At 44.7% G+C, this 72,089-nt stretch overlaps 1 long non-coding RNA gene across 1 annotated transcript; it reads left to right on the plus strand.

The window, feature by feature from the left end:
* Positions 1–4,228: 4,228 nt before the first annotated feature.
* On the plus strand, positions 4,229–42,344 carry LOC146359122 (uncharacterized). Its single transcript, XR_014787196.1, has 3 exons — positions 4,229–4,338; positions 22,578–22,750; positions 39,316–42,344. It is a non-coding gene; the product is annotated as an uncharacterized LOC146359122 (long non-coding RNA).
* Positions 42,345–72,089: the final 29,745 nt, after the last annotated feature.

The raw sequence follows: 72,089 nt of genomic DNA on the forward strand, positions 1-72,089 counted from the left end.
CAATTGTGCGGTAGTTTGAACAGTCTTTGGCGTTGCCCTTCTTTGGAATTGGAATGTAAACTGACCTTTTCCAGTCTTGTGGCCACTGTTGAGTGTTCCAGATTTGTTGACATATTGAATGCAGCACTTTAACAGCATCATCTTTTAGGATTTTAAATAGCTCGGCTGGAATACTGTCATCTCCGCTAGCTTTGTTGTTACTAATGCTTCCTAAGGCCCACTTGACTTCACTCTCTAGGATGTCCGGCTCAAGTTCAGTGACCGCACTATCATGGCTATCAGGGACATTCAGATCTTTCCTGTATAGTTCTTCTGTGTATTCTTGCCACCTCTTCTTAATCTCATCTGCTTCTGTTAGGTCCCTGCCTTCTTTGTCCTTGATCATGCCCGTCTTTGCACAAAACGTTCCCTTGAGATCTCCAATTTTCTTGAAGAGATCTCTAGTCTTTCCCATTCTGTTGTTTTCCTCGATTTCTTTGCATTGTTCATTTAAGAAGGCCTTCTTGTCTCTCCTTGCTATTCTCTGGAACTCTGCATTCAGTTGGGTATATCTTCCCCTTTCTCCCTTGCTTTTCGCTTCCCTTCTTTCGTGAGCTACTTGTAAAGCCTCATCAGACAGCCACTTGGCTTTCTTGCATTTCTTTTTCTTTGGGACGGATTTTGTTGCTGCCTCCTGAACAATGTTACGGACCTCCGTCCATAGTTCCTCAGGCACTCTGTCTATCAGGTCTAATCCCTGAAATCTATTCCTCACCTCCACTGTATATTCAGAAGGGATATGACTGAGGTCATACCTGAACGGTTTAGTGGTTTTCCCGACGTTCTTCAATTTAAGCCGAAATTTTGCAAGAAGCAGCTCATGATCTGAGCCACAGTCAGCTCCAGGTCTTGTTTTTACTGACTGTATGGAGCTTCTCCATCTTTGGCTGCAAAGGACATAATCAATCTGATTTCGATATTGACCATCTGGTGACGTCCATGTGTAGAGTCGCCTCTTGTGCTGTTGGAAAAGAAACATGCATAGGATTGTGCCTTTAGAGTATAAAGGGCAACTCAATCATGTTATACCCCACACACTCGGGGCTGCCACAACGCTCCCATGTGGCAGAGCTCCACATGGGACCATAACATTTGGTCATGGATTACCAGGGGGGATAAAAATCAGTGAATATATATATATATATGGTTTTTAATATTTTTTAAAGAAAATCATGAATAAAATAGTAAATTTCACTAACTTAAAAATGACTTAGTTATGATTAGATTTCATTATAAATATGCTAAACCTACACTTATAGTCTCATAAAATGAATTTACTTACCAATCAAACATGGACATTAATTTCAGTTTTTCACCTCATGAAAATGGCTCTGTCCAGTCTACGTACCAGCATTTCCTTCTTTAAAGTTCTGGGCTTTCCGTTTCTCTGACTTAAGTCACAAGTGCAAAAACACAAGGTAGATACGATTGTTGTTCTGTACTTATGTTGTGATGGACTTGGGCCAAGCAAGGCAGAGGAGTTAGTTAAGACAGAAAGACAATATCACAGAGTGGATAAATACCAATGCTTTAGAAAAATGCATTTAAAAAAATTTAAATTGGATTTTTTCAGCCCAATAAATATCAATCCTTGCTTGGCCTATCAGTCACGGGCATTTTATTTTTTGTGTGCTATCTTGTTTTTTGTGAGGGCAAGGCTGGGTCAAGATAGAGTGCAACAGAATGGAGCAACATTAGAAAGAAAAGGAGAAAACAAACTTGTCCATTGCGCATCCTCCTGTGTAGTCTCATACTAAGGCTGTAATCTTGGGAGTAAGGCCCATTGAACTCACTGAAATTTATTTATGAGGAGAGATGTATAGGATTATGCTGTTAACTGTAACCTGCCATGGGTGCTGATCAAAACAAAGACACTATATGGGAATATTTTAAAAATATTGCCTCTATAGGTAAAAAGAAAAACATGCAAAATATATACAATGAGACAAAGAGATCAAAACCTGCTTGTAAGAATGAAACAGTATAAATAATATATTTAGCTGTAAATTGACATGGCTTAGGAGACAGATTCGCACAATTGTTCAGGAAACATATGAAAAAGTTTCAGTGGGAAACATGATTGAAATCACCTTGATTTAAGTCAGTCCACCTTGTGGATTACCACAGGGGTCCAGTTGTAGGGAAAGTCTCCATGGCAGCATCAGCAGACACTGAATAGTGACTGGCTTCGCACGTAATGAGAAGCCACCATGGGAAAATTTCCCCTCAGTGCTTCTTGATGCTGCGACAGCCTCCATTTTGAATATTCAAGCCATGGCAAGGACATACCATAGGTTGTTGTTACATGTGAACCTGGAGAGGGTGGGTTGTTGGGGTGCTTGACAAGCCACCCGGAACCCATGGGCTGTTTTAGGATTGTGTGTCTTGTCAAGCACCCCAACAACCACTCCTTGCCAAGTTTGCACAAAATGACAAGCTACAGTGTGCCCCCAGCATGGCTTAAATATTCAAAATGGCAGCCACCACAGCAACAAGAAGCCAGCAGGGAAATTCCCCAACAGCGGCTTTTCGTTACCTGCAAACCTGCCCAGTATGGAGACTTTCCAGGCACTCACATGGTGAGTAGCTTGCAAAGTTTACAAGCATTTCTGCTGATAAACATTTCTAACAGGCTCCAGTAAGCATGAACATCAGCTCTTAAATGCAGTACTATCTCATGTTCGCTCCTGATAATAACTATAGTTGGGTTGGGGTCAGCCAGTATTTCACAGAGCCAGTGACATTACAACATAATACAGGATGCAAAAAGACCAGGGAAATCTAATTTGTTATGAACACAAAGCGTTTTGTGGCACCTTAAAGACTAAGGCATTTGTTTTGGCATAAGCTTTCATGGACTAGAGCCAACTTCATCAGATGCATGCCATAATAGGGAGTTTCAGGTTATACATAGTTCATATAGTGTGCGTTGGGGGCAGGGGGAAGAATTGTAAACTGTGAGGTCAGAAGATCCTCACAAAGGTCATTTTCGGTGCAGTTGATGCTGATATGGTAAATTCCAAGATTCTCTGGCTTAGTTCTCACAAGCAGTAGATGAGGAGGCAAACCTGTGTCTGGACTGTTCCACTTCAGTCTGGATGTAAGGACTCACATGATGGAATGTGCCTCTATACAAAAACAACCCTCCACGCAGAAATCTAGAGCCCATCTCCATTGTGCAATCTGTGTAGAATGAACACGGGCCTGTTTGGGCAGCATAGTGGCAGCAAGCTCCACCCTCTGACCTGCCTGCACGTCTATTAGAATGCCTGAGGGAACCCCAATACATACATTCTAGTGACTGTGTGTAGATCAGGGGAGGAACCTGCTGCTGCATTCCTACCCCTTGACACATGTATTCTATGTGGAATGAATGACTGAAAAGAGCTTAGAGGTCAGGGAGAATGGTAGCCTTCTTTCTGTGATGTTAGTTTTCTGTGAGCTTTTCTACACAAGCATTTATTGTGCGCTCGTGATTCCTTACTCATGGTTGTTTATGGGTTCTTTAGACGACATTGTGATCCTCCAGTTTCATTTTTGTTTTTTCAGAGCACTTTCCTGGGTTTTTTTTAGAATGAGGAAAATGGGGTATTATTTCTGAAAGCACTGTTTCTACTTGCGTATTTGTGCTATTCCTCTATAGAACAGCTTCACCTAGAGGTTAAGTAGTGGAAAAGCAGGAAAGGAAAAGCTGTGTGTGTAGAGCTCAGATCTCAATTCTGTTACGAAACCAAAAGTAGATACGATGATTAACAGTCTCATGTAAAGAAGCTCTGTGAGTAGGATTCTCCCCACCCCATTGTGAGAATGTTCCATCCTGTAAGCCCCCATGGTGTCTGATGTGGTACAGTGAAGACATAGGTTTGCCACCTCATCAGTTGTTTGTGAGAACTAGGCCTCTGTCACTTGGAAGATTCCTACGTAACAAAAGCACATAAGATTAAATACCAGACCACATGTGCCTTAAGGAGTTTGACATGCTGGCAAGACACAGGCAGGGCTCCGCCCTCCGTACCTCCTCTGACGGTCTGTGTACTTATCATTATGTGCAATCAAACACATGAAGACCAAGGTTATCAATCACCACATTTGACTAATGGCAAATACTTCCACTATGAGAAATGTCACAAGGAAACACCCATGTTTGTTCATTTTCAGTGTTAAATGTAAGCATGGAGCCTTTGTGTTTGGGCCATGACACTCTTATGTGGGAAAAAACACTGCCTTCAAATTCTTTTCCCACGACAGATCAACCTTTCAGGAAATGATCCCTATTCAGCAAACAAGCTCAAGCTATAGGTAAGCAGGCAGTCTGCAGGCCTTTCTGTAGACAGATGGTCATATTTAATTATTTGGGAAAGCGGTTTGGAAGTGGAAGCTTCTCAGTCCCAGAATTCCTGGGAAAGTAAGCAAGCTCCTTAGTGTTTTTAACCTAGGGCTATCTCACTGCAATGATTCTGGATCATCTATGCACTGTATTCATTAACCTGATTATTGTTTTTTTACTGGATAAAAAGCTTGGTGAGCTGCAAAGATTGGATTTCCTTCTTCCAGAGTTTATCACCTTAGGTGCTTTCTCTAATTTTTACATGTTAAAATATGGTGACAGCTTCATGCTAAATTGTTGCATACAGCCACCCAAGGTTTTTAACTGATACCCCCAATCTTAAACATTTTTTCTGTGATATTTTGAAAAGTGAGAGAGAGTGGTGTTGGAATTGTTGGAATCTGTTTTCTAATCTCAGATAAGCATGGGGACAGGCTGTCCTTAATCACTGGTGAGAAAATGACATTCTGTATGCTCAGAGGCGCTCTTGCTATTAAAGCTTTGGGACTGCAGGCAAATCATGGAATCATAGAATAGTAGGGTTGGAAGGGGCCTATAAGACCATCAAGTCCAACCCCAAATATATTCAGGCTTGTTAACAGCTATGGCTCTCGTACTGAAAACAGATTCCTTGTAGGTAAAGTAATAACAAAGAGAGCACCTCTGAGCCTACATAGAATGCCTCATTTAATAAGCCATTAGTTTTTGTAGTGTGGCACTTGGGACAGCACCTTGCCTTATCTTAGGCGGGTATTTGCTGATGAAGGGGATATTAGAATCAAGTTTAAATTTGAACCAGGTTGTTGTTGTTGTTCAGTCGTTCAGTCGTGTCCGACTCTTCGTGACCCCATGGACCATAGCACGCCAGGCCTTCCTGTCCTGCGCTCTCTCCCGGAGCGTGCTCAAGTTCATATTCATTGCATCAGTGATGCTATCTAGCCATCTCATCCTCTGCCATCCCCTTCTCCTTTTGCCTTCAGTCTTTCCCAGCATCAGGGTCTTTTCCAGGGAGTTTTCTCTTCGCATTAGGTGGCCAAAATATTGGAGCTTCAGCTTCAGTATCTGTCCTTCCAATGAGCACTGAGGGTTGATTTCCTTTAGGATGGACTGATTTGACCTCCTTGCAGTCCAGGGGACTCGTAAGAGTCTTCTCCAGCACCACAGTTCGAAAGCATCAATTCTTCGGCGCTCAGCCTTCCTTATAGTCCAGCTCTCACAGCCATACATTACTACTGGGAAAACCATAGCTTTGATTAGACGGACCTTTGTCGGCAAGGTGATGTCTCTGCTTCTTACTATGCTGTCTAGGTTTGCCATAGCTTTCCTCCCAAGGAGCAAGCATCTTTTAATTTCATGGCTACAGTCACCGTCTGCGGTGATCTTGGAGCCCAAGAAAGTAAAATCTGTCACTGCTTCCATTTCTTCCCCTTCTATATGTCAGGAAGTGATAGGGCCAGATGCCATGTTGCCCTTCTTTGGAATTGGAATGTAAACTGACCTTTTCCAGTCTTGTGGCCACTGTTGAGTGTTCCAGATTTGTTGGCATATTGAATGCAGCACTTTAACAGCATCATCTTTTAGGATTTTAAATAGCTCAGCTGGAATACTGTCATCTCCGCTAGCTTTGTTGTTACTAATGCTTCCTAAGGCCCACTTGACTTCACTCTCTAGGATGTCCGGCTCAAGTTCAGTGACCGCACTATCATGAACCAGGTAGTAGAATCTATAAAATGTTAGTAATGCAATCAAGAACAATGAATAGACAGCAGAACTATAGTCATCTCAAAATCAGCTTTTCTATTTCACTTGGGAAGTCTGGCCTTTTCTGCGACTGTAACTCCCCTGTTCAGCAGATTCAGAATTCATTCCTAAAACGAGGTTTCTCTTAGGGCTGTGTACCACTTCGAAGCCGAATCCCGAAATGAATTGGGGTGCTTCGAGGAGGCGGGGCATTCATTGAGCTCTGAAGCAGGTCAGAATAGCCCTGATATGGTCCAAAGCGAAGCAGGTTGCCCCCAAAGCACTTTGGTGCACCTAGGACATTCGGAGCTATTCTGAAGCTATCTCTAAAATGTATCAACTTGTGAAAGATCGGGGAGGGGTGAAGAGGAGACGGAGGGGGAAATGGTGGGCTTGGGCAAATGGCAATTCTAGTTGCCAGATTAGGGCTGAACTTAACCCAGAAATCTCCAATCAGTGACAGTGGTGGAGGGGCGGGGAGTGCTGTATATCACAGGAGATCTGTCTGCTTTCATTTCACTGTGAGACAGAGTTGGTTATCTTTCTTAAAAAATATACAAAACAACAGCAACAACAGCAAACCTTTTCTCTTCTGTCACACTTTATAGTGTACTCCCTACCCATCCTCCAGCTTGTAGGTAGTTTTTCTTTCTGCATCTCCTTCTCTTTTGCTCATGTGTGTGTGTGCTGTGTGTGTGCGCAGAGCACTACACATGAGTCCATACAATATAGTGGGCAAAGCACAACACGTTTATGATACACTTTATACAATATATAATATATAGTGGGCAAAGCCCTACACAATTTGTATACTGTGGTGCAAAGCCAGCCCAATATGAGGCATCTAAGGGGCCTTGGCAGGGGCAGAGGTGGGCGTGGTGCTGGTGGGACCAGCAGCACCGGTAGCCAGGCTGGCTCACCCTCAGTCCGGATAGTGCATCCTGGTCTAGGGCAGCAGCGTGTGGAGGCCAGTCGCAGTGCCTGGAAGTCACTGTTCGAGGAGGCTGGTGCAGGCAGCAGCAGCAGCAGCCTGGCAAAAGGAGCAACATCTCCTTCTCATGTAGTGGAAGAGGGGAGCCCGCTGAAGGATGTCACGTCAGAGGTTCCTGATGTCCTGAGCGTGGTAGAGAGTCAAGAGGAGGAGATCCTCCAGGGTGTGGAGGGGGATGAGCAGCAGGCAGAGGCTCCACCACCCGACCCCTCTTCCGTTGTTCCCCCACTCCTGGGGGGAGCCCCAAGACTCAAGGCAGGCAGTCTCTGTCTCCACAGAAATGGCATGGCAGCTTTGTGTGGGGCCACTCTGAGGTGGGAGTGGATCCCAGCACTGCTGTCTGTCACCACTGCAAGGCGTCTCCGAGCAGGGGGGAAAGCCAGGCCACTAAACCACTACCAGCCTGCTCCTGCACTTAAGGAGGCAGCACCAATTGCTCTTGCTTGGGGAAGAGGCCCCCATATCCCAGCAGCCAGGCAGCAGGGGAAAGCAGAAGGCTGGAGGTGCTGGAGCTCCTACAAGTTCTCTCCCACCCCCAAGAGGCTTAGGCGGGCCACTATGGAAGGGATGGGGTGGGAGAAGTATGGGTCCACAAGGTGGAGGTTTCCAACACCCGACCAGATCACCAGCTGCATCAGTGAGATGGTGGCATTGGATTTTCATTGAAAATGTGGGGTTCAAGAGGTTGATGGCCCTTGTGGTGCCTTACTACAAGCTGCTGTGTTGCACCACCCTTAGCAGGTGGGTGGTGCCCTCCCTCTATCTGGCATGCAGGGAGAAAGTACTGGGCCATCTGTAGAGTAGCAGAGCTTGGTGGCTGAATGTCACAAGCCTAACTCTTACTTGCTCTCTGCTGCACCCATTGCCCATCACTGCTTCTCCTCTGCCAGCCCCTGCCTGCCAGCCTTGTGCCAGCCCAGTGCCCATGCAGCGCCCCTTCCCATAGATGCCTCTCCTTCTCCTCTGCCATTACTGTTTCCCCAGGTAATGTGTATTCCATTCAGCCAAACAGAGCCTGAGGTTGTCCAGTGTGAAGCTGAATAGGAAAGTACTAGGGGAGAGGGTTGCTTTGCACTTCAAAAAAACCCTACACCATAGTTTAGGGATAGTGACCTCCTTCTAATCAACTCTTAAACACCTAACTTCTCAGAAACTCAAACCAAAGGTAATAAAGGGATAATCAGAGAACAACACATTTTACCTGTGCTTAGCACAAAAACTACTATACCAAACTATCTGAAGTTTGGCAGATTCAGTCACTTGCATTGGCTGCCAGTTGCCCAGAATTCATGCCAGTTGCCCAGAATTTTTTTTTCTTTTATTGGAATGGCGGCGGTGGCAGCCGGTCGAAAGACCAGCTGCCGCCCCCGCCCCTGACGAAGACCTGACGAACCGCCGCCGGGAGGGACATTCATGAAAAGTAAGTCCTGTCCTGGGGGGGGGGGGTGCGAGGGGCGGGGGGGTGCGGAGAATTTCTCCCTGAAACTACTTCGGGGGGCCGAACACATTGGCACTCGGCCCCCTGAAGTTTCAGGGAGAAATTCTCCCCCATCCCTATCCTGAAGTCTATTTGTTACTCTGTCTGTTTTGATATTGTATTCAAGCTCCAGTCCTCCTCCTCCTATCTCAGCTCTCTTCCTCTGACAACCTCTCTTGCCTTTGCTATCCACTCCACTGAAGCTCATTTACTATAGGGCCTCTCTGTTAAGATCGTAAGAATTGCCTTGGTGGATCAGACCAAAGTCTATGTAGCCCACTATGCTGTTTCTGACATTTATTGGAACTGATAAGACAGTAGCCATTGTTTGTGGTTTATCCTTAGCATCTCATATTCAGAGAAATCCTGCCTCTGTATGCGGAGGTTACATTTAGCTGTTGTGGCTAATAGATGTTGATAAATCTATTATCCTAATTTTTTTAAAAAAATAATAGTTTTTCTATACCACTCTTCTAGACCAATCAAGGCAGTTTACAAAATGTCCAAATCATGAAAACCTTAGTCAGATAAAAACAGAATAAAACAGTAAAAACAACATTAAAAACTATAACAACAGTTTAACAAGCCAAGCTAAAAATATGCGTCTTGATCCTCTTCTGAGCACTCAGGCCAGATCTACACCTTATGTCATATTGATACGATCCCATCATGGTGACGCTGTATCCTGCTTGCACATTTATACCTCGCAGACCACGCAGTGACATCTGTTGCAGTATTTTGGAATAAAAATAATACAGAATAAAAAGTGAGAAATGACGCTAGAGAAGCAGTATACAGAATATGTAATGTGCGCCAACAGTTATCAGTGCACTTCAATACTGATAAAAAGCACTAGTGTAGATCTAGCCTCAGAGAGTGGGGACCAGCTGCAATTCCACAGGGAGCTCATTCCAGAGTTTGGAAGCAACACAGGAGAAAGCCCTTTCCAATGTGCCCAACAAGCGAGCCTCTGTAAATGAAGGTGTTTTCGAAAGGGCCTCTCCTGCTGGTCTTAATAACCGAGCAGGTTCATACTGAGATAGACAGTCCCTCAGATAACTAGACCCTACGCCAGTTAGAGCTTTAAAAGTTGACACCAACACCTTGAGTTGAGCCTAGAAAACAACTGGCAACCAGTCTTTAAGTATATGATCACAATACCATGTACCGGTCAGCAGCCTAGCTGACACATTTTGCACCAATTGAAGCTTCCGGACACTCTGCAAGGGTAGCCCCACATAGAGTGTATTGCAATAGTCTAACTGTGATGTAACCAAACCATGGATAACTGCTGCCAGGCCATGTTTTAAAACAAACGTATCATATAAGCTAGCGTTCTACTCTCCCCTTCCCATCTCCATGCTTTTGGCCATGTTGGCCCCTGCAACTCAAACAGGCTCCTTCCTCTTCTCTCTGAAGCCATTTCTTTTAACATCTGCCTCAAGGCACATCCTTCTGCAAAGCTTTTCTTGGACAAGCCTCTCCTCGCTTGTTCCCCCAGCACCGCCTGTCTTTTCCTGTAAACCATTCCTTCTACTCACACCATATTGTCTATCTAATGTTGGCAGAAACCACATCACTTCTCTATTTTATACAGCGTCCAGCACATGATTGGGTTGCATAAAAAATAACAGTGGTAACATTAATAGAAACAGCACTATTTGGGTTCCCCTTATCCATGTAATACTGTATCCATAGCAATCCTGAGTAAAGGATGTGATGTTTTAAGAGTAGGAAAGGGTGTTTAGGAACACCTTTGCTGTCCTTATCACACACATTTTTCCCATTAAAATCAGAAGTTCTGAAAACCATTTCTATAGGTTTTCAGCATGAGCTGTTAAAAAGCTGATTTCTCTTCTGACACTGATTGTGTTATGAGTGCCTACTGGCTAGCGCCCATTATATCACCAACATACCCCCCACACAATCCATTTGCAATGTATTTGAATTTTCTTTTTGTAAAGAGACGTATAATTATATATGTGTGCATTACTGTATATGTCCATCTTTTTTTAAAAAAGGGGGGGAGAGAATTTTGAAAGTCTGAGGCACAAGGGGAAAGGTAAAACTCACTTTTCAAAGTACGTGCCACCACTTGCAAGGTCAGTTTCACACTATGGGTGAGGAACCCTCTGTGACTGCTGACACAATGCTTCATCTGTCTTCACCCCTTGTTCATCTGAGCCTCTAATTATCTAAGTGCATTGGATGTATTCCAAGTCATTTGGCGCTCCATGACTGTACTGTTAATCTTTCCCCAAATACTTAACTCACTCAAAAAAGTGAGTGACAGTGTTTATAGCTTCTATACAGCAGCACAAGTCAAAAATTGCCGACAAAATTTAGAAATGTTTAGTCAAATGTTTGCATACCCAAAAGGTTTTGCCTTCGCCGACCACACATATATACACTCACCAGACTGAGGGCTAAATTAACCCAGATGTCTTGGAGCAAATGTCTGCCTCGGAGAGCCTGCAGTGTCATGCTCTTGGTTGCTAATAGCTACATGACTGGATCAACTGCATAATGGAGTCAACAACTCACACAGGCATTTGCCCAAGAAAACGAATGCTCATACCCACAAACTGTAGTCAAAACAGAAATGCAAAGTGCAAACAGATAAAGCTGCTTAAAGTACACCTGGCAGGCATGCAAGAATGAGATGAGTATAGAGATGGTGTTATCTAATGGATTTAGTGGCCTCAAATGGCAATGCTAATGTTCCCTACTTCCCACACATCTTGTAATCTACCACTGCAGGCTGGAAGCTGTTGTTCAGTGTCAGCATTCAAGGGCTTAGTAGTACCAGATGAACCCACTGCACCCATCCTCTTCAGTATAAGGGTCAGAAATCATGGCGCCAGAGAACATCAGTGTGTAACCATATGTGAAAAGGAAACCATGCACGCACTTTGATCCCTTAGTATGGCAAGACTAAGGACCAGTTTGCACTGGCTGTTTGATATCTTATTTATTTATGTTCTTCAACATTCATAGAAAGGACTATAAAATGACTGATAACTTAGGTAACTTTGGACCGTACTTTAAAATGTGGATGGAAATATAAAATAAGGATTGCTTTTGCATGAAAAGTACATCCATTTCCTCTAGGAAATGATAGCATAAAAAAAGATACAAAATTAATTAAGAATTTCTAACTTAAGATGATTTAATGGGGAATTCAGATCTAGGATTTGTATGGGAAACATTGAAAGCATACATTTGGGGGTCAGTATTGCATCATACTTAAAGAAAAGAAAGCTTAGGTTGCAATCCTACATACACACTTACCTGGGAGCAATGTCTGATTAGACCTGTATTAATTAGACCTGTATTGGCTTGTGCTGTTAGAGAACCATTGGAACTTGTCCAGAAAATACAGGAGCTAGAGAGCAAATATAAAGGTCAACCAACTAGAGAATGAGGGCCAAAGTAGCTATGATGCAGGAGATTTCTCATTAGGATCCCTATGTTAAAAAAAAAAAAAAACATCCACAGGGAACACCCAGACCCAATCAAATTAGAATTATGGCATGGGCAGGAGGACTTCAATCATTTTCCAGCATAATATTGTCCTGATTTAATACACACACACACACCCATGGTCAGTTTTAATCCCGGGGCAATTTAAATCAGGAAAACAGCATGATAGGAAAGAGTTATAAGCCCCCCTTCCCAGCACCATGATTCCAATGGGAAGGCAGGGACAGCTGCTATTATTATTACTATTATTATTTTAACTGCAGGAGATCATAGTAATGGATATCCCACATTACATCTAGTTGCACCTTCAAAGTTAGAAGTGTCAAAAATATTCCTGGCTATAAAATATACATATCAAGCAGAAAAGGCCTCACTTTAGATACTAGGCAGAAATACTTTGAAACTGGTAACAGACAAAGGAGACAGAGGCAAAGAGGTAAGTGGGCTGCAGGAAGCCCAGGGGGGTGTCGTTTATCCTTCTGAGTGGCTGTGAGCTTACCAGGTGCTCCTGAGAGCTCCAACTGAATTGGGGGGGATAGCCTGAGTACTCCCAGCAGCTGTGTGGGCGGGAAGCTTCAGCCTGTTTCCCGCCTCCCAGCTGAGCAGAGCAGAGCAGAGCAGAGGAAGCTGCTCCAGCTGGTCCAGGGACTACAGAAGCAAGCAGGTTCCCAGAGAGCAAGCAACCAGAGCAAGCGGACAAGGGGAGCAAACAGGAGTTGGCCAGGGGAGTTCGGCAGGGGAGGTCAAGGGGGAGGCCCCTAACATTCTTTTATTGGTTTTTTTTTAATAATTGTAACACACACTTGCTTTTAACCTCTAGTGAGTAGAGGAGCAGGCACAGGCTAGTCTAGAACTATCGGAAAGCTAGACACAAAAAGGGAAAAGAGGCTATGGAAGGACAAGAATCTTCAGTGGTAGTGACCTGCAAGGTGTGTGCAATGTTTGTTTTCTTGCCTGAGAACAACATTGCCTACACCTGCAACAAGTGCAAGTTGATCACGCTACTGGAAGAAAAAGTAAGAGGACTGGAGCGGCAACTGTCGACCCTTCGGGAAATAATAGAACATGAAGAATTGTTGGACAGAATGGTGGAACTACAGCAGCAAAGTGAAGACTAGAAGCTTGAAGAGCAACAGCAAGCTGAGGCAGAAGTGGGAAATACTGAGATGAGGAAAAATGCAGTAAAGGATACTCCTTGGAAAAGAGTGACAGTTAGGAGAAGAAGAAGTAGACGCCACTCTGCACCAGTGGAAGCAGTGGAGCTGTGGAACAGATTCCAGGTACTTGAGGATGAGACTGGAGGACAGCCTGCAGAGGAAGGAGTACAGGGGAACCTGCATGAGAGTGAGCAAGAGGCTGAAGGTCAGTCAAGCAGAGGCGATGAAACCCAGGCCTACAAGAAGAAGAGAACAGTAGTAGTAGTGGGAGACTCCTTGCTGCGTGGGATCGAGACCCAAGTATGTTGCAAAGACCCGTGGACTCGCCAGGTATGTTATCTCCCAGGAGGACGGATTAGAGACGTGACTGAAAGCTTGCCTGCACTCATAAAGCCCACTGACAGGTATCCCTTTCTTCTCATCCATGTGGGAACAAATGATACTGCCAAGCGGAGCTACGAAGAAGTCACGTCAGACTTTGAAGCTTTGGGAAGGAAACTCAAGAACTTTGGGGCCCAGATCGTTTTCTCATCCATCCTTCCAGTAGTTGGAAGAGGGACAGAAAGGGAACAAAAAATACTCCGGGTGAATGACTGGCTACGAAGGTGGTGCCCGCGCGAGAGATTTGGATTCTAGGACCATGGGCTATACTTCCTGGAAGATGGGCTGTTGGCAAGGGACGGGTTGCACCTCACAAAGGATGGGCAGAATGTGTTTGGCCACAGCATGAAGAACTTCATCAGGAGGGAGACATAAAGTTGGGGGTAACAATGGATGAAGGCTCATGCACCACAATGGAGAGAACAGCTCTAATAGCGCTCAATAATAGTCTTCAGAAACATGTAGGAAGAAAGCCAGACTGTAAAGCACATGGTCTTCTATGTCTATACACTAATGCCCAGAGTATGGGAAACAAACACAACAAACTTAAACTCTTAATACAAGAGTGAAATTATGACTTGATAGGTATAACTGAGACTTGGTGGGATGACTCTCATGACTGGAATACAGCAATTGAAAGATATACCTTGTTCAAAAAGAACAGGAGGAACAGAAAGGGAGGTGGGATTGCACTGCATGTGAAAAATACATATCTCTGCACTGAAATACAGAAGGAAGAGCTTGGTAGCCCCATGGAGAGCATCTGGATCAAAAAAAAATGGCGCAAAGAATAAAAGGGACCTGGTGGTTGGAGTCTACTGCCGGCCACCCAATCAAGGAGAAGACAAGGATGAAACTTTTGAAAAGCAAATAGCCAATGTTTCAAGGAAGCATGCTGTAGTAGTAATGGGGGACTTCAATTTTCCTGATATTTGTTGGGAGACAAATTCTGCAAAACATGGCCCCTCCAGGAAATTCCTGACTTGTGTGTCGGATAACTTCCTCCTACAGAAAGTAGAGGAAGAAACTAGAGGATCGGCTATCCTTGGCTTGATCCTAACCAACAGAGATGACTTAGTGGATAAAATATCCACTTAGCGGGGCTGCCAGAGGCTGCTCGGGAAGGAGCCTGGGGAAGGAGGACCAGCCAGCAGCTGCACCAGGTGGATCCTGAGCCTGAGCCTGCTTCTGCCCCCGCCCACAGGTACTTAAGGCGGGGCTGCCAGAGGCTGCTCGGGAAGGAGCCTGGGGAAGGAGGACCAGCCAGCAGCTGCACCAGGTGGATCCTGGGCCTGAGCCTGCTTCTGCCCCTGCCCACAGGTACTTAAGGCGGGGCTGCCAGAGGCTGCTCGGGAAGGAGCACTTAGCGTCGCACTTGGAGTCGCGTAGGACCTGAAGATCTACCCACCTGCCTCTCCAGAGACGCCAGCAGCCACAACACCAGCAGCAAATAGCAGCAGCAGCAGAGGGCAGCAGCTTTAAAGACCAGGGGAAGGGGCAAACATGGACTATCTGCTCCTTCTTAGCTGCTGTTCTCTTTTATCTCTTTTATATTCTTTTAAACTGTTGTGTATTTTATATCTTAATATTTTAATATGTGCCTGGGAGGACTATTGGGCAACTCAGGGGGTGGGGGAGGTGCCACCATAACTGTGGTCACGGGCAGGGGGAGGTATGGCGTTGGGGGATTAACAGGCCAGCTGAGGAGAAGAGGGGCTAGACACCTTACAGCTGTCCCCTCTTCTGGTTCTTCCCCCAACCTGATGGTTCCTGGCAGCCTTACCAGTCTGCCCTCGGGTCTGGTGGTGCTGCTGCTGAATGCCAGGTCGGCCCAAAATAAGACCTCCCTCATCCATGATTTGATTGTGGATGAGGGGGCTGACCTGGCATGTATTACTGAGACCTGGGTGGGGGAACTGGGAGGGGTCACTCTCTCCCAGCTGTGCCCTCCTGGGTACTCGGTGCAGCACCAACACCAACTTGAGGGTCGGAGAGGGGGGGTTGCCGTGGTCTATAGGAATTCAATCTCCCTCTCCAGGCTTCCTGCTCATTCGAGTGCAGATCTTGAGTGTCTGTACCTTGTGTTGGGTACCAGGGACAGATTAGGGATTCTGTTGGTGTACCGCCCACCCCACTGCCCATCGGACTCCCTGCCTGAGCTGACGGAGGTGGTCTCGGACTTGGTGTTGAGGACCCCCAGGATGATGGTCCTGGGGGATCTCAACTTCCATGCCGAGGCCGCTGTATCCAGGGCGGCTCAGGACTTCATGGCCGCCATGACAACCATGGGGCTGTCCCAACATGTCATCGGCCCAACGCATGTAAAAGGACACACGCTTGATCTGGTTTTCTCGACTGGGCAGGAGGATGGTGATCTGAAAGTGGAGGAATTAACATCTGTCCCTTTGTCATGGTCAGATCACTTCCTGCTGAGGTTTAGACTTCTGGCGGCCTTTCCCCTCTGCAAGGGTGGGGGACCTATTAAAATGGTCCGCCCCCGGAGATTAATGGATTCCGATGGATTCCAGAGGGCTCTGGGGGATTTTCCTGCTGGTATGGCTGGTGCTCCTGTCGAAGCCCAGGTCGCTCTGTGGAATGCAGAGATGACTCGGGCGGTTGACACGATCGCACCCAAGCACCCTCTCCCTCTGAGCAGAGCCCGGCCAGCTCCTTGGTATACACCTGAGCTGAGGGCAATGAAGCAAGAGGGGAGACGGCTAGAACGCAGGTGGAGGAAAACTTGTGCTGAGTCTGACCGAACACAGGTAAGAGCCCACTATCGAGCCTACTCTGTGGCGGTGAGGGTGGCAAAGAGGCAGTTCTTTTCCACCAGCATTGCATCTTCTCAGTGTCGTCCGGCGGAGCTTTTCCGAGTGGTTCGCGGCCTGTTACATTCTGGGCCAGGGAGAGAGATGGTGGAACCCTCAGTAGCACGCTGTGACGAGTTTGCGCGGCACTTTGAGGATAAAGTCGCTCAGATTCGTCATGAATTGGACACCACCATTAATGCAGTTCCATTGGTAGAGGCGTTCAGAGCACCGTCTGGTCCAGTTTTATTGGATGAGTTTCAGTTACTGAGGCCTGAGGATGCGGACAAGGTGCTTGGCCAAGTCCGATCGACCACTTGTGTGCTTGACCCTTGCCCTTCATGGCTTATTAAATCAAACAAGGAGAGGTTGTCCGGCTGGGTCCAGGAGGTTGTAAATTCCTCCTAGAGAGAGGGAGTGGTGCCTGCTGCTTTAAAAGAGGCAGTAATTAGACCACTCCTGAAAAAGCCTAACCTGGACCCAGAGGATGTTAACAATTATAGGCCAGTGGCCAACATCCCCTTCCTGGGCAAGGTGCTTGAGCGGGTGGTTGTAGGACAGCTCCAGGCACTCTTGAATGAAACGGATTATCTAGATCCATTTCAATCGGGCTTCAGGCCTGGTTTTGGAACGGAAACTGCCTTGGTCGCCCTGTGGGATGACCTCTGCCGGGAGAGGGACAGGGGGACTGTGACCCTGTTGATTCTCCTGGACCTCTCAGCGGCTTTCGATACCATCGACCATGGTATCCTTCTGGATAGGTTGTCTGGGTTGGGAGTTGGAGGCACTGCACTACAGTGGTTCCGCTCCTACTTGGATGGCCGATTCCAGAAGGTGGTGCTGGGGGATTATTGCTCTGTGCCATGGCAATTGTGCCATGGGGTTCCACAGGGCTCTATTTTATCCCCCATGCTGTTTAACATCTACATGAAACCGCTGGGGGAGGTTATCCGGAGGTGTGGGCTGAGGTGCCATCAATATGCGGATGACACCCAGCTCTACCTCTCTTTCTCATCAAAACCAGGTGAGGCAGTGGCTGTTCTGAACCAGTGCCTGGGCACGGTAATGGACTGGATGAGGGCTAATAAACTGAAACTCAATCCAGACAAGACGGAGGGTGGGTGGTTCATCTGCCCGGCTAGGTGATATTCAACCTGTTCTGGAGGGGGTTGCACTCCCCCTAAAGGATCAGGTTCGTAGTTTGGGGGTGCTCTTGGATCCAGAACTGTCACTTGAGACACAGGTGAACTCAGTGGCACGGAGCACTTTTTATCAGCTTAGGCTGGTATACCAACTACGCCCTTATCTGGACAGAGATAGCCTAGCTACAGTTATCCATGCTCTGATAACTTCTCGTCTGGATTACTGCAATGCGTTATACGTGGGGCTGCCTTTGAAAACGGTCCGGAAACTTCAGCTGGTCCAAAATAGGGCAGCAAGATTGTTAACAGGGACTGGCCTGTGAGCTCATATTACACCAGTACTTTTCCAGCTGCACTGGCTGCCAGTCCATTTCCGGGCCCGATTCAAAGTGCTGGTGTTAACATTCAAAGCCCTTAACGGCTTGGGGCCAGGTTACCTGAAGGATCACCTCCTCCCATATGTGCCTGCCCGGACCTTAAGATCATCAGCAGCAGCCCTTCTCCATGAGCCCCTGCCAAAGGAAGTGAGGCGGGTGGCTACTAGGAGGAGGGCTTTTTCTGCTGTGGCACCCCGGCTCTGGAATGAGCTCCCTAGTGAGGTTCGCCTGGCGCCTACATTGTACTCCTTTCGGCGCCAGGTGAAGACCTTTTTATTTTCCCAGGCATTTTAGCTTTCTAAATTTTTATCTTTGCTGTTTTAAATCTGTATTTTAAACTCCTGTACTGCTGCTAGGTTTTATTGTGGTTGTATTGTTATATTGTGGTTTTAATGTTCTATATATTTTAAATTGTTTTATTGTGTGTTGTTTGGTTTTAGTTTTTGTGAACCGCCCAGAGAGCTTCGGCTATTGGGCGGTATAGAAATGAAATAAATAAATAAAATAGCAGTTACAGGAACTCTGGGAGAAAGCGACCATGTTATACTTGAGTTCTTGGTTCTAAGGGAAGCAAAAGCTGAGTGTATTCAAATGCGTACCCTGGATTTTAGGAAAGCTGATTTTGATAAACTCAGAACAATGATCAGTAAGGACCCATGGCAAGCGACTCTAATGAGAAAAGGTCCAAAATGGGTGGGAGCTTTTAAAAAAGGAAATTCTCAAGGCACAATTACAAACAATTCCAACAAGAAGAAAAGGTGGAAGACAACAGAAGAAGCCAATGTGGCTTCACAAAAAGCTTAGGGATGACCTGAAAACAAAAAAGGACACATATAGGAAGTGGAAAGAAGGCCAAGCAACAAAGGAAGAGTACAGGCAGGTAGAACAGAATTGCAGGGATGGCGTCAGGAAGGCTAAAGCTGAGAAAGAGCGGAGGTTAGCAAAGGATGCTAAAAGCAACAAAAAGGCTTTCTTCAGATACATGCATAGTAAAAGACAGAGGAAAGAAACGGTGGTTCAGCTATTAAATAAGGATGGCAAAATGATAACAGATGACAAAGAAAAGCAGAGGTGCTCAATTCCTACTTTGGCTCAGTCTTCTCCCAAAAGAGGGTCTATGAGCCCCCTGGCAAAGGCAAAGTACAGGCTGAAGGGCAGGATTGCAGCTTGAGATCAACAGGCATATGGTCAAGGAACACCTAACTACTTTGAATGAGTTCAGAACTCCAGGGCCAGATGAACTGCATCCTAGAGTAATAAAGGAACTGGCAGAAGAACTCTCAGAACCACTGTCTTTTATCTTTGAGAAATCATGGAGGACGGGTGAAGTGCCAGATGACTGGAGGAGGGCTAATGTTGTCCCTATCTTCAAAAAGGGTAAAAAGGAGGAACCTGGGAACTACAGACCAGCCCATCTGACATCAATCCCTGGGAAAATTCTGGAGCAGATCATAAAGCAATCCAGCTGGAAGCACCTGGAAAACAATGCAGGGATTACTCAAAGCCAACATGAATTTGTCAAGAACAAATCCTGCCAGACAAATCCGATCTCATTTTTTGATCAGGTCACCTCCCTTGTGGACTGTGGGAATGCTGTAGACATCATATACCTCGACTTCAGCAAAGCTTTCAACAAAGTGCCCCATGATATCCTGATGAGCAAACTAGCTCAAAGTGGGCTAGATGAAACAACGATCTGGTGGGTCCACAGTTGGCTACAGAATCGGATTCAAAGAGCGCTTATCAATGGGATCTTCTCCAACTGGGGAGAGGTAACGAGCGGGGTAACGCAGGGCTCAGTCCTGGGCCCAGGGCTCTTCAATATTTTTATTAATTACTTGGAGGAGGAGGTACAGGGAATGCTGATCAAATTTGCAGATGACACCAAATTTGGCAGGATAGCTAATACTTTGGAAGACAGAAACAAAATTCAAAGTGATCTTCATAGACTGGAGTGCTGGGCAGAACACAACAGAATGACATTTAATAGGGATAAATGCCAAGTTCTGCACCTAGGAAAAAGAAACCAAATGCACAGTTACAAGATGGGGGATACGTGGCTCAACAATACTACAAGCGAGAAGGATCTTGGAATTGTTGTAGATCACAAGCTGAATATGAGCCAACAATGTGATATGGCTGCAAAAAAAGGCAAATGCTATTTTGGGCTGCATTAATAGAAGCATAGCTTCCAAATTCTGGGAAGTACTAGTTCCCCTCTACTCAGCACTGGTTAGGCCTCATCTGGAATACTGTGTCCAGTTCTGGGCACCACACTTTAAGAAGGATGCAGACAAACTGGAGAGGGTTCAGAGGAGGGCAACAAAGATGATCAGGGGACTGGAAACAAAGCCCTATGAAGAGAGACTGAAAGAACTGGGCATGTTTAGCCTTGAGAAGAGAAGACTGAGGGGAGATATGATAGCGCTCTTCAAGTTCTTGAAAGGCTGTCACAGAGAGGAAGGCCAGGATCTCTTCTCCATCATCCTAGAGTGCAGGACACGGAATAATGGGCTCAAGTTACAGGAAGCCAGATGGCTGAACATCAGGAAAAACTTCCTGACTGTGAGAGCAATACGACAATGGAACCAATTACCTAGGGAGGTAGTGGGCTTTCCCACACTGGAGGTATTCAAGACAAGGCTGGACAGCCATCTGTCAGGGATGCTCTGACTTGGATTCGTGCACTGAACAGGGGGTTGGACTCGATGGCCTGGTAGGCCCTTCCAACCCTTCTATTCTATGATTCTAACCAGACAAAATATCAGCAAGCGTGTTTTTGGGCAAGCAGAAACAAGTACTTACTCTGCTGATGAAAGTATCTGATGGTACCTTGTCTAAAACTATTGGGCAAATCTTAAGACGTTATAGAGAATTTTAAAAAGCTATACTCCCCACTCAAGCCACCCCATCCAAAGTAGTAATAGTCTGTTGAATATGTATTTATTTCAGATCATTTTTATCCCAGTATTTAAAAACATGTCTCCCAGATATTAAAATCACAACAATAAGCACATACAAAATTAATCATAATTTTATGAAACAATCCAAAAACTAATTAGCAGCCATGACACCAGCAGAGAGAGAATTAAAACAGTAATCATTAAAAAGCAGCAATAAAATTAAAGCTGCTTGGAATTTATAAAAAGTTTCCAAAGACCACCTACAAGTGAACAAAGAAGGACCCGCTGAATTCACCCCCGAGGGGTGGGGGGATTCCACAGTCGTAGTGGTACTGTGCTGCCATTTGCCTTTGGTGCCTATCAATTGAATACCCTGCAAAATTTTCTGCAGAGCTGGTCCAGCAAGTAGGGCCCCCTCAGCTTGTCTCAGGGTCATAAGATGAAGGCACTCCATCAGGCAGCCATGGGGAAGCTCTTTCAGGCAGAGCGCCACATTCAATTTCAGAGCACTCTTGGAGGCCACATTCCAATGGTGGGTGGCACAAAAGGGATGGGGCCAAAATACAAAGACATACCAGCAGATTGTAGCTAAAGGGCCTTACTGCCAGTAACTAAGCTGTAGGACAACTTTTAGAATGGGGGAAAACATGGCACAAAATCTGGGAAACCACCAGTCAATGGTTGGGGGAAAGGAGGTGGAGCTGGGGGAAGGGCTATCTGAGGCCCCCTGGAGGGCCAGATTGGAACCCCAAGCCTGAGGTTCCCTATCCCTATAACTTGGCCCCAGACTGTTTAGGCCTTCAAAGATCAGGACCAGCACTTTAATCTGAGCCCACTAGAATGTACTAGTGCCATTTTTCTTGGTAGAAAGGTGGGGTACAAATCAAACCAAATACATTAATAACAGTGAAAGACTTTCTGGATAGCCTCCTGTATCCATGGAGGTTTCCAAGCTGAAAAATCAACATCGGTGCAGAGAGCCTCCATGGATACAGGAGGCCCTCCTCCTCTCCAGAAAATCATCCTGAACAAGTAAAAGGTGGTGGAAACATGCGAGGAGGGGGCAGGGCTAGTGCGCTTCCCTTCCTCACATTTACTGTACTCAGATATAGAATGCCTGAACACTTATGGATATGATAGAAGATTTATGGGCATAACAGGAAATAATATGCTGGATCCAGAGATGTGTGGCTGGAGTTCTGCATAAATAATGGGGTTTTCCCTTCCCTGTCTCTCCACTGCAGCACTCTGAAATCTGTTGAGGGCCAGACAACCAGCCAGAATGGCATGGGATGGGGTACGAAGGAATGAGGGAAGAGAGGACTAGGATCCCCAAAGCTACTTTAGGTGCACCCAAAGGCTTGGGCAGGTCTAGTGAAAGTTTTGACTCTCCCACCCCCCTATTTAAACTCCAGGGGCTTATGCCACATTAAACCCATTTTGAAATGAGTTTCAAAACTCATTTTCCAATGAGTTCTGCTCTTCAAAACAAGGTGTGCCCTGTGGCATGGACAGTTTCTGTTATATATATATATATATATACACATACACATACACACACACACACACATCCAAAGCTGCATGGTTTCTGGGTGGCTGCGGTGCTCAAATAACCCCACGCTTGTGCCACTTGTAAATCGCCAAAGAAGAGGACAAAAGAGGATACCAATTTGCATATGCTAGTTTATATGTATATAATGGGGGGGGAATAATTATTATAATTTAAATAGAAATACAGTATGTCTCACCATAGCGTGGAAGACTGTGACCAGGTGAGCTATGTGCCCTGTTCAGTCTGCTGTCCGGGTGCTGTTGATGGGCAACTTCATTAGCCCAGCTCTTCCTTCAGATGGTGCTTTATCTTCAACCAAGAATTGGACTGGACAGCCCTTCAAGTCAGACAGTCCTGACTTCGCTCCCATCTGGGTGAGTTTCCTTTCAACTTCAGTGTGGTGGTGTGCAGAGGCCACCAGCCAGAACAGTTATCCTTGCTCCAATATTTCTGGCCCTGACTGTATAATCAGACCTTGTTTCTTTTAAAATATTTTAATTGTTTTGACATGGTGTTTTATTCTTTTATCTTTGCTGTTCACCTCTCTGAAATCTTTTGATGTGGAGCGGTATATAAATATTGTAAATAAATGAATAAGAGAAGAGACCATGCATTTGTTGCATTCCATTGGACAGCTATGCTGCTGGTTTTTAAGCTGAAAATGGTGCTCCAATTGCATAGATTCCAAGTTCACTCACTGATAGGATGCAAGTGCACAGTGATTCTATGGGCAAAGTATATAGACAAAATCCACTGCTTTACGGACACATGAAGCACTGTGTGCAGGAAAACCAGAAGTGTTCTACAGATGCCTATTTACTTCTGAAATTGTGGACATAAAATTCCATCCCCAACAGCCAAATTGATGAGAACCTGTTTGTTTTGGCAGTGGGCAAGTTGCTTCATGGGAAATTTTAAATTAGACTCTATTCAGAATTTTAAACATCAAGCTGAATAACTATTAATATAAAATGCTGTTATAAGATGCATGCCCATTAATTGAAATGAAACTAACATTTGTTTTTGAAGTATTTACTTAAAGAAAAATAAGGGAAGTAAATATGACACTGGATGAGGAGACAATATAAACTGACAATTTATTTGAAAACACCAATTTGACAAGAAATAACATTTGGGCCTGGCTTTGCCAGAAAAATAATTGTTGTCATTGGAACAAACTGCATGCTCCAATAAAATGTTTTGATGAATCATCAAAGGGAGAATTGCAGGGAGAAAGAAGTAGTTTTCATAACATCCGAATTGCCCAATCTTAATTATCTTTGAGATGTTGCTGCATTGCACTGTTCACTAATATATATACTCTTGAAATGCCTGTTGCAAAGCTGATAGACAACTTTGAAATTACATTTCTTATCTCTCTCCAGTTAGTAATTGCTTTAAGAAACTTACATTAACAAAGGATGCAACCTCCCCCCCCCCCCGACTCTTGAATAATGTGGATGAAATCAATACATAATCATCATGGCTGGCTGGGAGAAACAAAGCATTTGTGACTTTATAACCTCATTTACTGACTCAGTACAATAAATAATTCAGTCATCTCTAGGAGGATGTGTGCTCTGCCACTCTACAATAGACAGCATGTAAACTGGGAATTCAACAAAGGCACTATCCCATCTATATTCTGTACTTGAACCAATTGTTTAGCTTTAATCAGTAGTTTCCTTTAAAAAAACATTTAAAAACTTGCATCTTTACATTTACAAAAACTGTGTTTACATATCAAAGGGAAGGATAAAATATCTTGTGGCAGAAAAAACATGTTCGTACTTACTCTGCGGTAACTCAAGGGCTGTGTTTCCACCAGTGATTTACTCCAACCTGGCTGCAACGTGAAGTCTGTTTTTTCCATGACGTCGTGGCCATTCAGCACCAGCCCTGCATTTTATCGCTGAATAACCACTTCTTCTGAGACTGCTTATAGTCCGACTTTTCCAGTTTACCACAGCTCTATTACTGACCCGTTTCCACAATTGCACTGGGTCCAGTATCATAGTCCTTCCCATGGGGCGTGAAGCCCAGCCTTTGTAGGTGTGTCGCTCTGACCTCAGTGACCCAGCCCTTTCCCTCCCTGGTTTCCGGAAGTTTCATCGCCTTTTTGGAGCAGGATGCTGAGGGACCAACTTTTAAAACATCATTGAAAATAAGCACTAGAACACAGCCCATGACCCCAGTCAAGGGGTGTTTTCTCCCATTGTGCTGAATGAGGCTTGCCCTCTCAGTGACCACAGAAAGACAGAGATGCCCCTCAATTGACAGGGCACATATAAAAGCCCAATTCCTTAAATGCGATTAAGTGTGATCTCGAGGCTTCGGGTCCATTGCCTTAGGACGTAACTCATTCACAGCTTCCATGAATGGGGCTCATTTCACTCTCTTTCCCACAACAAATCCATTACTGTCTTGTCAGAAGTAACTCCCCTTGTGGTCAATGAGGTCCTCTGGGTTAAAATGGGGGCTAGTTTCCCTCTTTGTGTCCTCCCTTTCCCAGCACAAGCATGTGTATGTCTACTCAGAAGTAACTCTCATTGTGCTCAACGAGGCTTGCTCCTGAAATGCAGGTGCATCTGGACTTTCAGGGGAAAGGAGAAAGGGGGGAGATGGGGAAAGCCTCTCTTCACAGCAAAGCTGATTCCTTTTTAAAAAATCCCATACTCCTCCATTAGCTTCTCATCCATTGTCCTGGAAACACGGCTGAGGAGGTGAGAACACTGATGAGGTAATCAGACCCAGCCCAGACTCCAGTCAGACTCCACCCAACCATCAAGAAAATAATTTGATTAGAGCTTAGTGGAAACAGCACAGAGCCCCAGGCTACAGCAATGATAAGCCAGGACTTTAAGCACTGTGGAAACTGGAAAAGGAGAAGATGCAATTGGGGAAACATTGCAACAAAGTTGCAAACAAAGTGAAGCCAATAGTGTGGAAACATGCCCCTTTAAGGTGAGGAAAAACCATGGACAGATGGCACCAGCTACTACTAAAGCTGGCCTGTGGACTGGAGGAGAAAGGAGATTGTGGGTAATTTCAAGTAGAAAAGCAGTAGGTAGGTAGGGAAAGCGTTAAGAACCCTTCTCCTACCACTTCTTTACTCTTTATCTGGCCCCCACCTGACTCCACTTATTGGAGTTTTGTTGCACACATTTACATGTAACATTTAGGGTGCAATCCTATGCATGTTTAGACAGAAAAAAGTCCTATAACTCCCAGCATTCCCTAGCCAGTCATGCTGGCTAAGGAATGCCGGGAATTGTAGGACTTTCTTCCTCCTGTCTAAACACGCATAGGATTGTGCCCTTAATCCTTCTTCACATGTCACTTACATGGATGGAAGTCACGTAAAGAAGAAGGATCAAGGCTGCACTGCTGGCCCTGCCCCCTACATTAGCCCCAGTGTAGGGAGTTTGCTGCACGATCAGAACACCCAGTCACACAAGGGTGCCAGTCATGTAGAGCACCTACATGCGAGCAGTCGCCTCTTCAGATGTGCTCACTCAGTGTGTTTTGGGGGGGGGGTTCTCGCCCAACCGTGCAACATTGGGTGCAGGGGCAGCTCTGTAGTCCACTCCTTTTACACACAGGTGCCCTCTGTGTGAGTAGTGAGTGAAGAGGGCTTCAGTCAGACCCTAATTTACAGCCATACAAAAACTGCCCTTCACTGCTAAAAGAAAAGGTCATGTTCATTATTCTTCATCGAAGATGAAAGTTTGGAATAACCACAGTGATACTAACTGCTAACGACCAAAACAAGTTCAAGATCCATCAATATTGTAGAATAGCCCAGTTTAAAAGATGTATTAAAACCACTCTCTCCATTGTTAACACTGCTTTCCTCAAAGTCCCTTCGACACACTGTGTGTTAGCAAAGGAGAAAACCTCCTCTGTTCTGGTGCCTGCTTGTGGAACTCCCTTACCGTAGACACAAGACCGGTGTTCACTTTACTATCTTTTTGGCACAAAATTAAAAATGTTTTGCTTGCCTGGACATTTTAGTTGGTTAGTTTGTCCTTTTGTATTTTACTGCTTTTTAAACTGTGTTATGATTGCATCCCATTTTGTTTTTATTGTATCTTATGATTACAGGACCATTTGGGGGTCTCATTTTGTACACTACCCTGATATCTTTTGATGAAGGGTAGTTTAAAAATCAGTTAGAGAGCAATCCTATGGCCCGCTAGGCCATAGGATATACCCATGTCCGGGAACCGACCTCGGAGCCTGCGCTCCAAGGTCAGTTCCCAGAAAACCGACCGCCCCTCTCGTCCGTGCTGCCTCAGAGGCAGCGTGGAGAAGCCCCTTCCTCCATGCTCGGAAGAGGAGTGCAGAGCAATTGAAAAGGGGCGGGGCTGGGGGGAGTTCCAGGGTGGGGAGAGCGGAACTGCGCGTACTACACATCCTATGTGTTGTATGGCAGCTTCCTCTCCCAGTCGCTCCCCTGCCGCTAGACAGCCAAAAACAGCTGTCTAGCGAAAAAGAGCAAGGCAGGAGAGACGCAGAGGGAACAATCCCCCTGTGCCTCTCCTGCCTTGCTTTGGATAGGCAGTCGCCTCCAAGGTTGGAGGCGGCCACCTATCTAGGTAGGATTGCACCCTTAATAAATAAAATTTAAGAATGCATTGTTTACTTCAGTTGCCTGTGATGATTTTTTTTACTGGTAGAAAGAAAGCCATATTAATTTCTGCTTGACTGGCAAACTGTTTCCCACTTTTACATATGAAATGGAAGAACATAAAATCCAAAAGAGCTCAGTCCCGAAAAGTTAGGCACACCTAACTCCCACTGACATAAGCAGTACGTAAATGTGCAGTTTAGTGCAAAATGTGGTACTAAAGCTGTTAGGCTTAGCACATAATTAATTCAGTGGGGGAAAAGTGACTTCCATGTAAATATGTTATGGATCAGAATGAAAGCTGCATGTAAAAAAAAAAAGACAAATCACCACTGGCTGTTCAGTGAATTCAATTATCCCCAAACCTCATCTCACCTACACCCTATCCTGACAGTTAAGAAGTGCTGCCATGCTTTCGCTATCAGTTCCTGTGTTGGGGTTTCTCAGTTGAAGCCTGGCACCTTTGGAACTGACAGACTTTAAAAACCAGCTGGCATTAAGATTTAATGAGCAAAATCTAACCCATGCCTATTTAGTTAATTAAGTAACCGAATGCAACCAATTATGATGAAAATCCATAATTAAAAGCTCATATTTCCTGTCCTCTAATGGATAGCATAGCATAACATTTTTATCTGAAAGAAAGTTAGGCTGGAAACTGACAATAGTTTGTAAGAATGCTAAAAGTGGCTTGAGAGACATTTCACTCCCCAATCACACATTTTCTACCATGGTTGCCTCTGATCAAACCAGTTTTGCAGGTGTTAAAAATAGTACAAAGCCTGCAAATCCTGTTTATCAGAGAGGAAACCAGTGATCCCTGCTTCAAACTTCCTACAACTCTCCGAGGGGAGCGGGGGAATAACTTCCCTCCAGCCTTAACCTCCGTTATACTTGTGGCAAAGGTGCGAGAAAGAATGTAAACCTATTGACTATCATGGATTGTGCTGACCAATCAATTTTATATTTTACATTGTTGAAATTTGTGCCAAGATTCCCAATGTCAGAATGCCATATCAACCGGCATAAAGCAAAAGGCCTTCACACTCTGATAGCAATCCTCAGATCACATAGACCAGTATCCTATTTGGCACTAACATAAATTACATTGCGCTAGTGTAAGCGATCATTTTCTGGGGAAACCCATTGGCCCAGCAAGCACTACTGGCATTGTGAGGTCATTTACACTAGTGCAACGTAATTACATTGGTGGTAGTGTCAAATAGGATACTGCCCATACTGTCTAAAATATGAGGGTTACCAATTCAAGGACTCCAGGATCAGACTTGGGGTGGTCAGGGGATAGGGCTTCAGGACAATGGGTAAAAGTCTTTCATTCAGGCCTCAAAAATAAGCAATAGAAATTCTAATCTCATGACACAAATTTACTGTTGGGGAAAAAATGGTGTGAAAAAAGGTCTATTAAAAAGTTCCCCACCACAACTAATTTTCTGTTTCTTCTTGAAGTGTCATTATTGCCTTGGTCAATGAGATAACTCCTTCGCTCATTTGTTCAAGAGGATTTAGGCACATATTTGAAAAAAATAGATTTTGCCTTGCGACATACAGAAATATATCCCTTTTAATGGTTTTTTTCTCTCCCTACCCAGCACTTTCTGTTGAAGTGGCTTTCGTTGGCATTTGCTTTCCCCATTTTCATTTACAAGAGCAGCACTGTTGCCTGATTAATCTGGAATCCATTTTATCCTCTGTCCCCTTCCAGCTTGTTATTGAAGTCTGCACTTGAGAATACTTGCAGCTGCTACGCAGGCTAGAAAATAAATGTCTTTCTCCCTCTCTCAATTTATTTTTTCCCCATGAAAATGCTTTAATTTGTGCTGCTCTCCTCCTGGATTAAATAATGTTTAAAAATGGACAAGGGAGGGGGAAGCATGGTTTTTTTTCACCCTTACCACTAAACAATCTCAATCAGAACCAGCAACAAAAACTGCTGATAAAGAGTTCCCACATCCTTCAGTTTATATATGATATTGAATCTATTATTTCTGTCTAGTTATTTATTTTGGGCTGTCTCCTCACAGTATACAACCCTGAGTGTGGATGTGCTTTACAAGCTAGCACTACAGAGGTAAGGGGCTTAGCCTAGCTTTTTCTTAGAGGTGCTAGTTTTCTATCTGAAGTGAGGCTTTTTACATGGCAGAGTATTCACATATACAATTCCCCACTCCCAGTCTAATGTGGTGCAGCCTCAGGAGAACTGAGGTTGTACCACATGTGATTCGTCTGACTGAGTAAATCAGTGAGCTTTTCTACATGAGGAAAATTTATCATGCACTTCTGATTCCCTACTCATGGTTATTTTCAGGTTCTTTAGATGACATTGTGAACCTCCAGTTTCACTCCTGTTTTTTAAGAGAACTTTCCTGGGTGTTTTGTTTGTTTTTTTTAAGAGCAGGGAAAATGGGATATTATTTCTGGAAGCAAAAGAAAAAGTAATTTCCTACTTGTATATTTGCACTATATTTGTATATCACAACAAACTGTGGCAAATTCTGAAAGTGATGGGAGTACCAGACCACCTTACCTGTCTCCTGAGAAACCTGTACGAGGGTCAAGAAGCAACAGTAAGAACCAGACATGGAACAACCGATTGGTTCAAAATTGGGAAAGGAGTACGACAAGGCTGCATATTGTCACCCTGCTTATTTAACTTATATGCAGAGTACATCATGAGAAATGCCGGGTTGGATGAATCAGAGGTCGGAATTAAGATTGCTGGGAGAATTATCAACAACCTCCGATATGCAGACGATACCACCCTAATGGCAGAAAGCGAAGAGGATCTCAAGAGCCTCTTGTTGAGGGTGAAAGAGGAGAGTGCAAAAGCTGGTTTGAAACTCAACATTAAAAAAACGAAGATCATGGCATCTGGCCCCATCACTTCCTGGCATATAGAAGGGGAAGAAATGGAAGCAGTGACAGATTTTACTTTCTTGGGCTCCAAGATCACCGCAGACGGTGGCTGTAGCCATGAAATTAAAAGACGCTTGCTCCTTGGGAGGAAAGCTATGGCCAACCTAGACAGCATAGTAAGAAGCAGAGACATCACCTTGCCGACAAAGGTCCGTCTAATCAAAGCTATGGTTTTCCCACTAGTAATATATGGCTGTGAGAGCTGGACTACAAGGAAGGCTGAGCGCCGAAGAATTGATGCTTTCGAACTGTGGTGCTGGAGAAGACTCTTACGAGTCCCCTGGACTGCAAGGAGGTCAAATCAGTCCATCCTAAAGGAAATCAACCCTGAGTGCTCATTGGAAGGACAGATAATGAAGCTGAAGCTCAAATATTTTGGCCACCTAATGCGAAGAGAAAACTCCCTGGAAAAGACCCTGATGCTGGGAAAGACTGAAGGCCAAAGGAGAAGGGGACGGCAGAGGATGAGATGGCTAGATAGCATCACGGATGCAATGAATATGAACTTGAGCACGCTCCGGGAGAGAGCGCAGGACAGGAAGGCCTGGCGTGCTATGGTCCATGGGGTCACGAAGAGTCGGACACGACTGAACGACTGAACAACAACAACAATATTTGCACTATTTTGCCATAGCACAGTGCCCCCTAAAGGTTACATAGTGGAAAAGCAGGAAAGGAGAAGCTCTCTGTATAGAGGGCTCTCAATTCTGCGACAAAACCAAAAGTAGATACAGTGATGAACAGCCTCATGTAGAAAAGCTCATCATCAGCTATCTCCTCCATCTTACATCCACACCCAGCAGAGCCCGACTTCATGCTGTGCACACAGGTGTCACTCACCCACTCCCCTTGGCAGTGGTGCCACTACGGTCAGCTCTTGGGGCCAAAGTCCAGAGTCCCACAGCTGAGCCCCTCCCCCCAAATGACCACACAGAGTTCAGCAGGTGATGAGGGCAGCAGAAGCAAACTCCATTTCATTCCTGTTGTTGAGCTGCTGCTTGATTTAAGTGAATTTAACATGTGAAAGTATTTTTTTATCAGGTTGGCAAACATTTTAACATATAGGGAATGTAGAAGCAGTTATAAAGCATGGAATGGCAGTTGAGAGGGAAGAGAAATGTGAGTTGTGTGCTTCACAACTGAAGTAATACACATAGAATCATAGAATAGTAGAATAGTAGGGTTGGAAGGGTTCTACAAGGCCATCGAGTCCAACCCCCTGCTCAAGGCAGGAATCCAAGTCAGAGCATCCCTGACAAATGGCTGTCCAGCCTCGTCTTGAAGGCCTCCAGTGTGGGAGAGCCCACCACCTCCCTAGGTAATTGGTTCCATTGTCGTATTGCTCTTACAGTCAGGAAGGTTTTCCTGATGTTCAGCTGGAATCTGGCTTCCTGTACCTTGAGCCCATTATTCCGTGTCCTGCACTCTGGGATGATCAAAAAGAGATCCTGGCCTTCTTCTCTGTGACAACCTTTCAAGTACTTGAAGAGTGCTATCATATCTCCCCTCAGTCTTCTCTTCTCAAGGCTAAACATGCCCAGTTCTTTCAGTCTCTCTTCATAGGGCTTTGTTTCCAGTCCCCTGATCATCTTTGTTGCCCTCCTCTGAACCCTCTCCAGTTTGTCTGCATCCTTCTTAAAGTGTGGTGCCCAGAACTGGACACAGTACTCCAGATGAGGCCTAACCAGTGCTGAGTAGAGGGGAACTAGTACTTCCCGGGATTTGGAAGCGATTCTTCTATGAATGCAGCCCAAAATAGCATTTGCCTTTTTTGCAGCCACATCACATTGTTGGCTCATATTCAGCTTGTGATCAACAACAATTCCGAGATCCTTCTCGCTTGTAGTGTGGTTGAGCCACATATCCCCCATCTTGTAACTGTGCATTTGGTTTCTTTTTCCTAGGTGCAGAACTTGGCATTTGTCCCTATTAAATATCATTCTGTTGTTTTCTGCCCAGCGCTCCAGTCTATCCAGATCACTTTGAATTTTGTTTCTGTCTTCCAAAGTATTAGCTATCCCTCCCAATTTTGTGTCATCTGCAAATTTGATCAGCATTCCCTGCACCTCCTCCTCCAAGTCATTAATAAAAATGTTGAAGAGCACTGGGCCCAGGACTGAGCCCTGCGGTACCCCACTCATTACCTCTCCCCGGTTTGAGAAGGTCCCATTGATAAGCACTCTTTGAGTCCGATCCTGTAGCCAACTGTGGATCCACCGGATCGTTGTTTCATCTAGCCCACTTTGAGCTAGTTTGCTCATCAGGATATCATGGGGCACTTTGTCGAAAGCTTTGCTGAAGTCGAGGTATATGATGTCTACAGCATTCCCACGGTCTACAAGGGAGGTTACTTGATCAAAAAATGAGATCAGATTTGTCTGGCAGGACTTGTTTTTGACAAATCCATGTTGGCTTCGAGTAATCACGGCATTGTTGTCAAGGTGCTTCCAGATGGATTGCTTTATGATCTGCTCCAGAATTTTCCCAGGGATTGATGTCAGATGAACTGGTCTGTAGTTCCCAGGTTCCTCCTTTTTACCCTTTTTGAAGATAGGGACAACGTTAGCCCTCCTCCAGTCATCTGGCACTTCCCCCGTCCTCCATGATTTCTCAAAGAGAATAGACAGCGGTTCTGAGAGTTCTTCTGCCAGTTCCTTTATGACTCTAGGATGCAGTTCATCTGGCCCTGGAGATTTGAACTCATTCATAGTAATGAGGTGTTCCTTGACCATATGCCCGTCGATCTCCAGCTGCAACCCTGCCCCTCCAGCCTGTACTTCGCCTTTGCCAGGGGGGTCATAGACCCTCTTTTGGGAGAAGACTGAGCTAAAGTAGGAATTGAGTACCTCTGCCTTTTCTTTGTCATCTGTTATTGTTTTGCCATCCTTATTTAATAGCTGAACCACCATTTCTTTCCTCTGCCTTTTACTATGCACGTAGCTGAAGAAAGCCTTTTTGTTGTTTTTAACATCCCTTGCTAACCTCAGCTCATTCTCAGCTTTAGCCTTCCTGACGCCATCCCTGCAATTCTGTGCTATCTGCCTGTACTCTTCCTTTGTTACTTGGCCTTCTTTCCACTTCCTATATGTGTCCTTTTTTGTTTTCAGGTCATCCCTAAGCTTTTTGTGAAGCCACATTGGCTTCTTCTGTTGTCTTCCACCTTTTCTTCTTGTTGGAATTGCTTGTGATTGTGCCTTGAGAATTTCCTTTTTTAAAAGCTCCCACCCATCTTGGACTCCTTTTCTCGCTAGCATCGCTTGCCATGGGACCTTACTGATCATTGTTCTGAGTTTATGAAAATCAGCTTTCCTAAAATCCAGGGTACGCGTTTGACTACACTCGGCTTTTGCTTCCCTTAGAACCAAGAACTCAAGTACAACATGGTCACTTTCCCCCAGAGTTCCTGTAACTGCTACTTTATCCACTAAGTCATCTCTGTTGCTTAGGATCAAGTCAAGGATAGCCAATCCTCTAGTTCCTTCCTCTACTTTCTGTAGGAGGAAGTTATCCGCCACACAAGTCAGGAATTTCCTGGAAGGGCCATGTTTTGCAGAATTTGTCTCCCAACAAATATCGGGGAAATTGAAGTCCCCCATTACTACTACATCATGCTTCCTTAAAACATTGGCTATTTGCTTTTCAAAAGTTTCATCCTTGTCTTTTCCTTGATTGGGTGGCTGGTAGTAGACTCCGACCACCAGGTTCCTTTTATTCTTTGCTCCATTTATTTCAACCCAGATGCTCTCGATGGGGCTACCAAGCTCCTCCTCCTGTATTTCTGTGCAGAGATATGAATTTTTCACATACAGTGCAACCCCACCTCCCTTTCTGTTCCTCCTGTTCTTTTTGAACAAGTTATATCTTTCCATTGCTGTATTCCAGTCATGAGAGTCATCCCACCAAGTCTCAGTTATACCTATCAGGTCATAATTTCCCTCTTGTATTAAGAGTTCAAGTTCGTTCTGTTTGTTTCCCATACTCTGGGCATTAGTATATAGACATCGAAGACCATATGCTTCATAGTCTGGCTTTCTTCCTACATGTGTCTGAAGACTATTATTGGGCGCTATCAGAGCTGTTCTCTCCATTGCAGTGCATGCGCCTATGTCCATTGTTACCCCCAACATTACATCTCCCTTCCCCGTAGGATTCAGTTTAAAGCCCTCCTGATGAAGTTCTTCATGCTGTGGCCAAACACATTCTTCCCAGCCTTTGTGAGGTGCAACCCATCCCTAGCCAACAGCCCGTCTTCCAGGAAGTATAGCCCATGGTCCCAGAATCCAAATCTCTCTCGTTGGCACCACCTTTGTAGCCAGTCATTCACCGGGAGTATTTTTCTTTCCCTTTCTATCCCTCTTCTAACTACTGGAAGGATGGATGAGAAAACCATCTGGGCCCCAAAGTTCTTGAGTTTCCTTCCCAAAGCTTCAAAGTCTGACGTGATCTCTTCGTAGCTCCTCTTGGCAGTATCATTTGTTCCCACATGGATGAGAAGAAAGGGACGCCTGTCAGTGGGCTTTATGAGTGCAGGCAACCTTTCAGTCACGTCTCTAATCCGTCCTCCTGGGAGACAACATACCTGGCGAGTCCATGGGTCGTCGCGACATACTTGGGTCTCGATCCCACGCAGCAAGGAGTCTCCCACTACTACCACTCTTCTCTTCTTCTTCTTGTAGGCCTGGGTTTCATCGCCTCTGTTTGACTGACCTTCAGCCTCTTGCTCACTCTCATGCAGGTTCCCCTGTGATTCTTCCTCTGCAGGCTGTCCTCCAGTCTCATCTGCAAGTACCTGGAATCGGTTCCACAGCTCCACTGCTTCCACTGGTGCAGAGTGGCATCTAGTTCTTCTTCTCCTAACTGTCACCCTTTTCCAAGGAGTATCCTCTATTCCATTTTTCTTCACCTCAACATTTCCCACTGCCTCATCTTGCTGTTGCTCTTCAAGCTTCTGGTCTGCCCTTTGCTGCTGTAGTTCCCCCATTCTGTCCAAGAACTCTTCTTGTTCTCTTATTCCCCGGAGGGTCGACAGTTGCCGCTCCAGTCCACTTACTTTTTCCTCCAGCAGCGTGATCAACTTGCACTTGTTGCAGGTGTAGGCCATGTTGTTCTCAGGCAAGAAAACAAACATTGCACACACCTTGCAGGTCACCACCACTGGAGAGTCTTGTCCTTCCATAGCCTCTGTTCCCTTTTTGTGTCTAGCTTTGTGATTGTTCTAGACTAGCCTGTGCCTGCTCCTCTACTCAGTAGAGGTTAAAAGCAGAGTTCCACTGGTGTGAAAGTATGTGTTACAAGACAAATAAATGGATAAAAGTTAGTTAAAATAAAAAATAAAAATAATTTTAAAAAATGTTAGGGGCCTCCCCCTTGACCTCCCCTGCCGAACTCCCCTGGACAACTCCTGTTTGCTTCCCCTGTCCGCTCACTCTGTTCGCTCGCTCTCTGGGAGCTTGCCTGCTTCTGTAGTCCCTGGACCAGCTTGCTCTGCTCTGCTCAGCTGGGAGGCGGGAAACAGACTGAAGCTTCCCGCCCAGTCAGCTGCTGGGAGTACTCAGGCCACACCCCTCCAATTCAGTTGGAGCTCTCAGAAGCACCTGGTGAGCTCACAGCCAATCAGAAGGATAAAGGGCAGCCCCCTGGGCTTCCTGCAACCCACTTACCTCTTAGCCTCTGTCTCCTTTGTCTCCTTTGTCTCTTCAACCACTGCAACTCCCCTGGCCAACTCCTGTTTGCTCCCCCTGTTCGCTCGCTCTGTTCGCTCACTCTCTGGGAGCTTGCCTGCTTCTGTAGTCCCTGGACCAGCTGGAGCAGCTTGCTCTGCTCTGCTCAGCTGGGAGGCGGGAAACAGACTGAAGCTTCCCGCCCAGTCAGCTGCTGGGAGTACTCAGGCCACACCCCTCCAATTCAGTTGGAGCTCTCAGAAGCACCTGGTGAGCTCACAGCCAATCAGAAGGATAAAGGGCAGCGCCCTGGGCTTCCTGCAACCCACTTACCTCTTAGCCTCTGTCTCCTTTGTCTCCTTTGTCTCTTCAACCACTGCAACTCCCCTGGCCAACTCCTGTTTGCTCCCCCTGTTCGCTCACTCTGTTTGCTCGCTCTCTGGGAGCTTGCCTGCTTCTGTAGTCCCTGGACCAGCTGGAGCAGCTTGCTCTGCTCTGCTCTGCTCAGCTGGGAGGCGGGAAACAGGTGGCCATCTAAAGCGCCCCTCATAAGGCTTATCAAGTCCAGGGCCTAAAATTTCCTAACTGCACCAGTGCACATTGGCCTAAAAGAACAAAAGGTTGCCAGTTCCAGAGTTACAGGGTTGGGGGCGTGGGGAAGATCCTGCATCTCTTCATAATCAGAGGCACCAGGCTGTAAGGGACACCTGGAAGGTAATTTAGACTCACCCAAATGTATAACAATGACAAAGTATTGCAGTTTTGCTTCTAGTGATTATTCGTGGTTTCCCCTGCCCACTTTGAGTTGGAATGGCACTGTGCTAAAATAAAATGTTTTAAAATGGGAGCAGACGATAGTCCAGATGCCACTAAAGCATAAACTTGTCATTTTGAGAGAATAGAATTTCATAGAAAGAACTCTCCCAGCTGTGCAAATGCTGCATGGAAAATGTTTATTAATAAGTAATATTTTAAAGTATGTGTACCAGATCAATATTTAATATTTTGGATATTTTTTCCATGTATAATTTATCAAATGTATTATTTAGTTTTCTGTTTATTAAAAATTTATTTGGCATTTTCCTCTCAAAGTCAACCTAGAGAAGCAATGAAATATTAAATTAACATTTGTTTCCCCAACATCATTTACAATTATTTTACCCACTGTCTGTTATGCTTCTCATGTCCATTTATCTGGCCAGTCTTCCAAGTCTTTATAAGGTGGCCACTTATGCAGTGCCCTCCCTCCAACCCCTCCCAAAAGGGGAGTGCATCACCAAAAAAAGATGAGAGAGGACACAGATTTGTGTAGAATTTGTGCTCATTTATAAATGAAAATTCTGAAATAACTACAATGTAAATAGAAATACATATTGGGAAAGACTGGGGCCAGGTGACCTGTGTGGCTGCTCAGGGTGCTGTCCAGGTGCTGCTAACTGTTGATGGGCCACTCCAAAGCCCCTCAGTGCTCTCCCTTCTTATCGTTCTTTATCTTTAAACCAGACATAGAGCATTTCTACACCAGGCTAAAATCCCACACCCTTATTGGGGCTTCTGCTTCCTGATTCCTTGCAGGATTCAGTTCAGCTCCTTTTCACATGGTTTCATCTGTTGTTGTTTTTCTTTCTTTCTGGGCACATTCTATATGTTTCACTATGCAGCCACTAGATGGTGCTGCAATATAGTGTGACTCCAGATTTTCATGGGAAGGTTATTGCACTTTGAAGTCTCTTACCATGTTTTCCCCATAGAGCATTAAGCTGCTATAATGGCCAGAAGGGACAGGAGGGGCCCTGGAGGTTGGTGATGTCATGTAAGGGGCCTGCAAAAATACATGAGTGATCAATCACGAGTGCACAGTAAAAGCCTCATGTAGAAATGCTCATAGACTGGAGAGCCCTTTTCCCACTACAAATCCCCCCCTCAAGCAGCTTTCCCGCCATGGGGAATAAAGCACGTAAACACATTAGGCCCCTTCTCTGCTATCAAAAATATCCTCACAAACAAAAGAAAAGGCTATCATTTGCATGCAACACATAGACTTGGTTCGCATGTAACAACCACCCAGAGTATGGGGTGAGTATGGATTGTTGTTGAATTGTAGGTAGTTATGTGTGAACTCTGCACTATGGTTTAACTATGGGTTGTTAACCACGAATAACCCAGGAAGAGAACCCATGGTTTGTTGCTGGGTTGCGAACTCTGGGTTGTTCATGGTTAACAACCCATGGTTAAACCATAGTGCAGGGTGCGCATGTAATGACAACCTATGATTCAATGACAATTTATACACAACCCCTACTCTGGATTGTTGTGACATGCAAACCAGGTCATAGTTTGACCTCTACAGTATATATTTAGAGCACCAAAGTTGGAAACATTTCTCTTTACTTCTAACAGAACTCAAATAGCCAATTCAGAAATACATTCATACAACCGTTTTTGCTGGCATGGGTAGATACATGGTTCTGTATGCCTGGAGGCAACAACTATGACAGCATATAAATCTCATCCATGGTCATATCCATGAGCTTTAACATTCATATTTGGAGATGGATCCTGTGGTGAAGTCCATGTTTTAGAAATTCTCATGGCACATTTGAAAAAGGGAGGAACATGCCACATGCAGAATGTGGCAAAAAGATAATGTCTAAATTGGCCCTGAGCCTCGGACTTAGATGGATTTCAGGGGGAGTTGAAAGCAATTCAACAGGAACTTGCACTTGAAGCTGGAGCTGTAATTTCTTACAGGTTTCTAATGGTCTGATTATAGATAGGTCTTGAAACGCAATGCCAAGACAGTGTGTACTTGCTCAATGAAGTTGTGCTGCAGCTCAGTCCTGTCCAAAAGCCATCCCTATGATCTGGAACTACAGTCCTCTAGCCCTGTTTGTGTGAGGGAGGGTTGTGCTACTCAGTGGTGAGAGGAAGGCACTCTGCATATGCTCAGAGGCATTTTAGTACTTTGTGGGATTTGGGGGCTGAGTCCTGGCACCAAAAACAAATGGGGGGCTAAATACATGTTCTGTGGTCTTACACCCCCTTGATCCTTAGCCACTACCCCAGGGACGGCCCTAGACAAGCTACCCATACCTTCTCCATTCTTTCTTTTTTATAATACTTTTTATTCTACTTTTATCTTTATAAATTAAATAAAGAACACCAACAACATAATCATCTTCTACAGTTTCCAACATTACATTATTCTTAAAAGGACCCATCAATAATAAAATAGAGGGGGGGAAAGAGAGAAGGAAAAGAGAAAATATAAAAAGGAGAGAGAAGGACAAAGGGGAAAGAAACAGAAAACAAACAAACAAAAACAAAAACAAAGGATAACAAAGCAGAATATAAGCAAAAGATTACATAACAAACTTAAATTTAAACTACAGTATACATAAACTTCAAATATCACTCTACTTGGAAATTATACCTATAATATTACCAATCTTACAAATCAGTACACCATAAGTAATCAATTTCAATATTGTATCTTCAGGCTTATAACAAGGAAGCAGGCTTACAATTCATTTGCATTGGCCTTATAATCCCTTTAGATACTATATAATAATAAAGCTTAAAGTCAACCAGCCAGAAATATTACTAATCCTAGTATCATAATATTGATGATGATGATGATGATAATTAAAAAGAAAAGAAAGAGATTATAAAGGATTAAAAAAAAGAACAATCCCTAATGTATTTTGTATTAAAGGCAAAACTGAAGTACTTTGGCCACATCATGAGAAGACAGGATACCCTGGAGAAGATGCTGAAGCTAGGGAAAGCGGAGGGCAAAAGGAAGAGGGGCCGACCAAGGGCAAGATGGATGGATGATATTCTGGAGGTGACGGACTCGAGCTTGGGGGAGCTGGGGGTGGCGACGGCCGACAGGAAGCTCTGGCGTGGGCTGATCCATGAAGTCACGAAGAGTCGAAAGCGACTGACTGAATAAAGAACAACAACACATATTTTAGATAGTATCATTTCTAAATATATAAATGAGTGTGCACATTTCTATAAACCCTCCCACAGGAGCTTTAACCAAAGCCTCCTTTCTACATACAGAAGCCAACCAGATTGTGAGGTGTATCTAACTTCAACACCAACAATGGGACAATGCCCTCTACCACATCTGGGGCAGCAGGCTAGTTTCGGGGACAGGACAGGTCATGTGGCACACAGCTCTCTCTCCTCCAGCTCACTGACACTCTTCATCTCCCAGCATCTGCTTCCTGAGGCAGATGTCTAACTCTTCCTAATGGTAGGGCTGGCCCTCCACTGCCCAGAAACCAGCACAGTCTCCGCTTAAAAGCCTAACGGAGCTGAACTTGGGCCTTAGCAAGGGTATTAAGCAAAACAGAGGTCAGCTGGCAAAGTGGCCCTGTGGGTTCATTTCTAAATAATGCAACTGCCCAGAATGAGAGAGAGGGAGAGGGAGAGGGAGAGGGAGAGAACTGAATGGGAAAGGGGAAAATGAAGGAATTAGAGGGATTATTCTAATTGGATGGAGCTGAGAACACTAATGACTCATGATAGTTCATACTATTGATACATATGTGATGTCCAGACAACCTGGGTACTGTTGGGTAAAGGGGCATTATGAGGGCTTTCAAGGCAAGGACCTGAATTTCATTAGCAGGAATCAGCATTTGTCTGCGAGTAAAGGAAAGGTGAGACAGGCAGAGGAAAAATTGGCCATAATGATGTCTGTCCCGCTGCAAAACAATACTTTTTGAAAGAAATGAATGGTACCCCCAGCACTTGAATCTTTTTAATGCACTAGAGAATGTTTGGCCACAGGGAAATTGATAACTAGACTAATTGACATGCTTAGTTCAGCTCTTATTTTCTATGAGTAAATTAAAAAAACACACACAGAAGAACATCATATCTAAGTGGGGAAAGATGGCTGTGACGACCTAGAAAAATACGAATGCCGAGCTCCTACTTAATTGGCTAATGATGCCTCCATCTCTCTCTGTCACTGTATCAAGTCCAAGAGAGATTGAAGTATAATTGATATAGAATCCTGTTAGCTCTTTCTGGAAGCCATAGAAATTGGCTGACATGTTGAGAGCTGGAGCGAGAAAACCAAGTGATTTTGCTGGATATAAAGACACGAATTTCCATTAATGGTACTCTCACTGCTCCAGTATAGACCTGCTATCTGGATTGTGAATTTATTTTTGAAGTACTAGTACATTAGAATACCTGTTAATTCAAAGTACATATTTTCTTTACTTGGTAAGAGAGATGTGTAGTGCAATCCTATATATGTCTACTCAATGAGACTTATTCCCAGTACAGAACCTTAACTGTTGGGGAAATGCTTGCCCGAACCTCTGAAATGGCTTCAAAATGGGATTTAAGTCTTCAGTAATCCTCCCTATTATAAATGCCACCTGATGATAGAGCTGAAACATTGGGAAATTGACATTTTATGTCAGGCAATGACATTACCAAAGAAAAACATGTGTGTGGAAATATACAATTTCCACACATACACACACTTTAGCCATGGCATTTTATTCTTTTCTACATTTCCATCATGGAGATACCCAAGTTTGCCAATGACACTACATTTTTCAAGCTGGTAACATGCCAGGCAAATTATAAATTGCTCCATAAGGCTATCTTCAAAGTGCTCAATTGAACAACAGGATGGCAGGTAAGGCACAACATAAGGCCAAAGTGATGCACACTAAGATAAAAATTCTACATTGGCTAAAACCACCCAAGGAAAAAGGATCAGGGTCATGCTAGAAAGGTTACTCAAAATGGGCAGTATCTAGCACTAGCAGCCTACCACCACCAAGCACATTGTGCTAGCGGAAATGAACGAGAGCTAGCACAACCCTGAAAACTACCCCAAATTAGCACTTTAGGAATGTGAGCTCCGCTGACTCATCCCATTCCAGAAAAGCTAATTTGGGCTAGTTTTCAGTTGCACTAGCTTCCTGTTGTGCTAGTGTTCATTTCCACTAATGCCACAACAGTGTTGGATGCTGCCCAATATCAACTCAGTGTGCCACAGTAGTGAAAAAAGCAAATTCAGTGTTTGAAATTAACAGGAAAAGAACTGAAAATAAGACAACTAACCACCATGATGTCATTTCTAAATCTATGGTACACTCACTTACAGGATGTTGTGTGAAACTGTGATCCGTCTCACCCCCCAAAAAAGAGAGATAGCACAGAAAAAGGCAACTAAATCGAATAGATGCATGGGAGTGTCTTTCTTATAAAGAAAAGTTTAGGAGGAAATACTTGTTGTTGGGAAAACCCCCCACAGGAAGGCATATGTTTATAAAGCTATGAATGACAGAGAATCCTCTCTATGGATTCCATTTCATCCAATGACAATGCTTAAGTAGTTCAACAAGCAAAATGAAGTTCTTTGTGAAATACATAATTGGCACACGGGATTCATGGCTACATGAAGTTTTGATAGCCATTAGCATACAAGGCTTTACACATTCATGACAGACATCTATCAAAGGCTATTACAGTCAAGAACTGAGCCTCAACAGGACATTCCCATCTCTACCATGCCTGATCTGTAAGCTCGCAGGAGGGTATCTGGGTAGCTGCTGTTGGAGACACAGCACTGGGCCATTTGGGCCTTTGGTCTGAGCCTCAGGGTAGTTCTTTTGTTATTGTTGAATAAAGATGATTGATGTAACCCATAAAGAACAGTTGCACTGAGTTGTGCTATAAATCTAAATAAAGTCATCAAAATTATGATTGGTCATCATAGTTTCTGCATTCAGATTGGCTTCAAAATTATAATATCAATTTCCCATCTGTTTTGTCTTGGAAATAAACCTTTCAAAACTCCAGCTGTCTATATGACACACTGCAAAAGACACTGCCTCAGAGATTTTATTCCCTACATTTTCATTTCTGCTTTGGCTGTCTCTACACATTTTCATAAAGATAACATACTTCAGATTGTGTGTATGAGAACAGAATTGTAAAACTGAAATAAGTTAAACGTAGATGGTGTTGTGCCCAGAGGTCGGGGAAAACAGAATCAGTTGTTCTGCATCAGAAACAATAACTCCCAAACAAAATTATTACATTTAACAGCGCTATCAATAATTAACTTAATAGGACTTGTGAAACCTACATAAATATACATCTAGGGAATCAAGCTGATGACTAGCATAAACTGTTGCCTCACAGTTCTAAGATGAATGCTGGTCTGCTTACAAACCAGGGAGAGTTGCATCCACCTTCCCCCATGGTCCCCATCTGCTGAGTTTTTTGGGTGGGTCTTGATTGGCCCAGGAAGCAGAGTAGTTTCCTACTCCCTTCCAAAGATCCGGTTATATGTCATCTCTCTTTAGGAGCTTTCTACATGATGCATTTATTGTGTGGTCATGATTCCTTACTCATGGTTGTTTATGGACTCTTTAGATGATCACATGTTCCTTCAGTTTCGCTTCGGTTTTTTCAGAGCACTTGCCTGTTTTGTTTTTTAGAACAGGGAAAATGGTGCTGTTTCTCCTTGTATATTTGAGCTATTCCAGTATAGCACAGCTCCACCTACAGGTTATGTAGTGGAAAAGCAGAAAAGGACAAGCTGTTTGTATAGAGCTGATCTCAACGCTGTGACAAAACTGAAGTAGATACAGCAATTAACAGCCTCATGTAGAAAAGCCCTAGACCTGGTGTGCTAATCACACGTGGAACTGCACAAATCACCGAGATACTCAGGTGGTGTACATGGAAGTCTTTCCAATCCAGGTAATGTATGTATGTGAAGTGTTTTGAGCACTCAGACAATTGGTACACACATTTCAAATACTATTAAGCTGGGGTGTGTGTGTGTGTCTCAGCTGTGATAGACTGGAGTGTGTATGCACAAAGTGGTTTATCCTCACATCACTGCTGGGTTTCTGACTTGCTTTGATACAATTTAATATGGAGGTGTATATAATGGAAGTAAACAAAAGGAAGCAGAAAAGTCAGACATGGCTAAGAACAGACTTGAAGCAACAGAAATGTCACATCCGTTTCCAATATACATACAAAGAAGTATTTTGTCCTGGTAGATAATTAATTCTATTCACAATCCGATTTGTTGCCATTCCATTACTAGCCTAATTCCAACTTCTGCAAAAATATAATTGGCATATACACCACTTCTACCGCTTGAAGCTTCAGCTCAGTAGCTTCATATATATTTTATTCCACAGAGATCCAGCACTAATATGTGGTTGGCAAATGAGAGGACTGATTCTCTGGCCGCACTGAAGTTCAATCACTTTCTTTTTCATTTCAGTAAACTGAGGTTAACTTTTGAATGGGTAGATTTGTCAAAGGAGATTTCTGAAAAAATGAGAGGCTCAGGCAGTGGTGCTCTTAGACAAAGGGCAAAATGAAAGCACATTTCTATTGTACGGCTTGAAGTCTAAAGAACCTGACAGAAGCTCTTTGACAAGCATTCACTCAGGTTTCAGAATGAATCCATTTTAGCCACACTGGGTTCAGGAAAACAGCCCACTGGGTTACATTCTAATGAATGCTTGCATATATAATTAAACTGCAGGTAGATGTGCATAGGTGTCCCTTTAAAGCAGCCTTCCCCAGCCTGGTGGCCTCCAGATGTTTTGGACTTCAGCTCCCATCAGCCTCAGCCAGCATGGCCAGTGCTCAGGAATGCTGGGAGGTGTGGTCCAAAACATCTGGAAGGCAGCAGGTTGAGAAGGCTAATTTAAAGCATACTGACAGATCAGTGAACAGAGACATCATTGGGGGTGAGTGCAAGACCACACCCCCTTTTTGTAGTTTCAATCATAGATGGCTATTCCTCAGGAGCAACCATACCTCTGGCCAGATCACCAGATATGTCAAACAATTAAATAGACCTATGTAGTAGCAGTAGGCATGCAAAAGACACAGATCCGTTGGCTTTATAAATGGTGACTAATTGTCATGTGTTGGTCGGGGAGATGCGAACACAGGATGATAGGAATACTGTATTATACTGAGTCCATCTAGCCTAGTATTGTCGACACCAATGGGCAGCAGTTTTCCGGGGTTTCAGGCAGAAGCTTTTCCTTGTACTACCTGGAGACACTGGGAATCGAACTTGAGTCCTTCTGCATGGAAAGCAGGGGCTCTACCACTGAGGTACAGCCCTCTCCCCGATGCATTTTGGGCTTCAGTGAGGATGGCAAGATTCACAGGTTCAAAGGCTTGCTTGTAAATATATTCAAAAACAGGGATACTGGAGGGCTTCAGTCTTTGTAAATTTCTGAACAAAATATCCTCATCTGCTGCTCTCAGATCAAAACGTAACTATGCGGATTCCTCACTTCTCCAAACATTGTCACACAGTTCTTGGCAATTTAAATGTATCAAAAATGCTTTAAAATACATATTGAGAGAAAATGCACATTTACATACTATTAAAATACATATTTAAATACATGTTTGGAGGGATTTTAAAAAATTGCAGATTAATACAGAGATAAAACCCCTTCACGATACCACCCTAATGGTAGAAAGCAAAGAGGATCTAAAGAGCCTCTTGTTGAGGGTGAAAGTGGAGACTGCAAAAGCTGGTTTGAAACTCAACATTAAAAAAACGAAGATCATGGCATCTGGCCCCATCACTTCCTGGCATATAGAAGGGGAAGAAATGGAAGCAGTGACAGATTTTATTTTCTTGGGCTCCAAGATCACCGCAGATGGTGACTGTAGCAGCCGTGAAATTAAAAGACGCTTGCTCCTTGGGAGGAAAGCTATGGCAAACCTAGATAGCACAGTAAGAAGCAGAGACATCACCTTGCCGACAAAGGTCCGTATAATCAAAGCTATGGTTTTCCCAGTAGTAACATATGGCTGTGAGAGCTGGACTATACGGAAGGCTGAGGGCCAAAGAATCGATGCTTTTGAACTGTGGTGCTGGAGAAGACTCTTACGAGTCCCCTGGACTGCAAGGAGGTCAAATCAGTCCATCCTAAAGGAAATCAACCCTGAGTGCTCATTGGAAGGACAGATCCTGAAGCTGAAGCTCCAATATTTTGGCCACCTAATGCGAAGAGAAAAGTCACTGGAAAAGACCCTGATGCTGGGAAAGATTGAAGGCAAAAGGAGAAGGGGACGGCAGAGGATGAGATGGCTAGATAGCATCACCGATGCAATGAATATGAACTTGAGCACACTCCGGAAGACAGCGGAGGACAGGAAGGCCTGGCGTGCTATGGTTAGGGATGTCAGAGAATTCTGCCACAGATCTCAGTGAGGCCAAATGCCAGTGCATTCGGCCTCCCGAAATCCATGGCGGAACGAAGCCCCCCGCCCCGTGAAAGGCGCACGAAACGGGACACCCACCTGCTGCCGTTCACGCTGACTTGTGAATGGTGGCCGTGGCCGCCATTCGCTTCATCACTATAGCCGTGATAGGCTACGTAAATACTTACGTAGCCTATCACGGCTAACGCAGGGATGCCATTTGCGTCCCTGCGGAAGCCGTGATAGGCTGCGTATGTATTTACATAGCCTATCACGGCAAAAAAAAGGGAACGCAAATGGCGGCTATGGCGGCCGCCATTTGTGTTCCCTTTTGTTTTGGGGCCATGATAGCCTACGTAAATATTTACGTAACCTATCACAGCAAAAAAAAAAAAAAAAAAGGGAACGCAAATGGCCGCCGCCATAGCCGCTGCCATTTGTGTTTGCTGTTTTTTGTGGGGGGTTTGCCCTGATAGGCTACGTAAATCTTTACGTAGCCTATCACGGCAAAATACAGGGACGCAAATGGCGGCGGCTACGGCAGCCGCCACTTGTGTCCCTGCAGCCTGCCCAGCAGCCGGATGCCTGGCTGCGGGCGGCCCCGGCCAGCGGCTCCGCGGAATGTCCGCAGAGCAGACCCGGCCGGACAGAATTTCAGGGGGAGGGACGGAGCGCCTCCCCCCAACTGTGAATGTCACCCTTTGAAAAGGTAAGTGACTTTCGTACATCCCTAACTATGGTCCATGGGGTCACGAAGAGTCGGCCATGACTTAACGACTGAACAACAACAACAGAGATAAAACAGAATTATAGCTAAAACATGCCAAAGTGATATGCACTGGAAAGAGATCTGTTTATCTCTAATTTAAAATTAAGAAGTTGTAAAAAGGCAATGTATTTTAAGACAATTCCTATCGATTGTAGCCTTGATGCTCACAAACGTCCAAACTCTGAGGCTTACAAGTATCCAGTGCAGAACGGGAGGTGCGGCAAAGGTGATGCTTGTCTCCACTGTACCTCCCACTCTGCATTTTAGCTAGACAGGCTTTTTTGCCCGTCTAACTTGGGCACTGTGGAGGGGGACAGAAGGAGGCTGGATAGGCCAGAGGTACAGCATAACCCAGCCCCTCCCCTCCCCACCCCACCCACAGACATGCCCCCATTACTCCTTCTCCCAAGTTGCGTTTGCTACCTCAGAGAGGAAGCTGGCGTGGTTCTCTCCATGCCGGCTGTGAGGGGAAGGTGTGTGTGGGGGAACATGGATTCCCAGACTCGAAGTCAGAGCGCTGTCTTCGACCTTGGAGATAGCTCCATGGTAGGAACACCTCCACCTGTTGCGTAACTGTCCATCACGGAACTTGCATGGAACAAGTAGACTGTCAAACCCACAGAGGAATAGCCAGAAGCATCATGATCACTGCTAGTGGTCATGGAGTGGGTCTTCCTCATGGTCTGCACAGAACAGGGTGTGGGATGGATCTCGTACCTGTGGAAGAGGAAGAGTGACCTCTGGAAAGCAAGAAGTGACAGAGAGAGAGTGAGAGAGCAATGAGCAATAGTCAGCAGCTGGAACAGTCCCTGGACCTGGATGCACAGGAGGTGTTTGTGAGGGAGAGAGAAAACAGAGCAGTGCCCCTGAGTGCTCTGTCTCTGCTCACGCTGGGAGACTGCAATGACTATGATCCTACTTACCCCTTCCCCGTGGGGGGTTGCAGTGGACTCTGTGTGCAGGAACAGCTTGTTCAGCTGCATGCATCTAGCTATAAAAAAACCCAAACCATCACCTGCAGTCTGAAGTGGAATAGTCCGTTCTACCTCCTCAGCATATTACCACCTTATTCTGCTGCAGATATAAACTAGGCCCTAAGCCTTCTTTACCCTGATACGACAGGGTACCTGATAGGTACTGATTCCATCCCTCTCTGTCCCCACCGAATGAGGTGTGAGTGAGTGATGACCCAACATAGCTTAAGTTCATGCCCTTTCTTAACTACATGGCATTTCGGAAAGTTAATCAATCTATGTTTTAATAACCAGTCTCTGCTAACTCTGCTTATGTTCCTCCTTTTGGAGACAGCCTTTGACATGAATAATGGTGCTTTCTAGATAAATGTTTTAATTTGCTTGGGAAAGGGCTAAGGGTTGGCTTCACCAAAGCACAGTAGTAAAAAAACAGTAACTCAAATGTGGGAATGGTTGAAGGTCTGAAATATCTTGGTGGTCAAGATAGAAAAGGATATTGTCAAGGCAAATGGTCTTATGCCTTGAAGCTGTGTATACGGTCTGACAACTTGTGAAGTGAAAACCAAAATGGAACATGAAATGTCAGATTTTGAGATAACCTCAGAAACTCAGCCAATCCAAAAACATCACTATCTGACTCCTAATGTGACTGAGGATTTGAATGTACTTTTCTAAGTGTATTGCCTTGAGGCAAGAGAAATTCCCACAGCATATTATTGTTTAAGGAAGTGGGAATTTATCTACTGCCATTCCACAAGATTAAAAAAAAAGACAGAAGGAAGCAATTTTCTGACTCGTCTCTATGAACAATTGTTTTCCCATAGAAGACATTTTAAAGATAGTCACTCTGAAAACAAACATACATAGCATTTTGTAGCAGACAAAATTATACAAGATACAGACTAGGCTGGATGAAATATGCCTTCTAGACACTTCTTCCAGACACAATCCATTCCATAACTTACTCTTAATTACTACTAGGGTTGCCACCCAATTAAAGAAAATTTAGGTAATTAATCATTATGGTTTTAGTCAATCAATCAATTAAATGTGCATATACATCAAAGCAATCATTCTGAAGAGAAAGAACATGCTTTCAGGACCAGTTAGTAGGAGGTAAATCCCACTAATTTCAGTGAAGCACATTTCCAAGGAAATCTGCAGAGCTGCAGCCTTACAGCTTGTTGGAAGTGCTTGGTGTGGCATCTTGCCTTGGTGGTGGGGCAGGCTAACTGTCCTGTTTGCTTTCTGGGCTGGCTCCTCCAAAATGTGAGGCAAGGATTAGCAATAGTGAGAGATCTATGAGCCTCCATGTGTCTAACTTCTTCTCCCCATCCTCTCACCCAACCCACCGGTTGGGGAAAGGAAATGGCAAGTCCTAGTTTAGAAAGGGAGATGGGGAGTCCCTTTTCTCAAATGGCATCTGATTAATCAGGGGCACTTTTTAATCATTTGGGAAAGCTTTAATTGATTAATTGGTCTCTGATTGATCAACATGCAAAGGCAATCCTAAGGCATGCTTAAAGAGATATAAATTAAAATTGAGAAGAGGGACTGGATAAATGCATGCTCTGGTCATGACAAAAAGGTTAAATTTCTTGATGCCATAAATGACTGTGCCCTAGAACTGTTGGTCATGGAACCAACCAGAGGGGAGGTGACCCTGGATTTAATCCTAAATGCCCAGGACCTAGTACAAGATATGAGTATTGTTGAACCAACTGGTAACAGTGGCCACAGTCCTATCACATTTAATAGATATTTAAGTAGAAAGGTGCCCAGGAAGTCCAACACTGTCACATTTGACTTCAAAGGAGGAAACTAACTAAAATGAGGGAACTGGTAAAAAGGAAGTTGAAAGGGGGAGTCAAGAGGGTTAAATCCTTTCAAAATGCTTGGAAGTTACTCAAAACCACAGTAATAGAATGTGTCTTGTGGCCGACATTCTCAGCTAGAAAGGTAGTACCAAGTCCAAGAGGACACCAACATGGTTAACGAGCAAGGTCAGGGAAGGAATTACAGAAAAGTAGGTTTCCTTCAGAAAATGGAAGTCTTCCGCAAATGAAGAAAACAAAAGGGAGCATAAGGTTGCACAAAGACATGCAAGCAGACAATAAGAGATGCAAAAAAGCATTTTGAGGAGCATATCACTAACAACATCAAGGCCAACAATTAAGCATTCTTTAAATATATCAAAAGCAGGAAAGCAGCTAGGGGGGCCATTGGACGACAATGGAGTAAAAGAAGTACTAAAGGAGGATAAGGAGATTGCGGAGCAGCTGAATGAATTCTTTTCATCAGTCTTCACTGCAGAAGATATAGGGCAGATATCTTTGCCTGAACAGATGTTTTCAAGAAGGGATCCTAAGAAACTGAGGCAAATACGGGTGATAAATGATGAAGTTCCCAACCTTCTTGAAAAATTGGGAGTTAATAAATCAATGGGACCAGATGGTATTCATCCTAGAATTCTTAAAGAACTCAAAGGTGAAATTGCTGATCTTCTAACAAAAATATGTAACATGTTCCTAAGATCAGCATCTATACCAGATATAACACCAATTTTTAAAAAGGAATCCAAGGGAAATTTGGGAAATTACAGGCTAGTTAGCTTAACATCTATGCCGGGTAAATTGGTTGAAAGCATTAGTAAAAATAAAATTAGTAAGCATATAGAAGGACAAGCCCTGCTGAGAAAGAATCAACATGGCTTCCATACAAGTAAATCCTGTCTCACTAACCTTTCTGAGTTCTTTAAGAGTGTCAATAAACATGTGAACAGGGGTGATCTGGTAGGTATTGTTTACCTGGGCTTCATCTACATGGAAACAGAATGAGAAGTGCTTTCTGTGGTTCTATCCGGATTTTCATGAAATCACTTTGGTCCTACAGGGCCCCCAAAACTAGGGATGGGGGAGAATTTCTCCCCGAAACCTCGGGGGGCTGAGTGCCAATGTATTTGGCCACCCGAAGTAGTTTCGGGGAGAAATTCTCTGCGCCCCCCGCCCCCCCCCCGGGATGGGACTTACCTTTCCCGAATGTCCCTCCCGGCGGCGGGTCCCGGCGGCGGTTCAGCAGGTCTTCAACAGGGGCAGAGGTGGCAGCCGGTCTTTCGACCGGCTGCCGCCGCCGCCATTCCAATAAAAGTAAAAAAAAAAAAAATGCCCCTGTGATAGGCTACGTGACGATTAATGTAGCCTATCACGGCTAGATTTGCAAAGTCAGCCGTGATAGGCTACGTAAATCGTCACGTAGCCTATTACGGGTGACTTTAAAAAAAAAAAAAGCGCGTACGGCTAATGGCGGCCCCCATAGGGAGCCGCCATTCGCATTCCTTATTTGGTCGCTGTAGTCTACATAAATCTTTACGTAGACTACGGCGAAAATAAGGGCAACGCAAATAGCGTTGCCCTTATTTTCGCCGTAGTCTACGTAATCTTTACCCTAAAAACCCTCTTTCACAGGTCGCACAGCACTTGAAACCTCCATACTTCAGGGTGGGTGAGAGGAGTAGAACTGAACGTCATCAACCCCATAGGTGCTGCTTTGTGAATGAGAGAGGCTTGTTTGCCACCCTTTTCCATGCTCCCCTTCTCAGGGAAGTTTACTGGAAGCATTGAATTAAGCCCCTGTAGTTTACCCCACACCTTTCGCCTCTCATACACCATTGGGATATTGTGAAAGATTACAAGATACTGCACTACTGTGAATGGGAAATACAGGCTACAAACTCTGAATGGGGAAAGCAACTACTGTGCTAATATGAATGCCTGAAACAGCACTACTGTGCTCTTCTGAATGGGAAATACAGGCTACAGACTGTGAATGGTGCCCCTGAAAAGGGACGTTGTAGAGTTAGGAAAAGCTCAAAAAAGGGCAACTAAAATGATAAAAGGGCTGAAGCAACTCCCCTACGAGGAAAGGATACAACAGCTGGGATTGTTTAGCTTAGAAAAAAGGTGAGTAAGGGGAGATGTGATTGAGGTGTACAGAATTATGCATGGTCTGGAGAAAGTGGATAGAGAGACATTTTTCTTCCTCTCTTAGAATACTAGAACCCAGGGTCTTTCCATGAAGCTGATTGGAGATTCAGGAGAGACAGAAGGAAGTACTTCACACAGCACATAAACTATGGCATTCACTTCCACAAGATCTAGTGATGGCCACCACTTTGGAAGGATATAAAAGGGGATTGAACACATTCATGGGGGATAAGGCTATCAATGGCTACTAGTCCTGATGGCTATATGCTACCTCCAGAGGCAGTATGGCTATGTAGACCAGTTTCTGGGGAACTTGGGTGGGAGGGTGCAGTTGCACTCATGTCCTGCTTGTAGGTGTCCTGTGGGCAGCTGGTTGGCCACTGTGTGAACAGAAGGCTGGACTAGATGGACTCTTGGTCTGATCCAGCATAGTTCTTCTTGCATTCTTATGTTCTTAAATAAATAATCCTAAGAAATCCCATGTGCTGCAACTGTTGGAGAAGTGGGAGCTTATGCTGCCATTTCAGGTTTCTACTTTTTAAAAGTCTGGTAACTTTTGCAGCTGTGCAGGAATACAGCTGTGCAGGTACACTTTTGCAGCTGTGCAGGAATACAGGTTTTAAAATAAATTGTGTGGTTATTCACAGCCGCACAGGTGCGTAGGTGTGCAGTGAAAAATAGACTTCCCTCCAAAACAATGGATTTCCTGCCCCTGCCTGCGCTCAGCTCACAGCAGAGAGCATGGCTCCTAAACCTCAGAACCTCTTCTTTTAGAAATTAACCCTTTGCAAGGTCCAATCCTGCTGGGAAAAGGAATGACACTTCTTTGCTTTTGCTTTTATTCCCCCCCGCCCATTTCCTTCTTTTTTCATCATGCTTTTTTGCAGCACTCAAAGGAGATGCAGCAGTCCTAGCCCCATTCACAGGTATGCAGGAGGCAGACTCTCTCTACCCATCTGTCCAAGCACCCAGAAAGAGCCCCAGAAGCAAAATAGGTGTGAGGAAAGAGCAGGGGAGGAGAAAGACTTTGGGGAAAGAAGGTGGAGAAATGTTGCAGAACAGGTTTTGCAGCTTTAAAGCCACTCCCACCAGTAGGAGTTATAATACAGCTAGACTGGAACACACATGACTTGGTAGCACACGGAAACCGCAATCACCAGGCGGGTGGGCATAAAAGTAGTTTAGAGAAAAATATTGAGGAAGAAATGGTGTCAAGACAACGGGTTGAATGAATTGTGTGTCACATTTGTGAGCCAGACCGTTACAGTATCAGTATGAAACGCTACTCTAGACTGGCCCCTGGATAACCTGTCATTATTCTTCCACTATCAATAATTACATTCTTAAAGATGCTTTCACACGTGACATGAGACTGGTTCAAACATACCATTCTGACATAGTAGCTTCTTTCCACATGACTGGAGCACCATGCTTGTAACACTGAAGTCTTCAGTGGCTAACCATGTTGGTCAGGCAGATCACATGGAAAGTCTCCTCACCAGTGTTACATTATGCTGGCGGATGCTGACACCACCTTGCTTACAGTGGTGAATCCAGATCCCAACCTCATGTGTGAACCAATCTATAGAGAGAGCCTCTTTTTTAAAACTCTGGTTTTAAAACTCTGGGTTTGGTCTTGCAGATACCATTCCCATGACTAGCTTCTTGGTTTGGATGATTCAACAAATGCACATTCCAGTATTTCTGTCAATGGCTCAATTCTTTCTTGCACAATTACATTTGCAGCAGTACAAAAAAGCAGAACATCCAGGCTTCCTTCCAGGGAGTGTGGCCTCCTCCAAAGTAAAATATGGGGGAAAGGGTAGATTAGACACTCAAAAATATTACCCTGCGAATGAATATAATGCAAAATATTGTGACACCAACATGAAAATGTATTTCTGTGTTTCCTAAAAACAATCAAACACCTATACTATTTTAGCTTGAAAATAGCAACAATAATGGAATATGTGTAAACTAAAAGCTGATATATGTGTAACTGAAAACTCTATTTACACAAACTAGGCTTGTGACCCTTTTCATAGCCTTGGCTTCTTGGAAGACTGAAAAGCTATGCTGAAAAGAAAAGATGGGATAACTGCAAAAGAGAGTACTTTTTCTTAGAGCAGAGGGGCTGTTCCTGCTGCAAAAACACGCACTAAATCCACTCCTCCTTGCCTCCATCTTCAATACAGTTATTCCCTAGCGTGCATCTCAAATGTACAGGCAGAGATTCTAATTTATGCCTTGCAGGGCATTCTGAATTGGGTCTGCCGTTACTGCTTTGATTTAAATGCCTGATTGAAGAAATTAATAGGCACTATGTATCTTAGCTTCTGACTCCCTTCCTACTATCGCTGTGAAGGAAATGATCAAGCAAGGGAAGTTGGTACTAATTTGTAAGTCTGCTGATATATGCAGTTGTCTCTCAGAGGGCTGCTTCAGAGATGATGATCTTCCTACTCGGGTATCCTATCAGCATAAGAAAAAGAGTGCACATCATGGGTAAACCATTATTATCGGCCACCACACCACACTGTTCCAATCAGCCTAAGATGGGGTGTGGACACTTGTTTGTATCCACATAGCAGACATAACAACTTTGCCATATTTGTGAATGTTAATTGATTGTGGCTGCAATCCTATACCCACTTATGTAGAAGTAAGTCCAATTGAACTCAGTAGGGCTTATTTCTGAGTAGACCTGGATAGGGCTGTACTATGTGCTGGAGGTTAAAGGGACATGACTAATTTCTGAGGTCTCTTTGCTTACTGGGGCAGTGGCAGGGGCAGTTGAGACTCTGAATGAGGCCTGAGCATCCTTCCTTCTCCATTTTGATTTGACTGCCTCCATGTCTGAGCCAAACAAAAATGCCATCAACAATCCATCTTACCCAGGGGTGGGGAACCTTCAGCCCAAGGGTTGAATTTCAATGTTAGAGAAACTAAATTCAATTTTAGAGAAACTCTTGGGGGCTGTGTTCCAGGGGTGGGCAGGGCAAAAGGCAAAAATGTGTGGAGACAAAACCACCAAAAATGCCAGCATATTGTAGCTGGGAGCTCATACTGCCAGCAACTAAGCCTTAGCAGGGGAACTTCCCAGGCATTTGGAAGCGCTGATGAGTTTTAATTGATCCTGGATTTGTTTTATGGTCTGGCTGATCGCTCAAAGTTGCTTTTAGATATATGTTGTCTTTGTGTATACTGTCTGTTTGTATGTGTTTTATGCTTTTAAATTTTGCGTATTTTTAAAATAGTTTTAATCTTTGTAAACCACCCAGAGAGCTTTGGCTATGGGGCAGTATAAAAATATTATTATTATTATTATTATTATTATTATTATTATTATTATTTTCAACCTTCTAGAATGGGGAAATACCTACACAAAAGCCAGGAAGCCACCAAATGATCAGTGGCCAGGGAAAGGGGATGGGAAAAGGGGATGGGGCAAGGGAAGGGGAGATCCCAGAGGACCCAATTGGGACCCCAGGCCTGACCTAACCGATGAGCATTAGGACGGTCACTTTCTCTATCTTTCTTTTAATATAGGAGCACCATAACAATACAAAACACTTGCCTATAACTGAAAAAGTAACAGGGAATAATTCTTCTTTAAGGCTGCAATCCTATACACCAGCCTTCCCCAACCTGGTGCCCTCCAGATGTTTTGAACTACAACCCCCAGCAGCATTCCTCACCATTGGCCATGCTGGCTGGGGCACATAAGAACATAAGAAATGCCCTGCGGGATCACACCAAGGCTCCATCTAGTCCAGCATTCTGTTCACAGGGTGGTCCACTAGCTGCTCATAGGAAACCCACAAGCAGGACATGAGCACAACAGCACCCTCCCAACCATGTTCCCCAGCAACTGGTGTACATAGGCTCACTGCCTCTGGTACAGGAGGTAGCATATAGCCATCAAGACTAGTACCCACTGATAGCCTTTTCCTCCAGGAATTTGTTCAACCCCCTTTTAAAGCCATCCAAATCCAGTAGTGATGAGTTGCAGTCAAAAATGAGAGTTGAAGTCGAAAAACTTTTGGAGGGCACCAGGTTGGGGAAGGCTGCTACATACATGTAAATGGGAATAAGTCTCTTTGAAATAAGAGAGTCTTGCTTACAAATAAACATGTTTGGGACTGCTGTGTAAAAGAGTGAAATTACTGTACACTCGACCCCTGCATCCATGCACACACATGCTCATATACTGGGGGAAGTCACCGCTTACCATAGCTCGGTGGTAGGCCGCAGTGCTTCGTATGCTAAAGGTCTCTGATTCAGTCCCTTGCACCTTTCATTAAGACTATCTGGCCCTATGGGGTTCTCCCAAATGGCCTGGTTCCAACCCCTTTTGCCTGTCTACCAATCATTTGGGGTTTTTTAGCTTTTGCATGTCCCCCACCCCACCCCGAGAGATTGAGAGGCCTCTCTTGAGGCTTAGTTCCTGGCAGTAAGAGCTTTAAGCTAAAATCTGCTGCTGTTTTTGGCCCTTGGGGCCCTGTCCCTTGGCCTTCAGCCAGGCTCACCACTGGAATGCAGCCCCAGAGAATTTCTCCAAAATTGAATTTGCCCCTTGGGCTGAAAAAGGTTCAACACCTGCATTAAAAAGATCTCAGGTAACAGGGCTGGGAAAGACATCGGCTTGAGACTTTGTAGATCCACTATAAAGATCCAGGCAGAGTAGACAGTACCAGACTAGATGGACCAATTAGCTCCATAGATGTTCAAATGTACATGCCATGCTTCAGGAAAGAATGAACTTGCATTATAGCATCAGGATAGTGGTTTTTAAATACACTGTTCTCCACTCTTATCTTGGATCAAGGCCATAAATCAGAGGTTACTAAGGCTTTGGTGTCTTTTAGTAATTGGATTGTACAACACCTAGTCCCTTTTGTTATAGGTGTGATACAAGATCAGGTGTGACTGAAAGGTTGCCTGCACTCATAAAGCCCACTGACAGGTATCCCTTTCTTCTCATCCATGTGGGAACAAATGATACCGCCAAGCGGAGCTACGAAGAGATCACGTCAGACTTTGAAGCTTTGGGAAGGAAACTCAAGAACTTTGGGGCCCAGATAGTTTTCTCATCCATCCTTCCAGTAGTTAGAAGAGGGATAGAAAGGGAACGAAAAATACTCCGGGTGAATGACTGGCTACGAAGGTGGTGCCGACGAGAGAGATTTGGATTCTGGGACCACGGGCTATACTTCCTGGAAGATGGGCTGTTGGCTAGGGATGGGTTGCACCTCACAAAGGCTGGGAAGAATGTGTTTGGCCACAGCATGAAGAACTTCATCAGGAGGGCTTTAAACTGAATCCTACGGGGAAGGGAGATGTAATGTTGGGGGTAACAATGGACGTAGGCGCACGCACTGCAATGGAGAGAACAGCTCTGATAGCGTCCAATAATAGTCTTCAGACACAGGTAGGAAGAAAGCCAGACTATGAAGCACATGGTCTTCGATGTCTATATACTAATGCCCAGAGTATGGGAAACAAACAGAACGAACTTGAACTCTTAATACAGGAGGGAAATTATGACTTGATAGGTATAACTGAGACTTGGTGGGATGACTCTCATGACTGGAATACAGCAGTTGAAGGATATAACTTGTTCAAAAAGAACAGGAGGAACAGAAAGGGAGGCGGGGTTGCACTGTATGTGAAAAATACATATCTCTGCACAGAAATACAGGAGAAGGAGCTTGGTAGCCCCATCGAGAGCATCTGGGTTGAAATAAATGGAGCAAAGAATAAAAGGAACCTGGTGGTCGGAGTCTACTACCGGCCACCCAATCAAGGAGAAGACAAGGATGAAACTTTTGAAAAGCAAATAGCCAATGTTTTAAGGAAGCATGATGTAGTAGTAATGGGGGACTTCAATTTCCCTGATATTTGTTGGGAGACAAATTCTGCAAAACATGGCCCCTCCAGGAAATTCCTGACTTGTGTGGCGGATAACTTCCTCCTACAGAAAGTAGAGGAAGGAACTAGAGGATCGGCTATCCTTGACTTGATCCTAACCAACAGAGATGACTTAGTGGATAAAGTAGCAGTTACAGGAACTCTGGGGGAAAGCGACCATGTTGTACTTGAGTTTTTGGTTCTAAGGGAAGCAAAAGCCGAGTGTACTCAAACGCGTACCCTGGATTTTAGGAAAGCTGATTTTAATAAACTCAGAACAATGATCAGTAAGGTCCCATGGCAAGCAATGCTAGCGAGAAAAGGAGTCCAAGATGGGTGGGAACTTTTAAAAAAGGAAATTCTCAATGCACAATCACAAACAATTCCAACAAGAAGAAAAGGTGGAAGACAACAGAAGAAGCCAATGTGGCTTCACAAAAAGCTTAGGGATGACCTGAAAACAAAAAAGGACACATATAGGAAGTGGAAAGAAGGCCAAGTAACAAAGGAAGAGTACAGGCAGGTAGCACAGAATTGCAGGGATGGCGTCAGGAAGGCTAAAGCGGAGAACGAGGTGAGGTTAGCGAGGGATGCTAAAAACAACAAAAAGGCTTTCTTCAGCTACGTGCATAGTAAAAGGCAGAGGAAAGAAATGGTTGTTCAGCTATTAAATAAGGATGGCAAAATGATAACAGAGGACAAAGAAAAGGCAGAGGTGCTCAATTCCTACTTTGGCTCAGTCTTCTCCCAAAAGAGGGTCTATGACCCCCCTGGCAAAGGCGAAGTACAGGCTGAAGGGGCAGGATTGCAGCTTGAGATCGACAGGCATATGGTCAAGGAACACCTCATTACTTTGAATGAGTTCAAATCTCCAGGGCCAGATGAACTGCATCCTAGAGTCATAAAGGAACTGGCAGAAGAACTCTCAGAACCGCTGTCTATTCTCTTTGAGAAATCATGGAGGACAGGGGAAGTGCCAGATGACTGGAGGAGGGCTAACGTTGTCCCTATCTTCAAAAAGGGTAAAAAGGAGGAACCTGGGAACTACAGACCAGTCAGTCTGACATCAATCCCTGGGAAAATTCTGGAGCAGATCATAAAGCAATCCATCTGGAAGCACCTTGACAACAATGCCGTGATTACTCGAAGCCAACATGGATTTGTCAAAAACAAGTCCTGCCAGACAAATCTGATCTCATTTTTTGATCAAGTCACCTCCCTTGTAGACCGTGGGAATGCTGTAGACATCATATACCTCGACTTCAGCAAAGCTTTCGACAAAGTGCCCCATGATATCCTGATGAGCAAACTAGCTCGAAGTGGGCTAGATGAAACAACGATCCGGTGGATCCACAGTTGGCTACAGAATCGGACTCAAAGAGTGCTTATCAATGGGACCTTCTCAAGCTGGGGAGAGGTAACGAGTGGGGTACCGCAGGGCTCAGTCCTGGGCCCAGTGCTCTTCAACATTTTTATTAATGACTTGGAGGAGAAGGTGCAGGGAATGCTGATCAAATTTGCAGATGACACAAAATTGGGAGGGATAGCTAATACTTTGGAAGACAGAAACAAAATTCAAAGTGATCTGGATAGACTGGAGTGCTGGGCAGAAAACAACAGAATGGCATTTAATAGGGACAAATGCCAAGTTCTGCACCTAGGAAAAAGAAACCAAATGCACAGTTACAAGATGGGGGATACGTGGCTGAACCACACTACGAGCGAGAAGGATCTTGGAATTGTCGTCGATCACAAGCTGAATATGAGCCAACAGTGTGATGTGGCTGCAAAAAAGGCAAATGCTATTTTGGGCTGCATTCATAGAAGCATCGCTTCCAAATCCCGGGAAGTACTAGTTCCCCTCTACTCAGCACTGGTTAGGCCTCATCTGGAGTACTGTGTCCAGTTCTGGGCACCACACTTTAAGAAGGATGCAGACAAGCTGGAGAGGGTTCAAAGGAGGGCAACAAAGATGATCAGGGGACTGGAAACAAAGCCCTATGAAGAGAGACTGAAAGAACTGGGCATGTTTAGCCTTGAGAAGAGAAGACTGAGGGGAGATATGATAGCACTCTTCAAGTACTTGAAAGGTTGTCACAGAGAAGAAGGCCAGGATCTCTTCTTGATCATCCCAGAGTGCAGGACACGGAATAATGGGCTCAAGTTACAGGAAGCCAGATTCCGACTGAACATCAGGAAAAACTTCCTGAGTGTCAGAGCAATACGGCAATGGAACCAATTACCTGGGGAGGTGGTGGGCTCTCCCACACTGGAGGCCTTCAAGACGAGGCTGGACAGCCATTTGTCAGGGATACTCTGACTTGGATTCCTGCATTGAGCAGGGGGTTGGACTCGATGGCCTTGTAGGCCCCTTCCAACCCTACTATTCTATGATTCTATAAGATAATAAATATGCAATTTGTCACTTCTGTGCCCAGAACAGATTTATAGAGCAGGGATTTTAAAATGCTTGTTATTTCCTGCTTTTTCCATATTGCATCTTCTCAGGAGGTTAAGTGGGAAAACTCCAAAAACATTTGTCAGAAACTTTGTGGAAAATCATTGTGCTTCACATTGTGCTTCAATGCTTCATCACAGAAGCATTGTGGAAAATCAAAAGTCACGTAGAAAACAAGAGCTGTGTTAGCAGGGAAGTTAAATCAGAATGTTTTCTCCAAATGCATCAATGTTTTGTTTTTGTTTTTTATGAGACATCTTGCCAGATTTCATTTCATTTTTCATACTGATTTATTGTACAATGACATGCACAAAAAAAGAGGCAGCAAAGATTGACAGAAGAAGAGAAGGAGGAGGATGAAGAAACTGAACAGTAAGTAAATACAGTCGAGGAAATATCTCACACAGATTGTCTAGCCATGTCAATACTCAGACTTGGAATTTTCCACACAAGGCATTTATTGTGTGCTCATCATTCCCTACTCATGGTTGTTTATTGATTCTTTAGACGATGTCATGACCCTCTCGTTTCACTTCTGTTTTAAACAGCACTTTCAGTGAGTTTTTATAGAGCAGGGAAAATGTGGCATTATTTAAGGAAAATGAAAGAAAATGCTATTTCCACTTGTGTATTTGTGCTATTCTGCTATACTACAGCGCTACCTAGAGGTTATGTAGCAGGAAAAGAAATGCTCCTTGTAAAGCGCTTGGATTTCAGTTCTGTGAGGAAATTGAAAGTAGATACAGCAGATTAACAGCCTTGTGTACAGAAGCTCTTACTCCATTTGAACAGACTGTGCAGCCAGGAGCATTGCTAGTCTTGGGCAAAAGTGCCCCTGGATATGAATCTAATCCCCAGAGACCTAAGTGTCTATTGGTGCCAATGGAAGGGTCCCCCGCCCCCGCCACTCAACTAAAGGTGCAATTCTATGCATGTTTAGACAGAAAAAACTCCTACAACTCCCAGCATTCCCCAGCCAGCATGACTGTTGTAGGACTTTTTTCTGTCTAAACTTGCTTAGTATTGCACCCTCAACTGCCATGCAGGGGGCAATTTTCAAGGGGGACTGCAGCTGGGGAGGGAAGGGTTTGTCTCCCCTTCCCACATGCTGCAAACAACCCCCCCACACACACACACCCACACACACGCACATGCACACATAGCAATTAAGTGTAGAAAAAAAATTTCCATTGATGCCAATGGAGTTTGGAGTGGCTCTCTGGGCACAAAGAACCCCAGTGACGAAGCATCTCAGCCCCAGTGACAAAGCGTCAGCAAACAAGTGATTTAAGCAACTATGAGAGGAAAGGAAAGGAAAGGTTCCTACTGTGCAAGCACCCAGTCATTACTGACCCCTAGAGGGATGCCACTTACGCTGGCATTTTCATGACAGACTATAGTGGGGTGGTTTGCCAGTGCCTTCCCCAGTTGTGACTACCTTTCCCCCAGCAAGCTGGGTACTCATTTTACCCACCTCGAAAGGATGGAAAGCTGACTCGACCTGAGCCGGCTACCCGAGACCTGGCTTCCACTGGGACGGAACTTAGGTTGTGGAGAGAGTTTTGGTTGCAATACTGCCACCTACCACTCTGCTCCACAGGAGGCTTAGTTATCTATTAAAGTACTTCAGGTAACAAGTTAAAATTGATAAATAGCAGCTGAAGCCAAAACAAGGGCACAACTAAATCCCAGAGGGTTAACCCCTTACAAACTTACACAAGAGAGCTAAATATCAGGGGGGAATCCAGCAAGAACTTACAGCCCTTGCATTAACAAAGACCACTAAGTGATAGAAAAGCATCTCAGCTGCATATTTTAAACTAAACCCAAGCTTAGAAAGGGGGAATAAGAGTCTGCTTAAAGCAGGAAAAAGCGCAGGCTAGCTTCAGATTAGGCTCAGTTTAGGCTCAGGTTTTAGGCCTTAAAGAGCAGTTCACCAAATAAAGCAAGTTTAAGGGTTCAGCATATCATTAAAGTTTAAAAAAACACAGAGAAAAAGGATCCAGACCTTGCAAGCCACAGCCTTCCCAAACCACTTACCCTTTGTCTGCTGTCCACTCTGATGACCCAGTGAATAGAGGATCTCCCCTCAATCAGTTTCCCATTCACTGTTGTTAATACTCCTCCTTCCTAAATAGGGATCACGGGGGGGGGGGGGTGACCTACATCCCCAGCCACTGAAAGCCAATGCTGATCAGGAGTTTTCACACAGCATCCCTTCCTTTTCAAACGAGGCCCTCCGATCAGATTCTCTGCAGCAGCAATTGGGCCTATCAGGAGGCACACTCATGAGGGAGGCAGCTCTCTGAGCATGAGGAGCCCCAGTGACAAAGCGTCAGCAAACAAGCGAGTCAAGCAACTGTGTGAGTTTAGCCACAGGGCGAGGAAGCCAGGGCAGTCAACTCTTTCCTCCCTACTCATAGTAAGTAACTGTAAATAAATAACTATAAATAATTTCCCCACCTTGTCATACTAAATATGTTTTCCAGGGAAAACACACCCAAATAAAAAACCTGTTATGAAGGTAGAACGCCAGCAGGGGGTGGGGGCTATCCAGTGTATTGCACTGAGTGCCACATGTACGACTGTCTACCTGCTGGACAGAAGTCGTGGGTGTGTGCTTGGTGTGATGAGCTCCTGGCTCTCAGGGAACTAGTGCATTCCCTAGAGGCCACGGTGGCTGACCTAGAGAAGCTAAGAGAGGCAGAGAGGTTGGTGGATGAGACCTTCAGGGACCTGTTAGCCTGTGTCCCACTCCCAGGGCTTATCTGCTGTCCTGAAGAATGCGGGTCTCAGGGAGGGAGGGCGTCATTCTGAGGAAGAGGGAAATGATCCCTTAGATGGGACCTATTCCTCAGAAGACGAACAAATATCCTCTAGCACCAAAGATGTGTCTCTGGGGGAGGGGGGCTTGTGGTAGTGGGAGATTCGATGATTAGGCATATAGACAGCTGGGTCTGTGATGAGCTTGTAAACCACATGGTGAATTGCCTTTCTGGTGTGAAGGTTGCGATATCATGTGCTGTCTAGATAGCCTAGTAGATAGTGCTGGGGTAGAGTCAGTGGTCGTGGTCCATGTTGGCACCAGTGATGTGGAGAAATGTAGTCATGAGGTCCTAGAAGCCAAATTTAGGTTGCTAGGTAGGAAGCTGAAATCCAGGACCACCAAGGTGGCTTTCTCTGAAATGCTACCTGTTCCACACACAGGGCCAGCTAGACAGTCGAAGCTGAGGAGTCTCAATGTGTGGATGAGATGGTGGTTCAGGGAGGGGTGGTTCAGATCAGTTAGGCACTGGGGAATGTTTTGGGACAAGCCAGGCCTGTACAAGAGGAATGAGCTTCACCTGAACCACAGTAGAACCAGACTGCTCATGCTAAACATAAAAAGGGTGACAGTACAGCTTTTAAACTAAACGCTGGGGGAAAGCCAACAGGAGCTGGGAAGCATCCGGTTTGGGTTAAATCATCCCAAAGGGATGAAGATGAAAATGTTTTTGATTGCCCAAATGTAGAAGGGGAAGAAATAGGCCAGGAATTAGGGGTGCTCTCGCAGCTTTTCGCGGTGGGGGGGAGGCGCTTCGCTGCTCTCCCCGCGAAGTTCAGGCCGGGGGGGGAGGCTTCCCGCCTCGCCCGGCCGAAATTCAGGCCGGGGAGGAGGCGCCTCGCCTCGCCCGGCCGCGAAATAAAAAGTTTTTTAAAAAAAACACCCCCGTGATAGGCTACGTGACAATTAACGTAGCCTATCATGGCTAGATCTGCAAAGTCAGCCGTGATAGGCTACGTAAATCGTCACGTAGCCTATCACGGGTGACTTAAAAAAAAAAGCGCGTACGGCTAATGGCGGCCCCCATAGGGAGCCGCCATTCGCGTTCCTTATTTGGTCGCTGTAGTCTACGTAAATCTACAGCGACCAAATAAGGAACGCGAATGGCGGCTCCCTATGGGGGCCGCCATTAGCCGTACGCGCTTTTTTTTTTTAAGTCACCCGTGATAGGCTACGTGACGATTTACGTAGCCTATCACGGCTGACTTTGCAAATCTAGCCGTGATAGGCTACGTTAATCGTCACGTAGCCTATCACGGGGGCGTTTTTTTTCTTTTTCTTTTATTGGAATGGCGGCGGCGGCAGCTGGTCGAAAGACTGGCTGCCGCTCCCGCCCCTGACGAAGACCCGACGAACTGCCGGCCGGACCCGCCACCGGGAGGGACATTCAGGAAAGGTAAGTCCCGTCCCGGGGGGGGTGCGGGGGGTGGGGGGGCGGAGAATTTCTCCCCGAAACTTCTTCGGGGGGCCGAACACGTTGGCGCTCGGCCCCCCGAAGTTTCGGGGAGAAATTCTCCGCCATCCCTACGAATACATGGTAGAATATAATAGCCAGTCAAAAGGATCAACGTCCCATAGCAAAAGATACACGTGCCAGAGGCATCTGGGGAGGGATACCATGTATAGGTGTTTTTATGCAAATGCTAGACACCTCTGAGCCAAAATGGGAGAGTTAGAGTGCTTGATTTTAAAGGAAAACCTGGATATAGTGGGCATTAGAGAAACCTGGTGCAGTAGAGAGAACCAGTGGGATACGGTCATCTCTGGATGTCAACTGTATAGGAAGGACAGGAAAGGGCATACTGGGGGAGGTGTTGCCCTGTACATCAAAGAGGGCATAGTGTCAAGCTGACTAGAACACCTAACAGGGGTAGGCTCTTCCACAGAAGCACTGTGGGTGACAATACCAGGCTCCAAAACTAACGTAGTGCTAGGAACGTGCTATCATCCCCCAGACCAGAATGCTCAGAGTGACCTTGAGATGGAAAATGAAATCAGGGAGGCCTCCAAACAAGGAAGTGTTGTAAAAATGGGTGACCTCAATTACTTCCACAAAGTAGGTTTCCTTCAGAAAATGGAAGTCTCCCCAAATGAAGAAAACAAAAGGGAGCATAAGGTTGCACAAAGACATGCAAGCAGACAATAAGAGATGCAAAAAAGCATTTTGAGGAGCATATCACTAACAACATCAAGGCCAACAATTAAGCATTCTTTAAATATATTAAGCAACACAGTCACATTTGACTTCAAAAGAGGGAACTTCTCTAAAATGAGGGAACTGGTGAAAAGGAAGTTAAAAGGGGGACTCAAGAGGTTCAAATCCCTTCAAAATACTTGAAGATTACTCAGAACCACAATAGAAGCCCAGCTATACCACAGGTTAGGAAAGATAGCATCAAGTCCAAGAGACTGCCGGCATGGTTAACAAGCAGTGTTAAGGTAGCTATTAAGAAAAGAGCTTCCTTCAGAAAATGGAAGCCTTGCCCAAGTGAGGAAAACAAAATGCAGCACAAGCTTGCACAAAGGCGATGCAAGCAGACAATAACAGATGCAAAAAAAGCATTTTGAAGAGCATATTGCTAACAATACCAAGGCCTGGCCAACAATAAAGAATTCTTTAAATATATCAGAAGCAGAAAACCAGCTAGGGAGGCAGTTGGACCACTGGATAACAATGGAGTTAAAGGAATACTGAAGGAAGACAAGGAGATTGCAGAGAAATTGAATTCTTTTCATCCATCTTCACTGCAGAAGATATAGGACAGATACCTGTGCCTGAACTGATGTTTTCAGGAAGGGAATCTGGGGAACTGAGGCAAATAGTGGTGACAAAATATGAAGTTCTCAACCTTATTGATAAATTGAAAGCAAATAACTCACTGGGCCCCAATGGTATCCATCCTAGAATTCTCAAATGAATTCAAATATGAAATTGCTGATCTTCTAACCAAAATATGCAACATGTGCCTAAGATCAGCCTCCAAAGCAGAGAACTGGAAAATGGCCAATGTAACACCAATTTTCAAAAAGCAATCCAGGGGGGATCCAGGAAATTACAGGCCAGTTAGCTTAACATCTGTTCTGGGTAAATTGGTTGAAGGTATTATTAAAGATAAAATTAGTAAAAATATAGAAGGACAAGCCCTGCTGAGAAACAATCAACACAGCTTCCACAAAGGTAAATCCTGTCTCACTAAGCTTTCAGAGTTCTATAAGAGTGTCAATAAACATGTGGACAGGTTGATCTGGTAGGCATTGTTTACTTGGGCTCCATCTACATGGAAACGGAATGAGAAGTGCTTTCTGCGGTTCTATCCGAATTTTCATGAAATCGCTTTGGTCCCACAGGGGCACCCAAAATGACAAAAGCGGATTATACACTACCTAAAAACCCACGTTCAAAGGTCATACAGCACTTGAAAGTACTTCAGAGATAGATGGGTGGAGTAGAACTGAACGTCATCAACCCTGTAGGTGCTGCTGAGTGAATGGGAGAGGCTTGTTTGCCACCCTTTTCCACACTCCCCATCTCAGGGAAGTTTACTGGAAGCATTGAATTAAGCCCCTGTAGTTTACTCCACACCTCTCCCCTCTCATACACCATTGGGATATTGTGAAAGATTACAAGATACTGCACTACTGTGAATTAGGGATGTACAAAAGTCACTTACCTTTTTGCGGATTCTGTTCATGGGGGGGGGAAGGCGTTCCGTCCCTCCCCCCGGAATCCTCGACAGGGGGGAGGCGATCTGGTCCTCCCCCCCGGAATCCTCAACGGCCGGCTGTGCTCTGCGGCGGCTCCACAGAGCAGCCAGCCAGGCCCAAGCCAGGGCCGTCCACAGCCAGATTTCTGGCCGCGGAGGGCTGTGGGTAAAAAACAAAAAACGCGTACGCAAATGGTGGCAGCTATGGTCGCCGCCATTTGCGTTCCTTATTTTTTGCCATCTTAGTCTACGTAAATATTTACGTAGACTAAGATGAAGAAAAGAAAGGGGAACGCAAATAGCGTACTGGGCGCTATTTGCGTTCCCCTTCCTTGTCTTCGTCTTAATCTACGTAAATATTTACGTAGACTAAGACGGGGGAAAATAAGGAACGCAAATGGTGGCAGCCATAGCCGCCGCCATTTGCGTACACTTTTTTTTTTTTTTTACCCAGACATGATCACATCTATGAGGGAAAAAAAAAAGAAAAAAACACAGACTGCAAATGGTGGTGGCGGCAGCCGGTCGGAAGACCAGCCACCACCGCCAAAGCCGCCGCTGGAGCCGCTGCCGTCCGAAACATCTGCCCAGGTAAGTCTCGTCCCGGGGGGGATCAGCGAGGGGGGGCCAGGCCGTTCCGCGATGGATTTCGGGGGGCCGAATGCACTGGCATTCGGCCTCACTGAGATCTGTCGTGGAATTCTCTGACATCCCTACTGTGAATGGGAAAAACAGGCTACATAATCTGAATAGGGAAAGCAGCTACTGTGCTAATATGAATGCCTGAAATAGCACTACTGCACTCTTCTGAATGGGAAATACAGGCTACAGAATGTGAATGGTGCACCTAAAAAGGGACATTGTAGAGTTGGAAAAAGCTCAGAAAAGAACAACTCCCCTACGAGGAAAGGATACAACAGCTTGGATTGTTTAGCTTAGAAAAAAGGTGAGTAAGGGGAGTTGTGATTGAGGTCTACAGAATTATGCATGGTGTGGAGAAAGTGGATTTTGTTGTTTATTCGCTCAGTCGCTTCCGACTCTTTGTGACTTCATGGACCAGCCCACGCCAGAGCTTCCTGTCAGCCGTTGCCACCCCCAGCTCCCCCAAGGTCGAGTCCGTCACCTCCAGAATATCATCCATCCATCTTGCCCTTGGTCGGCCCCTCTTCCTTTTGCCTTCCACTTTCCCTAGCATCAGCATCTTCTCCAGAATATCCTGTCTTCTCATTAGGTGGCCAAAGTACTTCAGTTTTGCCTTTACTATCATTCCCTCAAGTGAGCAGTCTGGCTTTATTTCCTGGAGTATGGACTGGTTTGATCTTCTTGCAGTTCAAGGCACTCTCAGCATTTTCCTGTAGCACCACAGTTCAAAAGCATCTATCTTCCTTCACTCAGCCTTCCTTATGGTCCGTGGATAGAGAGACATTTTTCTTCCTCTCTTAGAATACTAGAACTCGGGGCCTTTACTTGGACTTCCAAAAGACTTTTAATAAAGTCCCTCATGAAAGACTCCTGAGCAAACTTAGCAGTCATGGAATAAGAGGGCAGGTCCTCTTATGGATCAGTAACTGGTTAAAGAACAGAAAGCAGAGAGTAGGAATAAAGGGTACATTCTCCCAGTTGAGGGAAGTAAATAGTGGGGTCCCACAGAGATCTGTATTAGGTCCAATGCTTTTCAGCCTCTTCATAAGTGGTCTGGAATTAGGAGTGAGCAGTGAAATGGCCAAGTTTTGCCAAAGACACCAAATCATTTAGGGTGGTTAAAACAAAAAGGGATCTCTCCAAACTGAGAGAATGGGCTTCTAAATGGCAGATGTGGTTCAATGTAAGCAAGTGTAAAGTGATGCATATTGGGGCAAAAAAATCCCAACTTCAAGTATAGCCTGATGGGATCTGAGCTAGTGGTGATCAACCAGGAAAGAGATCTTGGGGTTGTGGTGGACAGTTCAATGAAGATGTCAACCCAGTGTGCGGCTGCTGTAAAAAAGGTAAACTCCATGCTAGGCATAATTAGAAAAGAAATTGAGAATAACATTGCCAATATCATCCTGTCCCTATACAAATCTACAGTGTGACCACACTTGGAATACTGTGTACAGTTCTGTTCACCACACCTAAAAAAAGATATTGTCAAGCTGGAAAAGGTGCAGGAGAGGGCAACTAAAATGATCAAGGGGCTGGAGTGTCTCCCCTATGAGAGAAGGTTACAACAGCCGGGATTGTTAGTATGGAAAAAAGGAGGGCAAGGGGAGACATGATAGAGGTCTACAAAATTATGCATGGTGTGGAGAATGTGGATAGGGAGACATTTTTCTCCCTCTTTCAAAATACTAGAACCTGGGGTCATCCTATGAAGCTGATTGGTGGGAGATTCAGGACAGATAAAAGGAAGTACTTCTTCACACAGCGCATAGTTAAACTATGGACTTCGTTATCACAGGATGTAGTGATGGCCACCAATTTGGATGGCTTTAAAAGGGGGTTGGACAAATTCCTGGAGGAAAAGGCTATCAATGGCTACTAGTCCTGATGGCTATATGCTACCTCCAGTCTCAGAGGCAGTATGCTTATGTACACCAGTTTCTGGGGAACTTGGGTGGGAGGGTGCAGTTGCACTCATGTCCTGCTTGTGGGTGTCTTGTGGGCAGCTGTTTGGCCATTGTGTGAACAGAATTCTGGACTAAATGGACCCTTAGTCTTATCTAGCATGGCTCTACTTATGTTCTTATGTAATGGGAGATTTTTTCCTAAGCTTAGCTGCCATGCAAAGGGGGGGGGGATTTCCAGGGGGATCACAGCTGGGGAGGGAAGCACAAACATCCCTTCCCTGTTCTCTGTGTCCCCCCTGCCCTGCAAATCCCCTCTCCACATGGCAATTCAGCTCCGGAAACCTTTCATTGATACTGAGTGCAGAGCAATCGCCTATAAGTTTACAGAGGACTAAGTCCTACGTTCAATAAGGCTTACTCCCTAGAAAGGATGTTTAGGGTTACAACCTTACAGAATAATTCAAAGGTGGCAGAGGAGGAAGAAGTGAAGGTGGTGAAACGCCTAAATCCAAAACCCTCCTAAGCTCGTGCTGGCTCCACCATCAAAAGCTTGAGGGGGGGGGGGGCTGGAGGGAAAATACATACACCAGCTCCAAGGCTAGCTTATTTTTTCTTCTGTTCCAGCACTTGTCAGGGGATCCAGCTTATCCAGAGTGTCCTGTGATCTCCCCCACACACACCTTGTTTACTATTACTGCCCCCAGAATGCTTCTCTCCAGAAGGCGGAGGGACAAGGACAGTGGATGTTTCCATGGCTACAATGGGAAAATCTGTAAGGGCAGATCTCCTTCTCCACCAGCAGAACATCCTCCCCATGGGTGGAGAGGTAGATCCACTAAATCCTATGAGCCCCTGAGGCATCGTCCTATGTATCATAGGATCACAGCCCTAATATATTCTATCACCTGTTCTTACAAAGACTGTAGTCTGCAAGGAACAAGAATGTGTATCCAGAACTGTTTTGTACATGAAAAGATTTACCCAAGTAAAACTAAGGGGTACCGTTGAGTGCAAGTGATTGGAGGAGGCAGTTTCCCCACACATAGACACACACTTCAGTCCAGATGTGAATATTTCTCTAGGTCTGAGGTCACCAATGCAGCTATGGTACCCTCAGACACCTCCCTTGGCACTCGTCAAAGCCTCCTGCCACTATTATTATTATTATTATTATTATTATTATTATTATTATTATTATTATTATCATCAGCAGCAGCAGCAGCCTTGGATGCCTCAGTGTGCTGGAGAGCAAAGCCACCCTGCCCTCTTGCTTTCCTTTCCTTAGAAAAGGAAAGGAAGAGGTCAGGGTGGCTGAAGGCTGGTGCTTCACTTTCCAGGATACCCAACTGCCTGCAGCAACTGTCTTATTTCTTATTTTTGTAAGCCACTCTGGGAACCTTTTTGGCTGAAGGGAGGGATAAAAAATGCTAACAAATAATAAATAAATAAATTTAGGCTGGGGAAATAGGGCAGCTAGCAGGGAATAAAGATTTTGCCCAAAGAGCACTGTGTAATACTCCCCCATTCCCTGCAAGCACAGTGTCACCTCAAGCCTAGCAGGGGATAAAATGCTACAGGAATTTAAAAAAAAATTTTTTTACCCTAAATAAGTCAGGCTGTCCAGCCAGCTATGATCACATAATGACTCCTTGCTTGACATAAATTCACTTAAGAATTACTTCTTTCATCAAGCCCATAATTTGGGGGCGAGTTATAAGACATATTTCAGTTAATGTTTGAGTAGAGCAAATTCAGGTTCCACATGAAAAATAATGAACAGTTAACTAACATGCCCACTCAGAAGTAAGTCCCAGTAAGAGTATATAAGATTGCAGCCAAGTTGTATCAGCTGTAGTGCTGATTAAAAACATGTTTGTCACAATTTCATCTTCTGTGTGGAGTCTGGACCAAAGATTTCCATCACAAATTAAGAGAAATATTCCCCATAAGGCAAATTAATCTAAAGGCCTAATGCAAAAGACTAATTTGTTAAAGCCTGTTTGGCATGCCAGAGAACTTAAATTATTCATTAACAGTGTTCATTTACAGAAAATACTGCCCATTTCCTCTTGAGGCTCACATTAGAAGGGGAAGTAGGCATAACAATCCAGCAAAGCAAGTTGAGGTACTGCAAATATTATAGCCAGAAAGTTCTTTCTTATTTATTTATTTATTTATTTATTTCTATGCCGCCCAATAGCCAAAGCTCTCTGTGCTTGATCTAAGTTGATACTGCATGGACACTCACCAGAAAAGCAAACTGATTTCTCTTCAAGAGAACAAGGATGCAATGTTCAATATATATATATATATATATATATATATATATATTTAGCATAATTCATTATAGCATCATTTTGTAAATGGGATTAGGGGCTGGTTCCTAAAAAGAGCTTGCACATTTTAGTCACACTTCCTAAGCACCTGCAGATGGATGACAAGTGTGAATACTGACCATCAAAGAGTCTTTGTTTTGCCATAGGCTGAGGGTGTATAGTCTTACTCTGCAGCAGTTCACATGTGTTGAATCACACACACACACCCCTTTTATAAGCAACACCATACCTCCTGCATGTGGGCTTCATTGGCTGAGTAGAAGAGGCACAACTGTTTGCAGTGTGGACCACAGGATTTGCAGTGGAGTGGACAATATGATGCACTTTGCCATCTGAATGAACAGCAAAGGCAGATGCCCATCTATAATAATAAAAAAGGATGTGAATCTGACTCTCTGTCAGCACTGTATCACCAAGACCATGAAACCTAGACACCTGAAACTTGGCAAGCATACCAAGGGGACCCGAGGGGTTATTTGGGTTTTTAAAACTCTTTAATTAATGTTAATGTGCCTCTGTGTTTGCATCCTGCAGGACTGTCTTCAGTCACTAGATGACAGACTTCCCTAACCACCCATAGCTTTGTGGTTGAGACACTTTGAAGCCAGTGGGGAGTAGTCCAAGTGGCAGAGTTATACAGCTGTCTCTTACCCACTGCAGTGGGGCAGCCACAACTCAGGGGAATGGAGTGGGCACATCCCTCCCTCAGGGTGCTATCGGAGAGCACCATGGCA

The sequence above is a fragment of the Heloderma suspectum genome, chromosome 1 (assembly GCF_057233095.1).
Source record: "Heloderma suspectum isolate Gila_16-S chromosome 1, 16-S_ref, whole genome shotgun sequence".
In the NCBI taxonomy this organism is placed as follows: Eukaryota; Metazoa; Chordata; class Lepidosauria; order Squamata; family Helodermatidae; genus Heloderma; species Heloderma suspectum.